The sequence below is a fragment of the Lynx canadensis genome, chromosome X (genome assembly GCF_007474595.2).
Source record: "Lynx canadensis isolate LIC74 chromosome X, mLynCan4.pri.v2, whole genome shotgun sequence".
Lineage (NCBI taxonomy): Eukaryota > Metazoa > Chordata > Mammalia > Carnivora > Felidae > Lynx > Lynx canadensis.
This window is the reverse complement of record NC_044321.2, coordinates 34,604,291-34,673,492: the sequence shown is the minus strand read 5'-3', so window position 1 is coordinate 34,673,492 and position 69,202 is coordinate 34,604,291. Positions and strand designations below refer to the sequence as shown.

Sequence of the window (69,202 nt, the reverse complement as noted above, 5' to 3'; positions counted from 1 at the left end):
GGGAGGCTTGCTGAAGTGCGTGGCAGTCTAACGAGGCGGTGTCCCCTCTCGGTGGCCCCTCCCCACCCCTGGCCACTTGCTGTCTGCTCTTGGGCTCCGCTCATCCTCAGACTTGCAGAAACCGAGCCTCCCTCCGGAGCCCTGCCCGGGGCCTCTCAGAATGCCGGTGGTGGCCATGGGCAGGGCTGGGGAAGGGCCCAAGCATACCGGGTCCTTTGCCCACCTAGCTCTGTCCCAGGGCCTTCCGTGGCTTCTCTTCAGTCCGTCGTCACTCTGCTGTCTTTACTGTCCTGCCCCGTCCTCTTGCCCTGTCTGCCCGCCCCGGGTGCCTCAGGGGCTGGCTATGTGATGGGCCCAAATGGGAATGGCACTGGGTCAGGGCTGGTAGGGTGCGGCTGAGCCCAGCACGCAGGCAGGCCCTGTGCCTGCCGCTAACTCCGTTTGCCATATTTCCTGACAGTTGCCATCAAGGGGAAGTTGACTGGCAAGCTCTTGTCCTTCTTTCGTGTCCACGTCCCGTAGCCCTCCAGATCTCCTTGTCTTCCCCGGAGACTTCTAGAACTTCCAGGTTGAAAGGAACCCAAGAGGTCATCTTGTCGAAACCCCTGCCTCCAGCTGCCTTGATCAAATCTTTCTTTCCACTCTGCAGCCCAGGTAAGCTGTCAACGCCAAACCTGGGTCTCTCTAAAACGTTCGCTGGCTCCCTACTGCCCTCAGGAGAAAGCGTGAGCTCCTTAGCTGAGCTCCCAGGAGCTGGCTGTGATGAGGCCTGGCAACTTCTCCAGCCCCATCCTGTGCCACCTACCACGGTCGCCCTGTGTTCTGGCCACATGCGGCAGCTGCCGGGTCCCCGGTGGGCTAGACTGGGGCCCCATTTTTCCCTGTGGCTCCCTTTTCATCTTCCTTCTCTCCCCTGCGTCCTCATTCACCTGGGCCACCTCCTCTGTGAAGTCTTCCCTGATTACCCCCGCTCCAACACTCAACAGATCACCTGCTCGCTGGGCTCCGTGGTGGGCTGAATAACCCTCCACTGTGGCCTCGGAGAGGGGCGCCCGGGGGGGCTCAGTCGGTTACGTGTCCAACTCCTGATTTCGCCTCAGGTCACGATCTCTGGGTTCGTGAGATCCAGCCCCCGCATCGGGCTCTGCGCTGGCAGTGAAGGGCCTGCTTGGGATTCTCTCTCTCCTGCTCGCTGCCCCTCCCCCCTCTGTTTAAAAATAAATAAACTTAAAAAAGATGGAACACCGGGGATGGTTCCGGATTCTCCATCACGCTGCTTCTCCCACCCGGCCAGAAGCCCCTGGAGGGCAGGGGGGCACGTCTTTCTTGGTTTCACTTCCCTAGGACCTAACATGGTGTCTTAGATAAGAACTCTCTGGTAGCTCGGGGAATCACGTGCATTTGAGAGTGTGCTCTCAGGAGAGACCAGTGAGGGTGTCAGGAAGCAGGGGCAGCAGAGGAGTGGGGCAGGCGAGGATGTGGTTTCAGGGGGAGTCTGGCCTCCGCCTGATCCGGAAGGGGAGCTCCCGGTGTCGGTTGCGGCGGAGAGTGTGAGAGAGTCAGAAAGTGAGATCTAGAAAGAAAAGGAGCAAGATGCATGAGCCAGTGAGGGGGGGGGGCAGAGAGGGGATAGGTGGGATCGGGCAGGAAAGAGCAAAGTGGTGGCTGGGGGAGACAGAGGGGGAGAGAGGGAGAGAGAGAGAGAGAGAGTGCGAGCGCTGGAGAGCGAGGGAGTTTGTGCCGGCATAACCCAAGCCTCAAGCCCCTGGCTGTCCCAGGCTCTCCGGGCAGAGCCGGGGTCATGGCCTGGGCCCACATGGGTGAGAGACTGAGCAGGGCCTCCCTGGGAGGCTCCACGAGGCCTGCCCCTGGCAAGCTTCCTGAGGAGCCCCGGGGGTGGGGTGGGGGGAGAGTGGGGCCTGGTAACCAAGTCCCGAGGGCATTTCTGTAGAGATGTGCACTCTCTAATCCCACAGCATCTCCGGGAGGGGCTGGCCTTGTTCGTATTTCCATGTCACCTGACAGGGCTCCCAGGTGAGTCCCTGAGGGAACATCCCGTTCCCCCCCGCCCCCCCCCCCCCCGCCTCACCCCAGCTTCCCTCCTCTGTCCCCTGGGAAGAGAGAGGCAGCTAGGGGAGGGGCGTTCGCCCAGCGCCCCTGGCCTCTGTAGCGTTTGTCCAAACTCAATCACCAGGTCAGGGAAGCGGGTGGGAGAGTGGCCCCCCTGTCCTCCAGCCCTCAGGGGCCTTGCCCTGTACCCCCCCCCGCTCCCCCCCCCCCACTGGGGGCTTAGCACCGCCTCTTAGAAGCCTCTCGTTGGCCTAGGTAAAACAGGTAAGTTCCCGGAGCCTTCAAATCTCAGCCTGCTTCATCGTCACATGGCCTTCTCCTCTTCCAGTTTATTAAAGTTTTTAAAAGAGATTTGTTTTGTTTTTAAAGTTTATTTATCTTTGAGAGAGAGAGAGAGAGAGAGAGGGAGGGAGGAAGGGGCGGAGAGAGGGGAGAGAGAGAGAGAATCCCAAGCAGGTTCCACACTGTCATCATGGAGCTCGAAGCCTCGAACCGCGAGATCAGGACCTGAGCCAAAGTCGGATGTTCAACCGACTGAGCCTCCCGGCGGCCCCTCCTCTTCCATTTCACTGATGTGTACAGCAGGATCGGGGAAGTTACACAGGAGCCCAAGGTCACAGCCAGTGAGAGAGCTGGAATTTGAACTCAGGCCTTAGAGACTCAGACCTGTGATCTCTGCTCTGTCTCAGCCACAACCTGCCTGAGCCAGGCCTGCCTTCCTGAGGCCTTTTTTGGGGAGCTGGCCCGTGGCCTTCCCATCTCATCTCCAGCAAGTGGATCTGGGACTTGGGGACCAGGCTGGGCTGTGGTGTGTAAATGAAGGCCATCCTCGGGATTAGAGCAAAAGTAGGAGAGGACACGGGCTGTAGCTGGCCAAGCCGACAGGGTGGCCTTGGTGGCCCATCGGAAGGCTGGGGGCGTGTTGCCAGCCCCACCCGCCAGCACTCAGCCAGCCGGGCAATCTGGATCTTCGGGCCCGGGGTCAGCCCAGGGTCAATGCCGATATAAAACCCAGCCAACTTGAGCAAGACCGCCGACATATTTAAACAGATCTTTGAGAGCGAAGGGGCCGCTTGGGGATGGAGAGACAAGATGGGCCTCGGGCTGGGGATTAGAACCTTCTTTGCTTTAGGAATTTCTCCCGATGCCCTGACAGGGCCTTTGCTGCCTTTTCCTGCTCTTGTCCTCTTGAGGGAAATGGCCCAACCTGTCCTGTTCAGTATCGAGTTCCGGGGGAAAGACAAAACCAACCTGCGCGTGCGTGTGCACACCTGTGTGTGTGCTGAGGGCGAAGGGACGTGGAGCTGTCGAATTTTGTTGCGAAGCCAGATGGGCCTGCAGAAAAAGGGAGTCAGAACAAGAGATCCCGGAACATGGGCAATGTGGCTGCAGCCGAAGTCGTATCTGGGTTAAAAACCCCAGGAGTGTTCCTTTTCAATTTTTTGGTACAGCAGGATCAAGGAATCGATTCACGCTGGTTATGGTTCCTACCATTGTTTCTGTGGGCCGTGTTTGATCTGTGTTTCACGTGCAGATCTGCTATCCACGCTCCGAGAGAAATAATATATTCTGCATTGCACTGGGTCAGGCTCAAGCATGAAAGCCCTTTTTATTATTGTTTTTTCTTTTTTTTTCTTTTTTGGATGATTTCAAAGACACCCAGCGCCCCCCCTCCCCCAACACACACACACACACACACACACACACACACACACACGAGCACACACACTGTTTGGGTAAGGGATTAAGAAAGAATGAAAGGTCCAGTTGCAGAACATGACCAGGGTTCCAGAACACGGATGGGGCTGCGGGAGTGGCTGAGGCTGTGGCCTTCACCCGCTGACCTGGGCCAGCCGGGTCCCCTCTGCGTCGTGTGTTCCCGACCCCTGCTGGCAGGGGGGATGCAGCGGGCCCTTTGACGGTGCGCCCGGCGAGGCCGTTATTAGTAACAACGGTTTCCAGCGAAAGAGAGTAATTTTCACAATGGAGAAGTCTTCCTCTTCCTTGAGGTCAAAGCTGAACGGGGATGAAAAGGACATTCCCCGAACCCCCCCCACCCCCACCCCAGTGCAGGATCCTGAAAACATGAAATGCCGAACTCCTCCCAGCTCTAAATTGGCCTGGGCGTTTGCTGGCGTTTTAAGGGGCCGGAGGGGGGAGTCGCAGCAACGTGGTGGGGGGGGGGGTGGGTAACACACGCGAAAAATGTGAGGCCAGACCGGCAGGGCGAATAAATAACCCGGTGCTGGCAGAGACGGGCCTGGTGTTTTAGCGACGGGTTGTAAAAGTTGACGGGAGCCGTTTGGACTGGAAAGGGCCGTGTGGGTATTGCTGCCAGGCTGAAGAGATAAAAAAGAAAACAGCCGCCGGGGGGGAGGGGGGATCGCAACACGAAACCACCCACGGAGCGTTCACCCAGCCCGTCCCCTCGCCGAGCCCGTTGTGCGCCCGTGATAACGTTGCACTCTGCGCCCTGTCCCTTTCTTTAGATAAGGTGTCCGCCAGCTTTCTGTCTCCCAACCTGGGGCCTCAGCGCCACACAGGAACGCGACTCTCTGATGCTGCCGGCCCGGGTGTCAGCAGCACCCCGAGGGGCCCGCGGCTTTTGTGTTTCCAGCACGAGGATTTGTTTGACAACGGGCTTTCCTTCAAGACCGTCCTTCCGGGCTGGCACGGCGCGTGGGTCCCCGGAGACACGACAGGGCGGTGGAGAGCCGAAGCAGGCACCTTGGGCCACGGGGTCGGGCCACTGCCTAATTGTGATGGCCACATAAAGGAAACCCAGACAGAGTCGAGGGCCAAGGAGGGTCTTTGGTTTCACGGACTGACTGAAAAAGTTAAGCGCTGGGGAAGCAGGGCCGACAAGACTGGACTCATTCTACGGCACACAAAAGATTTTTAATAAGCTCGGAGAAGGGTCCCCACCCCCACCGCTCCTGTCTTTCTCTCCCTGTCTCGTTCCAAAGCTCCTGTGTTAGCCAAAGAGACAGCTTGGAAAAGCCGCCCGGGGGGTTGGCGAGGAGGCTGTGGGGGAGTTGTTCTGCCAGGCTGGTCCCCGCCCCGGGGCGGGGGGCTCCCACAAGGTCAAGGAGGGCTCCCCTGGAGAGCGATGGGCCAGGGCAACCGTGAGCTGTAGGAGCAGATCCGGAGACGCCGGGCGGGTGTCCAGGGGAGGCCAGCACACCCTCTCTGTTCCCATTTCCTTGCAGGCTTGCTCCGAGGATCCAGGATCTTTAATCGGCTTGATGATTAGCCACAGGGCTCCTGGACAGGGGGGGTGGGGGCGGTGGGGGGGGGAAGGCCAGAGGGAGGGAAGGGCTTATTTTCCTAGCAGGCCGGTCGGCCCCGCTCACTCGCCCAAACCCCTTTCCCTTCATGCTCACCTAGGAGTAGGCCTGGGGACAGCTGGGACCGCCTGGCCCTCCCACGACTGTTGTAGGGCTGTTGTCTTGGGGACGTCAAGGGAAGGTCTCATCTAACTGTAGTATGGTGACCCGTTCCGTAGATTGTGTAAAAGGCAGGGAGCGGTCAGCACGGAGTCAAGAGGTCTCAGGCGACTGTCAGCACGAATTGCCCGGTGTTGCCCGGGCGGAGACACTGACCGTGACTTCTGGTTCTCCTTTCCGTGACACACGTGCAATATTCTGACTCTGATTCCCAGGAACCGCAGAAAGGATAGCTCAAGGTGAACCTGGGCTTTCCTGCCCGTGGGGAAAGGAATACGCCTCACTGCCAATGGCTGTGTTGGCACCTGACTTACGCATCGACTTTTCGAGTTTGTCCTGGCTGTCCTGGGTCTGCTACAGGTACACTGACCAAATTTTGTTTCTGAGTCGGTCACCAAATGCGGTCTGCCCGGGTGCCCTCTTCTGCCCCCTGAGAGTTTCACTGCCCTCTGAACTGCAGCCTGTTTCTGGAGTAATAGAAAATCGATGCCCTAAACAAAAGGAAACAAACAACGAACCATGACACCTTGCTTATCTAGAAGTTACTCGACTTAGCAACCTCAAGTATCTGGAACAATCTGGAAGAGCCAAAATATTTTAGGAATTCTTTGCTCTAAAGTCCATTGATGGGGGCGCCTGGGTGGCTCAGTCAGTTAAGCGTCTGACTTCGGCTCGGGTCACGATCTCACAGTTCGTGAGTTCAAGCCCCCTGTCCGGCTCCGTGCCGACAACTCGGAGCCTGGAGCCTGCTTCAGAGTCTATGTCTCCCTCTCTCTCTCTGCCCCTCCCCCGCTCGCCCTCTGTCTCTCTCTCCCAAAGAAACAAATAAATAAATAAACATTCAAAAAATGTTCAGACATACAATAAATAAATAAACTTAAAAAACAAAGTCCAGGGGCACCTGGGTGGCTCAGTCGGTTGAGCGTCCGACGTCGGCTCAGGTCACGATCTCACGGTCCGTGAGTTCGAGCCCCGCGTCGGCCTCTGGGCTGATGGCTCAGAGCCTGGAGCCTGCTTCCGCTTCTGTGTCTCCCTCTCTCTCGGCCCCTCCCCCGTTCATGCTCTGTCTCTCTCTGTCTCAAAAATAAATAAATGTTAAAAAAAAATTTAAAGAAAAAATAAAAAAAAAAATAAAGTCCATTGATGGCGCACCAGGGAAGATCCTTTTTCTATGGGAGCCTATTTACTCTTACATCACAAACTATTTTAACAACCCAGACGGCTCTGAAATTCCTCCCAACCCCTGCTTTCGTTGTTGTTTTTGTTTCGACTTTGATGGCTGGGTGGACGTGGGTGCCATTAGCCAGGGTCAGCAATGCGAGCGGAGAGGGAGAAGCTGGAGGGAAAGGTAGCAAGGGCCCGTGGGGACAGAGACCGAGAGGCTTCTGGGATATGGGAAGCAGCAGGAAGGGGTTATTGTCCACATCTGAGCAAAAGAGGCGAGAGGAACGAACCAGAGACAAGAGCTCAAGGGGGACGGCAGGGTGGAGGCCATCGAGTGAAGGCGCAAACTGATGCTCACGGCTGCCTCGTCTGTCAGCACGACACAGTTGTCCATGTTGTGAGCTGTGTCAGTGTCCTCAAAGCAAACAGGGAAATGTGTCATGCAGTTTCGAGATGGTTTACTTAAAAACAGGTGCACTTTTGTTTTTAAAGCTTCACGTTTACAGGGGGTGAGCTTAGCCTGCGCGTTCACGTCCTTAAAACAACCCATTCTTCCCTGCTGCTCCTTAAGGGACGGGTTCGTGTTTTCCCTACGCGGTACATCTTAAAGCCAGAAAAAATTTCTGCTGGCTGCCCAAGAAAACTCGGTATATTTCACTTGACATCGGAAGCGTGAGGCATTCCTTTGAATGCAAAAGGCAAGAAGCATGCCCATCAGAGCGTCCTTTAGTTTGAAAACAATTGATTTGGGAGCACTGTTTCCTGGCTTGGGGGCGGGGGAGGGTTGAACGGTAGGAAGCCGGGTGGTCCCACTCTCTGTTCCTGACAAAGGAGAAGGGGACCCTCGGGCTGGCGGAGCCCACACTGGTGGCTCCATGGGGGCAGCAGGACTAACCCGAGAGCTCCCTCCTCCCTTAGGCCTGGGGATGAGCTTGGGCTTCCGTTGCTGCGCATTTTCTTTTCTCGGGGTGATTGTCTGTGGGACACATACACGCTTGAGAAGCACTGCTTTATTTTAGTTTATTTTTTTAAAGTCTGCTGGCAGATTTTGTTTATAGCTTATTTTTATTTACTTTGAGAGAGACAGAGAGAGACCGAGAGCGAGTGGGGGAGGGACAGAGAGAGAGAGGGAGAGAGAGAATACCAAGCAGGCTCCGCGATGACAGCCCAGAGCTCCAAGTGGGGCGCGAACCCACGAACCGTGAGATCAGGACCTGAATCGAAATCAAGAACTGGGTGCTTAACCGACTGAGCCACCCGGGCGCCCTGAGAACCGCTGCTTTACAGGGAAGGAAGTTCATTTCTTGGACATCCAGTGCTCTGCCTGGCATTTAATAGGCACTCAATGCATATTTGTTGGAAGGAAGGAAAGAAAGAGAGCCTGGAAGGAGAGCCCGGCAGAGTTCGGCAGACCCCAGGAGTTTGGTTTTCCCTTTCAACCTTTTGGAGGGAAGATGGGGTGAGAAATCCAGATGCAGGTTTTATGACGGCCTTACTGAGCGCTGTGAAACCAGCCGAGTGGCGGTGACTCCCGCTGCCCGCCCTGGGCCGTCCCGGGACACACACGGTGACAGGGCACCCCAGCCGAGCGCTCTTGACTTCCAGCCACGCCACACAGCTCTTCCCACCCTCCCCCCCCAACCCCCCCCCTCCGCCCGCCCGCCCCCGGCCTTTGATGAGAGACACGGAGCGAGTGAGTGGCTCGCAGGGAAGGAGAACGCTCTTTCCTCAGCCCTGGGGACTTGTTCAGCTGTTCGGCATTTAGCAAAATCTGGCATGCATTCTGCACAGCCCCGCACCCCTTCCCTTCCAGCTCCGACTCAGCAGCATTTCAGAGCAAGCTTCCACTGCCACGGACCGCATCCTTCAGGACGGGGGAGCGGGCACTCGGGCTCTGCCCGCGCGGCCTGGCTTTGGGGGACCTCTACCCGCGCTCTGGTCTCGTGATGGGGGGGGTGGGCTCCCCCCCCCCCAGCTGGAACCCAAGCTGGCAGGCGCACCAGGGGGCTCTCTGGATCCAGGGTGCTGTGCCTGGCCTGAAACGTTCCGGTGATGATAATGACTAACGTGCGCCGTCTGTAATTATGCGGTCTCTAAGCCCCCGGGGCTGGGATGGTGTATTTGCCTGTGCTGTTTGGGGGTTGATCCTGCTGTCAGCGCTTAGCAAGAATTAACAGTGACGCTCTGCGCGCCACAGTCATAACACTAAATCTGATCTGCATGTTTATGATTCATTAAAAAAAAAAAAAAAAAAAAAAAAAAAAAAACCACCCCACCATCGCCTAAACCCCTCCAAGCCCATCATTGAAAGAAATTATGCTCAGTTGAAAGAGCGATTTGACGTCACGGAGGCCCTACGTGCCTTTTCATGAGCGGCTGGAATTAGAAGCCCGCGCTTTGGCAAGTGTAAACGCCCTTCTGGGCCGCACCAAGCTCCTTCAAGACCGTGTCGGTTCCGGGAAGACCAGCCTGTTTTACTTTTTCCTCTCTCTGGCTGTCCCTCTCTCTCACTTTTTTATTCTTTATTTATTTATTTATTTATTTATTTATTTATTTATTTTTTGCGTTCTAGGAGAAGCCCACGCTTAAGTGGGAAGGCTGGCCCGCGCCAGTGACAAAACCCCCAGCATTCCCAAATCAAGGAAGAAAAAAATTAATTGTAGATGATGGGCTGTTTGTGGTTTTTGGTGGCACCCATTTACTTTATTGCTTGGTAATTTAGAGTTTTCTAGGAATTCTTTTCCATGAGGTCAGAACCCATGAGGATAGCCTTTCCCTTTAAGGTCCCGGCAGCTCCGTCCTGTGGGGGAAGCCGGGCTCTGGGCAGCAGGGCTCCAGGGTCAGACCTTCCATTGTTCCATGGACGCTTGGGCATGTCATGCTTCCATATCCACAAAGGTAGGTCATAGGAAATCCCCCCTTGCCCTGTCTCTTATTAAAAAAATTTTTTTTTTAATGTTTATTTATTTTTGAGAGAGACAGCGCAAGCAGCGGAGGGCAGAGAGAGAGGGACACAGAATCCGAAGCAGGCTCCAGGCCCTGAGCTGTCAGCACAGAGCCCGACGCGGGGCTCGAACTCATAAACCGTGAGGTCATGACCTGAGCCGAAGTCAGATGCTCAACCGACGGAGCCACCCCGGCACCCCAACACCCCCTGTCTCTTAGAGTCAAATAGGGATCAGGAAACAAAGTGAGAGACGAAGGGCATTTGATCGCTTGGGAGAACTTAACAAATTAAGTTTTTGTTCCACTTACTACTGCCGTGTAACAAATGACCCCAGACTTAAGTGTTGTAGAGTAACAAGCATTTGACTACATTCACAGATCTGTGGGTCAGAATTTAGGCTGGGCTCTGCCGGGCGATTCTTTTCTTCTCAGCATCCATTGATGGACGAGCCGGGTCTAGATGCTTCTCTCACATGTCAGGTGCCTCTCAGGGCACCTGAGCTTTCAGATGGGGGTAATCCGATGAGGAAACTGAGGCTCGGAGAGATGACCTGATCTGTCGAAGTTTGTATGGCAAATGAACAGTGAGATGAGGGGCACCGGGCTGGCTCAGTTCGTGGAGCGTGCGACTCTTGGTCTCGGGGTCGTGAGTGCGAGCCCCACGTTGGGCAGAGATCACTTTAAAAAAAAAGGAAATTAAAAACAAACAAACAAGCTGAACCTTGAATCCCCTCTCCCAGGTAACAGATTTGGAAGATGTATGTCGTGCCGATGAGACGCACAGAAAGTTGTTGTCTAGAAGCAATTAGCGTCTGTATCTTTGAAAACAACGTTTTAAAATACCTGATGAGTTGTTTGGGAGATCTGTCACTGACGCGAAGACGCAGATGGAACCGAACCCATTCTTGGCGGAGAATCTCTCGGGTTGCCATCTCCCCTTTGAGCTCTAAACCAGTGGGCCGACAATAAAATGCTAATTCGTCTAATACAAATGTGGAGAATTAAAAAAAAAAGTGGAGAATTATAGAAGTCAAGCTCAGCAGACTGGCAGCTCACAGGGTAAATATTTGATCAGTGAGTAAAAATTCAAATTTGCACTATTTGCTGAAGGTGAAAAGTATATTAGGGAATGAATGTAATGGGGGTTAAGTGGGTCTGTAGGAGGCCTCCTCCAGGATCCCACCCCCAGAAGCTCAAGTCAAAAGCGAGGGGAGGCCGGGCACCTCCAACCGAGACCACCCTCCTGGGGGGGGGAGCATGGGACCGTGGGAGTCAGCTGGTCCCGTTTCTGTGCTCACAGGCGCTTGTGTGCGCCACACCCTCCCGTTTTGTTCCCCCAGTTCATATTGGAGCGGACATTCCCCCAGGCCTTTCTTTCCCGCTACCAAGGAAGCCGGGAGCTGCCCGTGGCTTCGCCGCTCATCGTCTGCTGTGACTTCTGTCGCCCTGGCTGGGCTTCAGGATCGGCGAAACCAGGCAGGTTAGGACCGAAGTCAGGAAGGGGGATCAGGGCCGGGCTTTGCCCAGAATGTTCGGCTCTGTCGGCACGTGTCCGCAGACCTATTGTGTTCCTCTGCAGGGCCCTTAACATGAGCCCAGAGAGAGACATCGCGCCTCCGAGCAGCCCCAGGCAAATCAGGAGGCCGGCGGGTATCCGGAGAACGTGTCGGTCCCCCCAGTAAGTAGGCCGGAAAGGGGAGCCGGGGTCCCGGGTTCTTTGGAGGTGAAGCCACACGGCCGAGGGACAGCTGGTTACTGGCAAGCCATGGCAGGAGGGGGACGGGGCTGGAGGCCGGCGAGGACCGCGTTTGCTACAGCTGATGAACCAAGCAGTGGAAGTCTTGTGGTCTTGATTGGTTTGTCCTAGTTAACGAAGGTTGACCTCATCCGAGGCTCCTCCCGCGCTGGCCAGGGCCCTGGCGGGGCGGCACAATGGACCCTGATGACCGGCCCCGGAGAACCGACGCTAAAGCCCAAACGAGCCCGTAAGCATCAGGCCCCCTGCCGTCGCAAGCTGTCACGGCTGCTGGTTACGAGGATGCAGGGCCTGAACGAAGCAGGAAACCACGGCGGAGGCATAAGACCAGAAGTCTCATCCGTCGGCCCCGGGAGAAGTGAGCAAATCAGAAACACCGAGCTAGGCTACGGTCACACTGACTTCCAGACACGCATTAGCCTCTGGAGGATCAGCAAGGGGGCAACCGGGCCCAGAGGACGAGAAGGAGATTTACGTGTCCTGATGTGCCCAGGAGCTGAGAAATTAAGGGGCGAGGAGAGGATGTGGCCTACATGGGCAAGCGCCAGCCAGATCCCCCTTCGGGGTCGACCTCGCCTGCCCAGAGCACCTTACCCAAGGCCGCACTTTCCAGGCCGCCTGTGGCTGGTGGGGGATTCTTACTCCTTCGGGTTAGTTGAAACTCTACCAGGCCTGCATTGCAACCAGACTCCCCGCTCGGCCCTGTCCTGCTTCCCCTCCTTCCTTTGAGAGATTGATTGATCTCTCCCGCACATCCTGCCCCGTAAACTCCATCTCGGGGTCTGTCCTCAGGGAGCCCTGCCTGCCACAGAGGGTTCGCCTGTACCTTCGGGTCACTCATTCCATCCCCGGGACCAGCAGGACTCCAGATGCCATTTTATTGTAGTCTCTGGGGGTTCTGTCCAGTTTTCTTTACAGTGTTCCAGAAGGTTCCTCCGCCGACTGTGCTTTGTTGCCGCTCACGTTGAGAGATTATCCCCAACGTAATAGACTTCTTCGTTAGGGGCGACCCACCCCCGCAGGCCCGGCCCTCAGCGTGAATTTTATTCTGTTCCATTTCATCCTGCGCTCTGCCCTCCCTACCCAGACACCCTCAACCCCGAATCCAGCCTCTCTGCTCCTGTAAGGGACTCCTGTGCCCCCTCAGGTCTGCTCTCCTCCCGAGCTCACTCCTGATGATTGTGGCTCCCTGCCAGGGTCATTCAGGAGGTGTCCCTCCGCACGCAAAAACCCCATCTCCTGCCAGACACCGGGCCTTTATTGTTGGCGTGGGGACAAGCCAAATCGCTTGGCAAGCCACACGCCGGCCCTTAGTCACTGTCTCATCATTGTGGCCGTCGTTGCTGCCTTAGTGTCCCCGCTTGGGCTCTCAACTCTCATAGTGTTCGCTGCCTTCTCCTGCTGGCATGGATGGGGCCAGCCTGGGAAGCCCAGATGTCACCTCCCGAGGGCCCCAGGGAGGCCTAGCATGTGGCTCGGATCCTTGGCCAGGAACTTCTCTGACCTGCTTGGCAACCACCTCCCCTAACACCAGACACATAATCAGCAGCTCAGGGTCTCTTCCTCCTCCTCCTCCTCCAACTTCTTCTCTGCCCCTCCCCCCTCCCTCCCCTCCATCTCCTCGGGGCCCCACCTTGACCCTGCTGGACCTGTCATTGAAATTCAGGGGCATATTTTCAGGCATTGCATGGCGAGGGTGTGGGAGGAGATGTTTCCAGGCTGTGCCCTCCCCTGGTTACAGCCAGTTCAATTCAATTCGCCGTCTATTTATTGGACACCATGCAGTGGTAGTGGGTCGCAGCCGCCGGGGCCTGCCAGGGTGCAGCTGGCTGGCAGGAAGTGACTCCTACTGTCCCCTGAGTGGTCGGGATGGGGAGGGCCTTGCCAAGGGATAGAGGGACCCGTTCAGAGGCTTCTGCTTCGCAAGAACCTGCTCTGGCAGAGCTGAGGGCGAGGGGCAGGCTGGCCCCAGCCAGCTACACACACACACACACACACACACACATATCCCTGGGGGACCCGAGGGACCCGCTCCCCTCACCCAGGCTCCTGAATTCTCCTCTTGGCTTCGTTTACACAAACAATCAAAAAAGCCAACCCAACCCAAATGAAATGCCCACATTTTATTGCTCACAGTGTTTTAGTTCTAATTTGGCTTCATTTGGAAAAGAGGTTTTACTAAGTGGCATAAATTGAGCCTAACAAATTTTAAAACTAAAACAGCAACACCCTAAATGCTTAAAACTGTAATTGGAGAGAGATAAAAAGTGAGTCGTCAGGGAGGGGCGGCGCGGGAGGCAGAAGAAGGGGGAGGGGAGGAAATTCAATTTCCGTCCTACTTGGCAGGAGGGTAATTTCCTGCTCCCGCTCCCCTGGGCCCCAGCCCTGTCCCCTCCCTCCCTTAGAGAAGGCACCCAGAAGCCTTCAGAACTGGTGCCGATGCCCTGCAGGATGACTTTTACATTGTGGGTGCCTTAGGAAAGATCGGACAAGCTAGTCCTTTTCCTTGATGTGGCTGTGGACACAGGGACAAAGTGAATTTCTTTCAGGGGACCTATTTGTCCCCACAAGGGAGGTCTGCAAGTTCTTCGGGGGGATGAAGGGGGAGTCCTACCTGTAGGAGGCTGTTCCAGCCTCCCCGTGGCCTCTCCCCACCCACCCTCTAGCCTAGCCCACCCTACCTGAAGGTCAGGATCCTACCTGGGAGGGAAACTTGAGCCCTCCGGGCCCCTCTGCCGATGCGAGACAGCGGTTAAGCAGCCACTTGGCCCACTTCTTACATTTTTAAAAAATGCCTATGTATTTTTGAGAGAGAGCAGGAGACGGGCAGAAAGAGGGGGACAGAGGACCCTGAGGGGGCTCCATGCTGGCCGCAGCGAGCCTGATGCCGGACGAGATCACGACCTGAGCTGAAGCTGGACGCTCAACCGACTGAGTCATCCAGTCTTTCCCCACTTTCCCCACTTGTAATGTGAAATATAGTCAGGCACGATGGGTAGGTGGGAAGAGCTATCCTTGTGTGCAATGCGTGACCACATGCGTCCCTGCAGAGGTGGCCTGTCCTCCATAGGGGCCCCTGCAGGCCAGGCGTATGTCTTTAGGGAACCAGTGCTCTGATTTTCCATTAGTGAGCCAGCTCTCCTCCCAGGAAGGGCACCATATACATAAATCAGCACGGGTGACCAGGGGAAGCACCCCCAAATGGTGGGGCTTGGGTGGGTAGTGGGAAGGGAGCCGAACAGGTTGTCTGGGGCCTGGCCAGAATTCTTGGCTACGCCAGCCTGCACGGATCACCCTCTCCTGGGCACTGTTCAGCACTTGGAGCCTTAGCCCCGTGGTTTAGCATGTGTTTATATAACGCTTCAACCTGGAGGCAGCAAGGTGGGGGGCGGGGGGGGGGGGAAGTCCGCCTAACAGTAGATGCCTCCTGCTCACGGCTGGCCTCCGTCCTTCGTGGTCAGGATGAACTTGGCCAAGCCCCTGGATTGTCCAGCCTTACTTTCTCGAGCTATAAAATGAGAAAAGATGTCAAACAGAAAACTCTTTAAAGCAGAAATATGCCATGTGAGATGAAAATGCTTTCTTTCTTTCTTTGTTTTTTTTTTCCCCCCAGCTGATAGGAAAATTCCTCGTCTTAGGATGCCTGTAATACCAAGAATAAGAACACTACTTAACTTCGTCCAAGGAAATAGGAGGTTTAGTAACAGGATACGAAGATCTCTTACAGAACCCAGCTACAGGAAAACTGTTGGGGGCCACGGAGACGGGAGCGGAGCCCTGGAGACCTGGAAATGGGGCTGTGTTCTGTCTCTCCCTCAGATGGGGTCCATGGCTCCCCTGCCCTGTGGGTCTCTGAGTGACTGCTGTGTTCTGTCCCTGTACCTTGGCTCTTCCTTGTTTATCTGATTCCACACGGTTCCAGGTGACTGCCCCAAATGGCCATCTCCGGCTGATTTTACTCCGAGTTCAAGGTCTCAAAAGAGAACCTAACTGGTTGAGTCCACGTTAGGAATAGGGTCAACCCTAGATCAGGCAGATTGTCCCTTCCAATCAGCAATGGCCAGGGAGGTTGGGCCACGAGGAATATGTCTGGTCCCCTAACCCACCCCTTAGGCAGAGACTATGGGTAGAAAAAGGTGAAGTTTTAACCATAGTCATTTCTAAAACCTTCCTTGAGTACCATGTCATATATTGTTTTTGGAATATGATGGGATGCCCAAGCCAGAGCCCTGAAGCAAGAAAGTGCTCAATACATAGTTGCTGATTGTTTGAGGGAAAGATACCTTCTGCTCAATCTCAGTTGTCTGTTTCCCTCCTTTGCCTGCCATCAGGCTTGTCTTCTGCAGTGTACGATTTCAAGGAAGGGTGATCACAGGCGAAAGGCTCATTTCACCAATATATAAAGAGTTCCTAGAAATCAGTAAGAAAAATATCAGTTTTCCCATAGGAAATACATGCAAAAAGTATGAACACACGGGCGACTGAAAAGAAGGTACAAATGGCTTTTGAGCACGTGAAGTGTTGCTCACTGTCACTCAGAATAGGAAAATGCAAATACAACTACACCGAGGTACTCTGTTTCACCTAACAGATTGATAAACATTCAAAAAACTGATAACCTGCCATGGCGGCAAAGCAGGATACGAGCAAGTGCCTTCGGACGTTGCTCGCGGAATATGAATTAAGCCAACATTTATACAGGGAGATCGGCGATATCAATCAAATTGTCCAACGCGCACACCCTTTGATCCCGCCGTTCCAGGTCTGGGAATCTCTCTTACTTGCCCAAACGTTGTATATTGTACCAGTTAGCTAGCGCTGCATAACAAACCATCCCAAATTTGGGGGCCTTACAACCACAGCTCAACAAAGAGCTCCCCAGTTGGTTGGCTGGGTGGTTTTGCTGCTTCGAGTTAGACTCAGCTCCCCTTGGCTGAGTTCACTCCCGTATCTGTGGTCAGCCGGCCACTTGGCTAGGGGCTGGCTCGTCCAGGACAGCCTCAGCTGGGCCACTTGGTCCTGTTCCATCCAGTGTCTCATCCTGTATATGGCGGGCTAGTCCGAGCTTGCTCTCAGGCCGGCCTGGGCGTGTTTCACGGCAACCGCGGGGAATCAAAAGAGGAAGCGGAAATCTCGAGTGCGTTTTAAAGTTTCTGCTTGCGTCAAGTCGGCTGAGCAAGTTACACGGGGGAGTCCAGATTTAAGGGGCAAGAACACGCACTGTGCCTCTTTAGCGAGAGAAGCCATCCGTAGGGCCCGGGGCTGAAGAAACTATGGCATCCACGTGCTAGAATAATCTGCAGCTGAACGAAGGATGAAGAACTCCCCTGTGTGCGATTGGAAAAAATTCTGAAGGTAGATTGAGTGAAAAAAGCAGGTCCAGGGCAGTGTGTATGTGAAAAGGAGAGAGAAACAAGAAAGGAGTCGTGTCGGGATGGGGGAGCACCAGGTAGACAGGGGACTGCGCTGGGTGGGGGTGCTGCGCCTTCTACATGAAAAGAAGTCCCATGCCGATCTGGTAATACGTAATCACCAAATCAACAGAAAATATCCCCACACGTGTATAAAAAATGAGAGGAAAATAAACAAAGAGGGTGAGTCACAGGTCTGCTGGGTTTCTAGAGAAGCCTTTGCAGGTCTTAAAGCTAAAGAAGCACATGGAACTGTCAGGCTGAGTAATTACGCCTAATTTAGACCTTGGCACCTAACCTGCTTTGCCCTTTGAGGATCCCTTTTGGGAAACACCCGCTGTCCAAAGGCAAAAGGGCTGGTGTCTCTTCTCCCGGGCTGTGCCTTCCCCGAGGAGTGACAGAACATTCCCCACCCTTGCTTATAAGCAGGAGCTGACATTTCTAAAAGATGCCGTGTGCATTTTCCAGACACATTTGCGGGTTGATTTGAGCGGGGATGTGTTCCATGGCTCTTCAAATGTCAGTGTGCTGGTCTGTGGGAATAGGAGCCCATTTCTCCGTAGGCGGCCGGAGCCACGTGGGAACGGGTTTCCCTCTGGCGCGTCCTCATCATCAGGCTCTGGAAATGAACGCGCGCCCCCCGTAACAGCAGACCCACCCCTGAGCCTATGGTGAGGGTCCGCCAGAGCCCTGCAGGGGCATAACTCAACGTGTCCCTGCGCCAGGCCCAAAGTTACTTAGGAATGTCGCTCAAGCTGTCAGGTGACCCCCTTCGGACTCCCAAAGGCACTGGACTGAGTCACAGTGCCCGTGCTCCGCCATCCCCCTCCGCCTGCCTGCGGGGCACGAAAACGGATGTGGGAGCTGCACTGGGTGCCCCGATTCCGCGGGAAAGATCGGGACGGGAGCCTGTTGACTTACAAATAGTCCAGGAAGTAAGCCTCGGCCGTTGCAAGGGACCAAACTCAGTTCAGACACATTGTTGCCTCGAGTTCCAGGGGAGGCTAGTTTCTTCGTGCCGCAGAGAATATGATGCCTGGCGCTTTGGGGCGTTATATCTCACAGCTGTGGCCACCTAGTCAGAGATGCGGTCACTTTTCTCCATCCCGGGGCCAACAATTCTGGAGGAGGGTCTCACCGGCCCTGCTTGGTCAGGTGTCCGACTCTGGAAGGGTGCGAGGGGGGAGGGTAGGAGAGGCCCTGCAAGTTCGTGGAAGACTAGGTTTCAGCCCGAGGCAGCAGGGAGCCCCTCCTCGGTAGGAGCTGTTTCAGTCGCCCGTGCAGGACGCGCCTGTGTGAGAGAGAAGATTCCAGAGACACGGAGGATGGGATGTGGCGGTGAGAGAGAGAATGGGGTCCGGGTCCAGGTGGGTTCTAAGGTTTGTGGCGTGGGCAGCGGGAGAGATAGCCATGTCGTTCACTGACAAGGGTTACCCCGGGCTGAAAGTGATTTGTTAGGACCCGCTTTCAGGGAAGCCAAGTAGGGGCGTGGGAAACTGGGATGAGGAAGGAAGAGGCCCACGCCAGGGTGTGTTACCGCACAAAGTCCCATGGAGGGTACTTGAGCTCGGTCCCGCAGGGACCTCTGGGAGCCAGGGCAGGTAGGTCACGTCTCAGAGTTGACCGCCGTCTGGGACAAGAGGGCCACCACGTTTCCTCCCTGTCCGGAGCTCCAATTATTGGTTAAGGGCTCAATTCGAACCAGCATGCACTTCTAACTTGCTGTGTGTGGGGGCCAAGGGAGCCCGGCAGCCCGAGGACAGTCCCCCAGCCAACGGACACCGAGTTGGCTTCCGGGCATGCGCAAACATGAGGTCACGCCCGTTTTCTCCTTATTTTATGTTTTTATTTTTATTCTTTTTAGGTGTATTTATTTATTTTGAGGGGCACCTGGGTGGCTCGGTCAGCTCTGCGTCCGACTTCGGCTCAGGTCATGAGCTCCCCGGCTTGTGGGTTTGAGCCCCGCATCAGGCTCTGTGCCGTCAGCGCGGAGCCCGCTTGGGTTCCTGTGTCCCTCTCTCTCTCTGCCCCTCCCCAGCTCGTGCTTTCCCTCTGTCTCAAAACAATAAGAAAGTAAATAAAGTTTGTTTATTTATTTTGAGAGGGACAGAGACAGCGTGAGCAGGGGAGGGGCAGAGCGGGAGAGAGACAGAGAATCCCAAGCAGGCTCTGCGCCGTCAGCACGGGGCCCGATGCGGGGCTCGAACTCATGAAACCGTGAGATCGTGACCTGAGCGGAAACCAAGGGTCGGACGCTTAATCGACTGAGCCCCCCAGGGGCCTCCTCCTCAGGCTGATTTCCCATGCTCGCGCCTTCCGCCCCCGTCCGCTTCTCGGGCTTTCTTTTGCGCTAGGCCTTCTCCTCAGGGGCCGCGTCGTTCTGCCCTGTGAGGTCTTGGGCCGAGCGGTGGGCCTGGAGGCCAGGACCCCGGGGGCAGTGGCAGTCCCGGGGAGTTTAAGGAGAGCCGCTGGCATGGCAGAACCAGTGTTGGTCACTCCAGTTTGCGGCCCCGTCACCCAGCAAAAGCCCTGGGTGGGGATTTTCCTTTGGAGCCTCAGGCACCTGCGGCAGGGGATGGGCAGCCTTGCCGGCTTCTAGCCCAGCGGCCCCGGGGCCTGGGAGCTACCGGTCTGTCCAGCGCCTCTTTTGTGTCGGCTCCTCACGCAGCCGGCTTGCGTCCCCCGATCGTTGCCCGCGCCCCCGGCACTGGCAACGTGGGCTATGGCCACGGATTTGTGCCACGGAAGGGCAGGAAGTGATAGTCCCAAGGCTCCAAGCAGATGGGCGATTGCAAGAGCCAAATTTCGAAAGCTTCTCTCTTCCTTTTTCTTTCAGTTCTGCTTCCGGCCACCCACCATCCCAGCACACACTTCAGGGACGCCTTCGGTTTCCCCTGGGCTCTCTCATGGTTTTTTGGGTTGCCTTCTGGAATCTATGCTGCCCTAGTCGTTTCTCGGGCGTGTCCAGGCTTGGGAGAGGGAGCCAGGGGCCCAGAGAAGCCTGCCTCTTGCCTGCTGGCCTTGACCTCACGCGTAGCCCAGGACATGGTCTCTCCTGGGCCTCCTGCTCAGGTCTGGCTCCAGCTGAATCCCGTCCAGCCCCATCCTGGCGTTCGGTGGCTTTCACAGACCAGGCTTTGGCCTCACGTCCCCTCTCTGGGCATCTGGTCCCAAATCGTCCCCGGTGAGTGACTTTACCTCTCCTCTCGTGGACAGCTCATCGCAACCATCTCCAATCTGTGGTTGGCACGGGACCTACACATCTGCTAAGGGCTGCTGCCATTGGACGTCGGTGCCCGAGGGGAGGGACAGGCGGCTGGCGTCACTGTTCTGCAGCTCCGGGAAGAGAAGGGGGAGGGGTGCCATGACTGGGGGAGAGTCACATGTGGGCACCCACCGTTCAGAGCTGTCTCTCTGAGAGCTGGGCTTCTGGGGGCTCTCTGTGCTCCGGGAGTCCCAGGGGAGCAGCCAAGGGTGGGCAGGGTTGCAGGTGGGGACACGCAGGGGGCCCGGAGCAGTGGCTATTTACTATATGGTAGGGAAGCATTTCAATATTTTAACAACCGGTACAGCTGTTGTCCCAGTGCATTGCAACTGAATGTCAGCCCAGGTTGTAGGTGGCACGCTGACGTTAAGAGCAGATGGAGTGGTTATAAACTGCGACAGGAGAAATTTAGGCTAGTCGCTGAAAAATCTATAGCACGACTTTTTACCAAGGAGGGCTTGGCGGAAGTTCTCTCTGATGCTTGGGGGGTTCCAAGACGCAGGTCTTCGAGATGGACTAAATGCGGCTTCGTTAGGCTCGCCTGGCATTCGGGGATCGCCGCAAGCGATGCCTCTGGCCCGTCTCCCTCTCATTTGCAAGCAAGGATCCCCCCCGCCCCCCGTTAGATGCGGTAACGATTCATCAGAAACATTTTTGAGCATCGGCGGCGAGCCAGGCGTGGTGCTAAGTAATGCGCCTACAAAGGTGAATAACTCAGGGTTTCCGCCCTTTTGGAGTTCATCAGAGTCATGGGGGAGACTGGGGGAGGGGGGACACCTACCCCCAAAAGGATGACCACAGAGCCAGGCAGTGGGTGTGATTTGCTGGATGAATCATGAAGGGGAAATGATGTAGGAGCTCATATGGGGTGCAAGGCTGGTGGGGCTGGGGAGAGGCCTTCATTTCAGAACAGGGATGCGGTCGGCCTCTAAAAGGTTTTCCTTCACCTCTGGAAATAGTGACGTGGCACTACTTGGTCCTGATTTTCACCTCCAGATAGCAGGACACGTTTTGTCCTTGAAAGCACTCAAATCGGCTCGCCTCGCCAATGTGAAGTCACTGCTTGTTAGCTATGCACAACTGAGATCAGAATCTGTCCTCTTGCCAGCCAGCCAGCCAATACTGAGCCCAGGGGTCTCGCAAACCACTCTGAAGGGCTGTTCGGGCACCTTCCTTCTAAGATTTTTTCAGCCTGAGGGGGAGGCAGAGGGCGGTGTGGACCTCACTTTCCTCCCTTCTGCCAACTGGTCCCCAGGAGGACGGAGGATGGCCCTTTATAACACTGCTACCCCCAGAGAGAAGGCTGGTCTCTCTACGTGGATCTCAGAGCACGCCCTGGTGGGTAGCCAGGCCAGTTGTCTCCTCCCTGGGGACTGTGTCTGGGAAGATGTGCTTTGGCTGCAGTCCAGACCTGGAATGGCTGCTCTGCTCTGAGACATCCTTAGGGATCTGGGATCCTTCAGACTCCAAGTTTTGCCTTTTGAAGAATGGGGCCTTCGGCCCCACGGTCCAAGATAGCAGCCATGACGCCCACGTTTAGGGACAGGATAGAGGAAGTGACTAAAGCTGACACGTCCTGCTTCCATTTATGTCCCGTTGGCCGGAACTTAGTCACGTGACCACACCTAGCTGGGAAATGGTGTCTTTCTCCTGGGTGGCCAGGAGACAGGAAATATTGTGGTTGGCTTGCAAGGACTCTATGAAAAATGCCTCGATCTCATCTAAATATTGGGGTGCTCCGATGCAAATGCCCTGTGAAGATCTGTTAGGAAAAGAAAGGAGCTATAAGTTAAACCGAGCTTTATTTTTAGTTTTAGCTATTGAGGTTTTTGGTCTCTCTATGGCTGATCCTTTCGACTCTGAATGCAAAGCATTTTTATAAATGTTTCTCCTCTCTTTCTCTCCATGGACTTCTTTTCTTACATCTTTGATTTAAAAAAAAAAAAAATCTTGTTACTTGCAGCCAAGAGCATCAAAGTAACCTCTACGCCCAATGTGGGGCTTGAACTCATGACCCCAAGATCAAGAGTCACACGCTTTACCGACCGAGCTAGCCAAACGCCCTACCATACCATGGACAAGCCCTTCATGATGGAGATCTACGCTGGCTGGGCCCCACCTCTCGAATGCTTTGTCCCCCTTAATCTCTTGTCACTAACTTGCTTCCTCACCAGGTCATAGTCATTTTATTCTTGTAAAAACTAATGGCTGTTGTTCATATCTCCTGGGTCCATTTTGAGCTTAAGCCTTCTTTTCTTTAAAAAAAAAATTTAGGGGCGCCTGGGTGGCTCAGTCGGTTAAGCGGCTGACTTCAGCTCAGGTCACGATCTCGCGGTCCGTGAGTTCGAGCCCCGCGTCGGGCTCTGGGCTGATGGCCCAGAGCCTGGAGCCTGCTTCCGGTTCTGTGTCTCCCTCTCTCTGACCCTCCCCCATTCATGCTCTGTCTCTCTCTGTCTCAAAGATAAATAAACGTTAAAAAAAATTAAAAAAAAATTTAATGTTTATTTTTAAGAGAGAGAGCGAGAGAGCGTGTGCATGTGTGTGTGAGCAGGGGAGGGACAGAGAGAGAGGGAGACACAGAATCTGAAGCAGGTTCCAGGCTCTGAGCCATCAGCACAGACCCCGACGCGGGGCTCGAACTCAGGGACCGTGAGATCATGGCCTGAGCTGAAGTCGGACGCTTAACCGACTGAGCCACCCAGGCACCCCTGAGTTTAAGCCTTCTTACTGAAACTCTTTTTCTCTTTGGTTTCTAGGATACTGGGTTTCATAGTTCACTTTTTATCTCCTGACTATGACTTCTACATTTTACATAGTGGGGGCTTCTTTGTCTTGCTGCCTCATTCTAGATATTTTATTCCCCAAAGCTTTCATCTCAGTCCTTCTATGGTTCACCAGCACCACCACCCCCCCCATCTCTGCCATCCCCCTCTGCTGTCAACTTACAAACCCTATCATTGGTCTTCCAATCTTCACAATAGCTGTGTAAGGTTAGTGATAAGTGATATTATTACCCGCATTTTGCAAATAAAGGCACTGAGAAGTATTTTGCCCAAGGTCAAAAAGATCAGGGGTGCCTGGGTGGCACAGTTGGTTAAGCGTCCAGCTCTTGAGTTTGGATCAGGTCATGATTTCATGGTACATGAGATAGAGCCCTGCGTTGGGCTCTGTGCTGACAGTGCAGAGCCTCCTTGGGATTCTTTCTCTCCCTCTCTCTCTGCCCCTCCCCCATGCTCTCTCTCTCAAAATAAATAAATAAACTTTAAAAAAAAAAAAAAAAGCAAAAAGCTAGTAAGTTTCAGAGGTGGTATTTGAATCCTGGTCTGTCTGATGTCAAAGCCCGGGCTCGCAATATACCATAGTTCCTCTTTCCTTCAGATGTCACAGGATTTGCTCCTCAGCGCCCTTTCTCTGACCACAGTGGGGGCCAAGCCTTCGTCCCCACAAGCCTAGAGTAATACTACAACCTCCCAGGAAACCCCCTTGAATATAGGCCTGCGATCCCCACCCCACCTCCGCTGGCCCCCGCATCCCCGCGTGTCCAGCATTAGACGGCTGGTCTAACGATCTTAAGTGAGCCTTTTTCATGAGCTGCCCTGCTCATATGCTTACAGTGGCTCCTTGAGACTTCACGGGTCATGTTCTGGTTCTCCGAAGTTTTTGTCACCTGTGTCCTCCACATGCCCACTACTTGCCAGTATTCCGGAGCCAGGGGTGGAGGAAAGAATTAGTGTTCGCCAACAGCCGATTCTTCTCTTCTCCCCGGGCGTGGGAGGGATCACGCTTCCCAATCTCTTGGCAGTTGGGTAGAGCTGGTGACCAAGTCTGGTGAATAACACATGTGGAAGCCATGTGTGATCCTTTTACATTGAGGCAATGGGAAGGCCCTGTAGGAGCCTCTAGCTTCTCTCAATCCTCGCTGGCTGCACAGTGGGAATGTTCCAGATGGCAGAACCTCCATTAGCCTGAGCCCCTGAATGACTCTACGGAGCAGAGCACCTCCTCCCCCCACCCCCTCCCCGCCCCTGTTTCATCCACTGCCTTGCGGTGAAACTTGCAAGGACGTGAAATTTATTTGTGGAGCCACTGGGACCTGAGGGTTGTTTGCCACGGCAACATAACCCGGCATGTGGGTCAGGATAGGCTGGGAATGCTGTAGCGACACTTCCAACGTCCCAGCGCCTCCCAACACAACTGCACGGAGTAGTGTCTTACTCATGCTACATGTTCTGTGCAGGTCAGCAGGGAGAGAGGTGTTCTTGTCTTCGTCATTCAGGTGTCCAAGCAAAGGGAGAGTCCATTTTAATTTGTGCTCTGTGATCACCTCCAAGGGAAGGGAGAGCATGGCGAATCACGCTCTCACTCTGGAAGCTTCCACCTAGAAGGGACACAAATAACTTCTGCTAACATTTCGTTGGTCAAATCAAGTCAAATAGCCACACCTGACGTCAAAGGAGGGCAAGACAATGTAATTCTACCGAGTCTACTGGGGTGACAGAGAGGCAGAAATACTCGGTGACCGGTGCCGGGGACATCTTAACTGATACGCCGGATGAACTGGTCCCTCCATGCCCCAGTCTCCCCTGCCTCCCGGATTTATTTCATGCTGTTTCCTCACCTTTCAGCTGCAGCTACGGGCCCATCTTTTCCAGAAAGCCTTCCTCCGTGTTTCTGGTACATGATTTTCCTGCTTCTAAACTCCTAGGGCCTTCAGGGTGGTCAACATTCAATTGGATATTCACTGATTCACGTAGACGCGATGAGACTATTTTGGCTTTTTAACAAACACACCCAAATGCATTTGCATATACGTCTATTTATATATATACATATTAATGTACCTTATCTCCTTAAGACTATCACCTGTTTATTCCGATGATGGGTTCACTGCTCAAGGATGTCTGTGGAATTGCCTTGAAGTTTGTGGCAATCCATTTCCTTATCTGTCAAAGGAGATAATAATGGTGCCTCTTTGATACAGATGTTCGAGAAAGAAAAGGGTGGGTGAACATAAAGGGCTTAGAACAGCAGCTGGCCCCCCAGTGAGCACCGAATAAACTTTAGCCATTATTATTTCTCTCCTAAAGACCTCTGCTGATAGCAATCTTTACCTTCTGAAGGTGGATTTGATTTCTTGCTGACGGTTCAAAAGCCATCCCGATCTGTCGCGGGTGCCCACCCCAGAGGCCCCTGCTGACAGTTCTTGTACCTGCAGATGGCTTCCTGCATATCTCTGCCAGAAGGGTCTGTCTGGCCTTGGAAGGGATGAAGGCACTTCCGGGTGGGATAACAGCACTGCAACTGCTGGGGAACAAACACCCTCGGAGGCGGGGGAGGCAGCGGATCAATATCTCTGTTTCTTCGCTGCCCGGTGGTGCAATTCTGAGGTTTGTCCTGCGCGGTCTCTGGGAGGGTCTCCAAGGGGGCTTTCCCTCTTTGTGTCTTACTTTCTCCACGCTCTCCGTTGCATTTCCCGGGACCACCTCCCGGACAGACTGCCTGTACTCCGGGACTAACACCTGAAGAGACGGTGCAAACATGAGGCTAAGTTGAAGGCAATGACATGGACTTCCTCGTGCGTCTGTTAATTACGTCTGGTGGTGGTTTTCAAAGATGGAGCTTCTTGGGGCGCCTGGGTGGCTCAGTCGGTTGAGTGTCCGACTTCAGCTCGGGTCTTGATCTCGTGGTTCACGAGTTTGAGCCCCGCGTCGGGCTCTGGCCTGACAGCTCAGAGCTTGGAGCTTGCTTCGGATTCTGTGTCTCCCTCTCTGCCCCTCCCCCGCTCTGCCTCTCTCTCTCTCTCTCTCTCTCTCTCTCTCTCAGAAATAAATAAACATTAATAAAATTATATAAAAAAATGGAGTTTCTCAAGGTTTTGAGCGATGACTGCATCACTGAAGTAAGTTTGTGGCCTCGTAAGGTAGCAAGAGTGACGGGGATGAGACACTTTTGGGGGCTGATTAGAATCCTAGTTCTGCAACCCTGCCCCTATAGTGACTTCTAGAAAGGCTCTGCTCTGCTCAGGGAGGACAGGACACTGTTGCCTGCTGGCGTGGCCGGTTTTGTGAGTTCTGTGGAGTTCAAGACAGACACGTTCAATGAATGCCTTGCGTGATTGCTCTTCTGCCCCCCGCGGTGGGCAGCGGGCATCCGCTTTGCCGGGCTCCGTGACAACCTCCTCCCCATTTTCTGAAAAACTGCAGGATGATGAACACCGCGAAATATTCAGGACAGTTCAGCTGTTGATAATGTTTTGCAACCAAGGAGCAAGATATTAGCCCACTTGTGGGTGTGTACAGAGGTGTCAGAAAGAAACTTCCACTTGGGGACAGAAGAGCCAAAAAAAAAAAAAAAAAGAAGAAGAAGAAGAAGAAGAAGAAGAAGAAGAAGAAGAAGAAAAAGAAAAAGAGTGCTCCCCTGACCAGTGAGGAGGTGGGTACGGCAGCTGGGAGGGGTCCCTGGGGGAACAGCTCACCTGCACCTACAGCCAGAAGGCAGCCTCCCGTCTCATCCACCCCTTCCCATCAGTTAGGCATCCGGGAAGATGGACCTCTTCCTGCACTGTTTCTCCTTGAAAAAAATTTTTTAATGTTCATTTCATTTTTGAGAGAGAGAGGGAGAGACCGGAGGAGGGGCAGAGAGAGAGGGAGACAGAGGATCTGAGGCCGGCTCCGGGCTCTGGGCTGACAGCAGCGAGCTCGATGTGGGGCTCGAACCCACGAACCGGGAGATCATGACCTGAGCCGAAGTTGGACCCTTAACCGACTGAGCCGCCCAGGCGCCCCTTCCTGCGCTGTTTTCTAAAGATCGTGATCTTTTAAGGGCTATTTAGGATTGCATGTGTTTGAGAAACGCAGAGGCCCGGAGAACAGAGCATTTGCAATTGCAGAAACAAATGAGCTCACGGAAGGGGTTTCCACATCTCTGAAGTGAACATGGTGATTGTAATATCTGCATTACTTGTTGTGAGCATTAGCGGGCACTCAGAATCTGAGGGGTGTTATTCTAATAAATGTAGTGCCATAGGATACATTGGTTAACTTTCTCCGATGCCATTCTGAAAGTTTTTCTCTAGCCTGATCGGAGCCTTGTTCTGACCTCGGATGCCTCGGGAGCTACCTTGACTTAAGCACGGTCCAGTGAATCGCACCCATTTCTCTGGGCTCCGTCGCCCACGATGGGCAGCGCTGAATGAGCTGTGCCCTCTCTCTGCTCTTGTACAGGCTTATGGCCGTGCTGGTAGCTTCTGACGTCGGTAAGGAGACTGGCCCGGGCATGGCAGGGCTCCAGCTACACACGGCGGTGGGGGCCTCCACTCCAGCCGGTCTGTGCGAAAAGACGGCTGGACCTAGAACCAGATTCTGGGACGGTTATATTTGGGGGTCAGGAAATCCATCCAAACCCCTTGTCCCTAGCGCGCATGAACTTCGGAGAGCACCAATTATGTTCCTACAGGAGCCAGCAGAAAACCCAAAGCTTCCACGCCGCCGAGGCAGCTGTCTCAAACGTACACGTTATTAGGCTGATTGAAATAATCAGAAAACAGCTCCAGAATGCTGGCTTGGAGAAAGGCAGGCAATTTCTGCTTGGCAGACAGTGATGTCAGCCTCCGCAGGGCGGTGGGGGGAGATCGAATGTTGCCTTTCTCGCTCTCTTTCTTCTTTTCCCTTCGAAAAACTTCCCTGCGTCATTTGCTTTCCCATCAGTTTGGCGGAAAGGGCGGTTGGCGTATCTCCCCTGCTGTGCCAGGGTGTTCTAGGTCCCCAGGTGGCAGGGGAGGTGCACGAGGACACCCCCGGACACACGTTGCCTTTGGATGGTAGGAAACGCTTTGTCCCCCACCCCGAGCCTGTGTTTTTCACTGCCTGTCTCTCCTGGCCTCTCCCTTACTCAAGTTGTCATTAAGCGAGTAAGAAGAGGCTGGGGCGCCTGGGTGGCTGCGTCGGTTAAGCGTCCGACTTCGCCTCAGGTCATGATCTCGAGGTTCGTGGGTTCGAGCCCTACGTCGGGCTCGCTGCTGTCAGCCCAGAGCCTGGAGCCGGCTTTGGATCCTGTCATCCTCTCTCTCTGCCCCTCCCCCACTCTCTCTCTCTCAAAAATAAATAAAGCGTTAAAAAAATTAAAAAAATAAAGATAAGAAGGCCACGACGCCTGAACATCTGACCTCGTGAGGCAGAACCAACCATCCCCATCAAAGGAGATAGAGCAGAAGCGTAGGACTGGAGAAAAATTATTCTGGTCTCCCTGTGACGAAATTGAGTTAGCTTTGGTCGCATTAATGTCCACTTAAGGTGCAGAAGGGGCCGCCACCGGTCAGGGCCGGGGTGGGGGCGGGGAATGAGGCCACAGCAGCGCCCCCCATGCTGTGGCCTTATAACTCTTAGCGTGCTTTAATCTCCTCTTCTGCCTGCAACCCCGGTGGTCCCCCTTCGACGCACCCGAGTTTGCAGGCGTCAGAGCAGGTATGTGGGCCAGGCGAGTGCTAGCATTTCACCCGGTCTGTCTTCACGTGGGCAGCCTCGTCCCCGGGGGTCCCCGCGTGCCGCCACCTCGGGAGTGAGTCAGCTCTGGAGAAAAGCGGGGTTTGTTGGGGGTGGGGTGGGCTTCGGCGGCGTGACCAGCCCTGGGAGAGGAGAGGCGGTGGGAGGGGAGGAGGAGGGGGGAGGGACCTTTCTGTGTGGTATTCGCACACTGGTGGGGAGCGTGCGGCTTCCGGGTTTCCAGCAATAACGAGGCCTGCGGGAATGAGGATTGGCTTGTCCACTGTGCTAACTGGACTGTAGGAAAAAAGAAAAGTCAGAAAAGAGAGAGCAGTGTTCAGGTTTGGGCTCAACTTTCCCTCCTCCTCTGGACTGGAAAGGACTCCCCCCCCCCCCTTGGAGGGCGCGGCTGATTCTCTGGATCTCCCTGCGCTCCAAGCTTTTATTCCCTTTTAATTAATACAAGGCACGTTTTTTTGTGCTCTTGGGTCACCATTGGACATCTTCCCCAAAGCAATGACCACAAGACCTTCTTTTGTAGTGGAACGGGCAGCTTTCCCAGGTTCTGCTGGCCCAGGCTTGGGGCCTGAAGTGTATGCCCTGCCTGCCCACTCAAGAGGTAAGAACGCTTAAGAATCCTTGATCGTGGGGGCGCCTGGCGGGGGGGGGGGGGGGGGGCTCAGTAGGGTAAGCGTCTGACTCTTAGTTTCGGTTCAGATTCCTGATCGCGAGGTTTCGTGAGTTCGAGTCCCGCATCGGGCTCTGCTCAGGCAGCACGGAGCCTGCTTGGGATTCTCTGCCTCCCTCTCTCTGTCTGCCCCTTCCCCACTCGTGCTGTCTCTGTCTCTCTCCAAATAGATAAATAAATAAAAACTTAAAAAGAAAAAAAAAAAGAATCCTTGATGGCGGAAGAGTCGGGAAGCACGGAGTCCCGCCCCCCCTTCCGGATGCTTCATCTTTCCTCCATTTCTGCGCTCTCTCTGGGCTCTAACCTGCCTCAGTTCTGTCCTCCACCCCGGGGCGGACATCCTGCCTCAGGTGTGGACAAAGAGGTCTTTGGATTTGCGGACACTCGGAGGTTCACTCAGCCCTCGCACCCTTGCCGTCCGGGAGCCCCTTGCCCTGGAACCTGTTGTCCTCTCTTCCTGTCCTCCAAGGTGGCTTGAATTCACAGCCGTCTCCCAGGGATGAGGAAAGAATATCCCGTCGGGCATTATTTAGGGCCCGCTTGGCGGCTCCCGCTGGATCACCGGGGGGCGGGGGTGGGCGGGTAGCAAGGGCAGGGACAAGGACAAGAGTGGGAATCAGGAATCTCTGTCTCGTGCAGCGCGGGCGATCAGGAGTCCTGGCAAGAGGTTACTCGGGGAAGCTGGAGGATGTTATCGACCAAATTGGGGTTTGGGGATTATCTATGGATTTCATTTATCTGTGTTTTCCCTGGTCTCTCTTGTTGTAGGTAATTAAGAGCTGATTGCTGGTAATTAAGAGTTGCTGAGAGAGGCAGCAGGATCCAAAAAGGAGACGCACTCGTTTTGTCTTCCTGTGGACAGGCTCCTGGCGCCCGCCCCTCCCCCTCCGCTGCCCCCTCCCGCGGGGACGTGGGCCCTGGAGAGCAAGTCACAGCCCGTCCGCGGGAGTATCTGTGTGTACGCTGTGCTCCGACTTCCTGCCGTCCTGTCATTCCCCGGGCCTTGAGTGAAGGCTCTGCCGAGCGGGTTGGAGTCCTGGAGTCCTAATCTCCTGACGCTCAGCTGCGCAGAGATGTAGCTTTCCCGTAGTTGTCCCGGACCGCAGTCTTAACGGGCTCTTGAGCCCCCGTTGGAGCCGGTGGTGCACAACGTGAACTTGCCAAGTCAAGGAAGCAGCCATTTCACACTTAAGTCATGGTCACTCCGAGGCCGCCGCTGTCCCCTCCGGACTTCCTCTTGCCCTCTCTGCCCTGGTGTGAGCCGCGGCCCTGGGCTTTTGGGGGGGTGGGCAGGAGGGAGCCCCAGGCCGTCCTGGCCCTGAGCCACGGACGTGTGTCCACGTGCTGCCCTGTGTCCTGCCCCAGCCACCGGGCTCGCTGGCCTCGGATGAGTTGTGCGTGTCCCTCGTGGACTAGAACACGAACCCCGATGCCCCGGGTGGCCACAGCCTCGGGGCCAGAGGCCCCGCATGCTGCTGCCCCACACGTTCCCGCTGGGACTCTTCGGTTGTGGCTTCTGGGTGCCGTGGGGGCTCGGGCGCTGTTGGCTGCTCTCTCCGCCGTGCTGGGGTGTGCAGGAGCCAGGCCGCTCTTGGGACCACCGCCGAGGCCCCTTAACCACGGCGACTTCACCTTCGTGGCTCCATGCCAAGTGTGGACTTCTCTCGAGGACATGACGTTTTCCCCTGCTGGCTGTACTGGAGCAGGTCCCCCCCCCCCCGCCCCCGCCCCGCCCTGCCCTTCTCCATTTTTTAAACTTCTCCGGGGTTTCTGGGCCTCCCCCTTCCCTTGTACCATGCCTGTCCGAGCCCTCAGTTGGCACGGAGTCCTTTTTTGCTCTCTCTCTTTCTTCCTTTCTTAGTTCATTTATTTGTTTTCAGAGAGACAGAGACAGTGCAAGTGGGAGAGGGTCAGAGAGAGAGAGTCCTAGGCAGGCTGCACGCTGCCAGCTGCAGAGCCTGACGCGGGGCTCGAACCCACAAACCGTGAGATCATGACCTGAGCCAAAAGCAAGAGCTGGACGCTTACCCGACGGAGGCCCCCCGGGCGCCCCGGCGTGGAGACCTTTCTACTGTCGGAACCTTTATCCCCTCGCCGTGGGGGAGGAAAACCACCCTCATTCTTCCCCATTCTATATATTATGATCCTGCACGGATCAACGTGCCAAGTCCAAGGCGTGTGAAAAGCCAAGCTTTCAGAATTCCAGAACACCCTTTGGGTCCCAAGCACCTAGAGCCTGCATTCGGACATCATGGCTCCCAGGAGCAGTCAACCTGGCATAGCTCGACGAAAGTCTCCTTGGGGACTTGGGGAAACGTTTTCATTCCTCGCAGACTAACATCGAGCTTGGGTGGCTCGGTTCTGAGGGCGAGTGTCCCAAGAGGGAGAGAGAACGAAAGAGAGCCAGGTGGAAGCTGTTTTGCATTTGGTGACCTGGCATCGAGCCCCATAGCCTCACTTGCTGCATTGGTCGGAACAGGCACTAACCCATCCAGGTTCAAGGGGAGAGGAGAAGGACGCCAGCTCTTTTTTTTTTTTTTTAATGTTTATTTATTTAAAAAATTTTTTTTTTCAACGTTTATTTATTTTTGGGACAGAGAGAGACAAAGCATGAACGGGGGAGGGGCAGAGAGAGAGGGAGACACGGAATCGGAAACAGGCTCCAGGCTCTGAGCCATCAGCCCAGAGCCCGACGCGGGGCTCGAACTCCCGGACCGCGAGATCGTGACCCGGCTGAAGTCAGACGCTTAACCGACTGCGCCACCCAGGCGCCCCAATGTTTATTTATTTTTTAAGAGCGAGTGCAAGTGGGGGAGGGGCCGAGAGAGGGGGCGGAGGATCCGAAGGGGGCTCTGCGCTGACGGCGGTGAGCCCGGTGTGGGGTTCAAACTCATGAACTGCGCGATCGCCACCCAAGCCGGAGCCAGACGCTCAACCGGCTGAGCCACCCAGGTGCCCCACTTCTTGATGGGGATGGCAAGATTCTCGAAGCTCACACGGGACTGCAGATATTGCTGTGGCCGTATTTGAAAAACATGAGCTATCATAACAGAAGCGTCCCAGGGGAAGAGTGGAACAGACCTTGCTGAACCATGGCAAAGGCTCAGAATCTGGGGAACCAGCCCGAGGGATACCCAGGGCTCCTTTAGCCTCGAACACAATCGAGGGGTCGCCCCCCTGCCTGGATCCGAGAGATGCTGGGAGGACACTCACCCCGGGGCTTGCAACACACGGGGCACCCCTTCTGGGTTCGTCTTTGCTGTAATCCGGGGAGAACTAAGCCATCACAGCCACTATCACAGATGTTCTGGAAGGCCTACTCTCGGTGGTTCCTGTGATGATTGATAGCATGCCGTCTCTGCAATCCTGCATCTCTGGGCAGGGACCGAGGCAGACTGTTCTAATCCAGGGGGAGGAGTCTTCTGACAAAGGTAAGCATGAGTTTCTGGAGATGCATGGGGAGGGCACCTTCCCCGATGGGGCTTGCTGTGTGGGCTTGGAAAGGGGCCCTTCCTAGATGGGGCGCCATCCGAACTGGGTGGTGGGTGAGAAGCGGGAGCTGACCAGAACAAGAGCGCAGTGAGATGAGTGGAGCATGGGTTGAGTGGTGAGGGGGGAGGAGGGTGGACGGAGCACCGGGGACCCCCTCCGCCAGGCCTGCCAAGGAGTCGCGACGGACGGATTGATTTTCGCTTTCCTCTGTCCAGGGCGTCAGAAAATTCCCGGTGTCCTTGGGGAGGGTGCTAAGAATATGTGCTAGGTGGCTGTGGAAAGAGAGAGAAGGGGGCCGGGATGGAGGAGGAGGAGGAGGAGAGAAACAGGGGAGGGTCTTAAGGCAAAGGACTTTCTCGTGACCCGGCCTAGAGCCTTCTTGGGCAGAATCTGAGAGCCTTTGCTTCGGGGAGCGTCTCTTGGCTGTTGATGCCCTGTACTTGTTCATTCATTGATTCCACTGATAGGCACTTAACTGTTTATACTCTACTCCCTTGTTCTTCCGTTGCCTTTGCATGTTTTCTCATTTTAACAAATAAATATCGGGACACAGCCTAACACCCCATAAGTGAACTTAGGGGACGTTGGAATAGTGTATTTAAGATCTGAAGCCCAGCTTTTCCCTGCCACACACCCTCTTACCTCCCTCCCCCGCTCAGCCCATCCACTCTTACTTAGCCAGTCTTTTTTTTTTAAATTTTTTATTTAAAAATTTTTTTTAATGTTTCTTTATTTCTGAGAGAGAGAGAGAGAGAGTGAGCAGGAGTGGGGGAGGAGCAGAGAGAGGGAGACCCAGAATCCGAAGCAGGCTCCAGGCTCCGAGCTGTCAGCACAGAGCCCGACGCGGGGCTCGAACTCATGAACTGCGAGAGCATGACCTGAGCCGAAGTCGGACGCTTAACCGACTGAGCCACCCAGGTGCCCCTCACTTAGCCAGTCTTAGTTTGAGAACTTGCTCTGTGCCAGGGACAGGACATGGCAGTTCGAGGTCTCTGGATTAATTAGGATCCAGTCAGGCTGAGAGTAACCGAAAGACCCCAAATGACAGCCACGTGTCCACGACAGAATTCGATTTCTCTCTCGTGTTTATGAAATCCAGATTTCGGTGGTCCCAGGCAGCTCTAAGCCACCTAAATCTGGGTTTTGTAAACACGAGAGAGAAATCGAATTCTGGTTTCTATGGTGGTTTAAAATCACGTTCAAACATTCTGCCGTGGTCCTTCCAACCAGGTGGAGTCTGAGTCCCGTCTCCTTGAATATGGGCCAGACTCTTCCAATGAATTGAATGAAGCACAGGTGACTTCCAAGGCTAGGTCACAAATGGCTTCCATCTGGTTCTCTCTCTCTCTCTCTCTCTCTCTCTCTCTCTCTCTCTCGCCGCAGGTGTTCGGACCCTGGAGTTACCAGGCTAGCTGAGACGCTTTCAGACGATCCCAGCCCCAGCCACCGTCTGACCGCACGCACAAAGGAGCGGGAACGGCCGAGCTGAGCCCAGGCAACCCCCCAGGACCAACAAGAAAAAAAAAAAATACTCAGACGATGTTGTTTTAAGCCACTAGGTTTTGGGGTGATTTGTCCCACAGCAGTACGTAACTGTTCCCAAAGTCACCTCATTGCCCAAGATGGCTTCTGGAGCTTGAAGTTCATTTGCCCCCTCTGGGGACAGCAGCACAGAAGACTGAAATGCCAACTGGTCTGGAAAATCCAAGGCATCCGACTGCTATGCAGGTGGCCGTCAGCACTTGTCTGTGACCAATGGCTGACTATTTTGTCTTGCGGGTCACATATTTCTGCCCCTACTAGAGCCTGCCAAGCCACCATTCCACTCGGGGACAGCCCTGCTGAGGGCAGAGGGCTCTTTGGAACATGTGGTAGGGCCCTCTGAGGTCCTGGGGACAGAGGACATGCCTGCTGCCTGGGCTGGCAGCTGTTCCCCGTCTCGGCTCTAGCTCCGCCCTCACAGACCCCAGGTGACTTGGCACATGTCGTTGACACGGAGCCGCTCAATTTCCTGCCTTACCTCCCCTCTGGCCTCCTGGCTTGCAACCGAGTCTTCCTGTTTGGGGGGCTGAGGGCTCTGCGGCTTCTCACCGGCTTTCTCTGCACCCCCGTCCCCCAAGGACAAGGTTTGTGGGGGGGGGGGGGGCAGGACGGGAGGGACAATAGCCCTTCTGGTGCAGTGGAGGCGGCTCCAGACTGCAGACCTGGGCTTTCATCCAGGCTCTGCCACGAATTGGCCGCCAGGGTTGGCGGATCCCTGAACCCCTGGTCTCAGTTTCCTCATCTACAAAGCCCTCACGGGTTGCGGCTTTGTGATTCTGTAGTATTTGCTGACTGGCCTTGTTTCATGGGGCCAGGCCATTTGGAGGATCTCAAGGAAATGGTATCAGTTAGTGATCTTTCCACTGTAAACCCAACCCAAACCAATGTTAGTGAAAGGAGGAATCCGTTGGTCTGTGTTACCGAATGGTCCAGGGGTGAACGCTTCAGGTATGGCTTGATCTAGGACCCAAAGATGACCCCAGTGCCCATTATTTTCTTTGTTTCCCCTGAATGGGCTTTAGTGGCTGCACAGTGGTTGTTCCCTGCCCCCCATCCCTGGAACTTCCAGCACCCTGACCTGCCCCCCCGCCCCCCGCCCATGCCTCCGCTGTAGCTGTTATACTCTGAGCCTTGCATTCTCCCATAACCAAACCCAGCCCAGAAGAAAGGCTGTGTCCCAGCCATCCCAGCAAAGGCCCCGATGTTCCCTTTGACTGAACCAATTCAGTCATGTGTGTTCTGTGATTAAGCCATTCAGGCTGATCCCTTGAAGCTGGGGGTGCAGCCAACCCTGACTTCCCAAACTACGTCGCTGGGAAAGAAAGGAAACGGATACTGGCAGTGTGTGTGTGTGTGTGTGTGTGTGTGTGTGCATGTGTGTGTGTGTGTGTGTGTTTGCGAGGGGGTTACGTATCCTCAAAGATCACTCCGAAAGCAGATTTATACCCAGGATGAAGAAAGCTGGACCCCCAAATCCATATAATGCAGTGCGGTTTGGCAATAGAAAGCTTCGGGTGAGCTCCGCAGTCAGGGAGGGCTTCTTGGAAGAGGCGGGCCTTGGATACTGAGGAGAATTTACACTGGAAGGTGCCTGGGGGGAAGGGCAGACAAGGACCCTCTTCTGTACGGTCCGTAGCCCGACAGCTTCTCTCAATCTGGGAACTACATTGATTGGAGTTTGACCAGATTCGTAATCGCAGAGGTAAAAGAGAAACCCCGTCCGGGGGTTAGGGGTAAATTGTTTCTTCACCCAAATTCGTATGTTGAAATCCTAACACCCCCCCCCCCAGGACCTCAGGATGTGACTATATTTGGAGTAAGGTCTTTAAATAGGTAATGAGGTTAGCATGAGGTCACACGGGGGCAGGGGGGGCCCTAATCCAGCCCGACTGGCGTCCCCTCTAAGAAGAGGAGGTTCGGACACGGGCACACCCAGAGGGAGGAGCATGTGGGGACGCGGGGACACCGTGGGAGGGCAGCCGTCTGCAAGCCGCACAGGGAGACCTCAGGGGAAGCCAGCCTGGAGGCCCCTTGATCTCGGACTTCCGGCCTCCAGAAGTCCGGGACCATCAAGCTCCGTCGTTAAAGCCACTCAGCGTGTGGCTCCTCATTCCGGCCGCCCTGGCCGACTAATACAACTGCTTTCAAGAGTAGCGGGGTCCCCACCTCGCCTTTGTGCCTTCCTGCAGGGGCTGGCCTCCCTGTTCGGAGCCCGGCTGTGCTCCCGGCGCGAAGCCACCCCGGGGACTCTCCCCTGCTCCCCCTTTACCCCACAGCTGACACCCCAACTGCAGGGGCTTTGCCAGAACGCCCTCCTTGACGCCGCCAAGCCCTCTTTATCCTTTACCTTCCTGATGGTCACTTGTCCCGGACTATCCTTGAGCGCAAAAACCCTCGCCCTGGCCCCACGGTGTCTACTTTTGCTGAAGACGAAGCCAGATCCGGCCGGTTTTTTGAAATAGGAGACGGAATTTTCCCCGAAGTGAAAATCATGGTACCCAATTCTTGTGGGAGGCAGACGGGGCTGGCGCTGGCACCGCCAGCCTTTCTTTCCCGCAGAAATAGCCCCACGATGGCCTCATTTTCTAAAACTTGCGACTCAGCGAGTACGTCGCCTTGAGCAAGAAGAATCCACTTTGCTGAAGTTGAAAAGGGAGAGAAATCCATTAGTCAACGTAGGCGGTCACTCAAGTAGGGGGGACTGGGGAGTGCCCCGCCCCCCCGCCCCCCCCCCCCCCCGCGCTTGCTTGCTCACCAGCCTTGGGGTTGAGGCATTTGGCCTCCAAACAGACTCATGGTCAAAGACAGAGATGTACACCTCGGTTTGGCTTTCCCCGCACCCGAGTGTACTGAAAGCCAATGGAGGAGGCCCAGGTCGCCTTTTGCTCCCACTCTTGGAAGAAGCTGGAAGGATCCCCGAGTACCCCTTTGTCAACGGAGCCATAAAAGCCAGGCAAGTCGGCCTGTTTGGGGCAGGTGGGGGGGGGGCGAGGGAGGAAAAGGGAGGTGAGGGTTTATGGGGGGGCCTATTGTTAGTTGCTCTCTGTGCAAGGGGAACCGGAAAGATAATCTTCCTAGAGCATTTAAGGCTCTAATTAGAATCTTCCTTCTCTGACAAGGGTTTTCCTTCCATTGTTGTGTGGTCTTGCTGCCCTCCCCATCCAACCTGGACTCCCGGGAAGGGGACAGGACTGGTAGGGGGTATGTGCCAAGGGTCCAAGAGTCCGAGGGGCCGCCCTGGGAGGGGGGGGCTCCCTGGGCTTATCGGCCATCTTGGGGGCGGCGGAGGCTATACAGCCTCTGAGAGGCATCCTTGAGGTTTAGGGTCTCCTATCGTTTCTGGTGGGGTGCAGGGCCCATGACTGAGCCCAGTAACCAAGTCGGCGCCCGCTCCCCAGGTTCTTGTGCCTCCCTGCCTCTCCTCGCTCCCCCCCTTCCCACCCCCTAGCTAGCTGGCGTGGTCCTGCCACTTCCCGGTCTACTCAGCATTCCGAGGAGGGGGTAGAGCCCGAGAGTGGCTGCCTGCTGCAGAAATAAGTCTCCTGGCAAATTAGCTGCAGGATTTAAAATCCATTTTTATTCTGCCCATTATTAATTATTGTTATTTCTGCTGTTCATTACCAGCTCGTTTCCTTGATCAACTCCCGGAACAAAGGCTCGTCAAGGCCTCCCCCTCCCTAGGGAGGAGCCCACAGGACCACCACCGCGGGGACCCCAGCCCCGAGTGCCCCTCCCGGGACTGGAGATGCGGAGCCCTTCGGGGCTCAGCGAGGCCTTTTCCCTGCTGACTTCAGAGATGGCTCTCTCACCCCTGCTACCCTGTCCGGAGCGGCCCAACTAGGAAACCCGTTCTTAGTTCTGATTTTGTACTTTGAAAACCGATCCACAGTTCACACGCCTACGGTAAAGTCCACCAACCTTCAGTGGATGAGTCTATGGCCTTTTCCGCAAGTATAGATCCATGACCTTCTAGATCAAGACATAGGACATTTTGCCAACACCCGTCCCAGAGGCTCTCTTTACACGCCCTCCCGATTGACGTTCCGCCAAAAGGTAACCATTATTCTGACAGTATAGACTTGTTTTGTCTGGTTTTGAACCTCCACAAATAGAATCATACAATATGTATTCGGGTGCGTCGGGCCCCTTTTCACTCAGCGCTGCCGGGGACATCCATCCGCGCGGTTGCACGGACTGGTCATCTCGTTCTTTTACCGGCGCCGCGTGGCGTCCCTTGGTACGAATACATCGTGGTCGGTGATCTGTCCTTCTCTCGGTGGGCATTTCGCTTGTTTCCAGTTTGGGGCTGTCATGAATAAAACTGCCGTGCGCATTTGCGTGCACGGCTGTTGGTGAACGCAAACGCTCATTTTTCCCGGTTGTGCACTGCCTCGACACGAAATTGCTAGATCACGGGATATGTAATAAAGCCATGCCGGGTTTTTAAAAGAGTAGGCCAAGAGAGGGCAATGCTTGTGCCAAGGGCCTAAAAAGCAAATGCCTTTTAGGCAGCAAGTGCGTGGGAAGATATTTTGCTCATGCGCGTGGTGAATTGTTACAAATATGGCCCCCGATGGATCATACCTCACGGTATCCACATCCATACATAGTCCCCTTTCCACATTGACTTTGGGTTTAGCCACATGACTTGCTTTGGCCCATGGGACATCGGCAGACACGATGCAAATGGTATATGAGACGTGCTGGGGCACGGAGACGACAAGACCGCATGGGGAGGATGATCTAGATTTGGGGGACTGGGGAGTGGGATTTGGGGGATGGCTAGGATCACCTAGCCTATACAGAAGCTGGTGCCAGAAGGGGGGCTCAGCCATAACGAAAGCCCTAAAATATACAGTCCTGGTTTAGGGTCAGGTGGCAGGTGGCATGGAGAATGGAGAGACAGTGACCCATGTTAGGCAGTGGCGAGCCATCAAAAACTAGGACTGAGTCTTGGGGCGCCTGGGTGGCTCAGTCGGTTGAGCGACCGACTTCGCCTCAGGTCACGATCTCACGGTTTGTGGGTTTGAGCCCCGCGTCAGGCTCTGCGCTGACAACTCAGAGCCGGGAGCCTGCGTGGGATTCTGGGTCTCCCTCTCTCTCTGCCCCTCCGCCGCTCATGCTCTGTCTCTCTGTGTGTCAGAAATAAATAAACATAAAAAAAAAAATTAAAAACTAGGACTGAGTCTTGCTGGTGTCCGTGCTGGCCTGGAGGGCACATGGCACTGTCGCTGTGACCGTCTCCTCCCCCGCCCCATCTTCTGCTCACAGATTCCATCGCGTTCTTACCACCAGCATCTGTACGAGGCTCCGTCATACAGTTTTTCTTCATCTCTTCTTCCTTTCTCTCTCCCCCCCCTTTTTTTTTTTTGGCCGTCCTAACTCCCAACCCCCTGTATTTCCAGTTGGAAAGAGAAAAGAGAGGGGGGAATATTTGAGGCAGAGGAGAAAGTTTAAAGGCCACGGTCCCAAGCATCAGTTCCAGAAAAGAATCTTTAGAGCTAGTCCCTTTCGAGACCCAACTGGGGTTGCTTGAAGCACTGGGGCAGGAGGTTAGGGATCTGGGTTACCAAATCGGATTGTGGTTATTCCACGTCTTCTTAGTTGATTACCCCGGCGTGGTGTAATGCCTCCCTCCAATTCCTATGAATGTTGGCCTTGGGGGTCAGCCGACCCCCACGTTCTCTTTCCAGCCCTCCCACTACGAACCAGCTTGTCCTGTCGGGTACCGCTTCAGCTGTTTGAACGCTCCTTTTTGTGTTGCAGTCTCCGAACAGGGGCGATCCTGCCGGCCCTGCCTTCCTCACGGGGTGATCGTGAGGCCGACGGGGTAACACCCTGGGAAGCAGAATGAGCCGCGCACAGCCACGTGCGAGGGCAAGGCACGCAGAGCGCTGAGCCTCAGGAGCGGCCGTCAGCACGAATTGTGACCGTTTGGGGGCAACGGTTGCAGTCTTTCAAGGTCGTTTTGCTTTATGGCCTCTCTCCTTAGCAGTCCACATAACTTTGGCGTGTTCACGAGGGAGAGAGGGCTCCAGAAGCTTTCTCTGGTTACCTCTCGCCGTATTTGCACACCAGCGGAGGTATCTACGGTGGACACGTCTTTAGGCTCTCGGCTCGTTTCAGGAAGAGCTGCTGGACGGTCGATCTCGTTCCTGGCTGGAACTGACTCGTATCCAGAGCTGCTTTTACACCGCATTCCTTCCTGGGGTAGACCAGGGCTGGGTTCTCAATCCGTGGCCTGTGGGCGGGCTTCGGGAGGTTTCACGATGGCGCGCAGAATTTCTTAAATTTCTTTTTAATGTTTGTCTATTTTTGAGAGAGAGAGAGAGAGAGAGAGAGAGACACAGTGTGAGTGGGGGAGGGGCAGAGAGAGAGGGAGACACAGAATCCGAAGCAGGCTCCAGGCTCTGAGCTGTCAGCCCAGCGCCCGACGCGGGGCTCGAACTCATGAACCCTGAGATTGTGACCTGAGCTGAAGTTGGACGCTCAAACGACTGAGCCACCCAGGTCCCCCCCCCCCCCCATAAAAAAAAAAAAAAAAACTCCTCAACTTTGGGCCTAGGCTGTCACTATGAGATTGGGATTCTAAGACTTTAGCAAGAAGCTACTAGTGTTAAGACCTATTGTTCCAAGAAGGAAAACTGTCCAAGGTATCTGGACCTCCTTCAGCGAAACGCTGGAGGATTATTTTATTCCTCTTTCTTCAGAGGACTATATTTCCCCTCTCCTTTTAAGGTGTGGACACCAACCTCACAGTGGAGACAGAAGAACCAAGCATTCAGGGTTAAACGGGGAATTGTGACTCAATAGACCTTGAAGAACACATTCCAACAGAACTCTCCCAACCGTGGCTGCTTTTTTATTTTTATTTTTTTAAGGTAATGCCAGCGATGGAAGGGGAGGTGAGGAATTATGCAAATGTTTGGTCGGTAAATGCTTTGCTGCAAATGATCTGTCAGGAGAAACCCACCCCTGAGCCTTCATAGTGAGGAATAGAGTCAGGGACCCAGCTCTTCCGTTGCGCCTGTTGGGAGCCCTGCTCCCAGTGTGCACACGTGAGTGCCCAGCAGGGAAGGCGGAGCCTGTGCTGTGGCGGTAGTTCCGGGTTGAATAACGTGAACCAGGCGTGCATCCTGGGTCCTTTGCTGGGGGGGGGGGGGAGGAGGGGGTAGAGGCTGCTTGGCGATTGTCGTGGGATAGAAAGAATCCGATCCCAAGATGAGCAGTGCGTCCCTATTCAGGGACCATCCCTTCTCCACCCCCTTTGGGGAAGATTTGGAAATGGGGGTGCATTTGTAGTTGTCACAGTGGCTAGGGGCTGCTTCCTGGCGTTTAGGGGGCAGGGGGCCAAGGACAGGGCTCCCATTGACAACGCTAGTGGCTGCCAAGAAAGTCCCAGGTGTCCTTCCGAAAGACCACGTTGGTTCGTTAGACACCGAGGAACCTTTTTTCAAGGTAATTCAAGGATTGGGGCAGGGACTATTCCGAGTAAGAGAGGTGGTGAGCTCATCCAGAGGCTGGGGGAGGAGATGTTCAAGGACCCACGGGGGTCCAGCTGTGGCCACTTGGAGGGAGGAGCTGGGGGGTGGTTCCTTGGTAGGCGGGGCTAGCTGTCATCAATGGAGAGTGAGAAAGAGCCATGGGTGGTCCACTATGCCTTTGGCTCCCCGCCCCGGAATGAGACTCCTAGAAAGCCTAAGAAGCATGGGATTTAGCGTCGGGCAGAATCAGGAGGTTGCCCCAAAAGCCAGGTAGGCCTTAGCTGCACAGAGAGGGTCTCTATTACTGCGTTTATTTTGCCCTGCTTCCCCAGCCCTCCACTTCTCCAATTTTTTTTTTTTTTTTTAATATTTACTTTTGAGAGAGTGCAAGCAGAGAAGGGGCAGAGAGAAGACGACAGAGGATCTGAAGCAGGCTCTGCACTGACAGCAGCCAGCCGGACCCGGGGCTCGAACTCACGAACCGCGAGATCATGACCTGAGCCGAAGACGGACGCTTAACCGACTGAGCCGCCCAGGCGCCCCACTGCTTCGCCCATCCACAAGGGGAGCAGCCTGGCCTTCGCCTCTGCGGGTACCCACGGGGGGGCCCAGGGCAGTGAGAACTCCCTGCAGCCGGACCCACCCTGGCACGGCCTGGTCTGCCGCTGCAGCCTGCGGGAGCCACCTCAGAGGGGAACCGGGTGCCCCGGGGCGGCATCGTCCAGCCACCCCACAGGAGGAGAGGCCAGAGGGTCCTCGCAAGCCCAGCCACCGTCATCATCGGCTGCCCGCTCCCCCTGTGCCCCGTGGCTCTGTGGCTAGACCGGGGCCAGGGGATTTTAACGACAGGTATTGAGGCCAACTCTCGTTTCTTGTCTTCTGCTCATCAATGGTTTGCAGGGCGAAGGCGCGGGGGTGGGCGGGGGCAGAGAGATGACCGTGGCAGGGAGCAGAGCTCAAATACTGCAGGGGGAGGGGCGCTGACTCCCAGCAAGGGCCGGGGGAGGGGACTGGCGCGTGTCTCAGCCCACCTGATAGGAAGCGGAAGGGGGGGCGTTGACTAATATCATCACAGCAAGCAGTTATTGAGCGTTTACTGTATGCCTGGCACAGTTCTGAGCACTTGATGTGCGTTTCATCCTCCAAGCCATTCCCAGGGAGGGCTCGAGTCGGGCACCGCCTTCAGAGGGGAGCCCCCCCCCCCCCCGCCCCCGAGGCAGGGGTGTTGACTTAACTCGTTCAGGTTGCACAGCTAAGAAGTGCGGGAAACGGGATTTGAATCCTGGCAGCCTGGCCCCGACGCCCATGTAGTGAGCACCTAGGCCTGCCGCCTGGAGCCTCTAAAAGGGCCGGGAGAAGTGGGACTTGGTGTGTGTGTTTGTCGGCGTGTGCACGTGTGTGTCGGCCTGTGATCTCGGCTCAGGTCATGATCTCACAGTCCGTGAGTTCGAGCCTGGCATTGGGCTCCGTGCTGACCGTGCAGAGCCTGCTTGGGATTCTCTCTCTCTCCCTCTCTCTCTCTCTCTCTCTCTGCCCCTCCCCCACTCACGCTGTCTTTGTCTCTCTCAAAATAAATAAATAAGCTTAAAAAAAAAATAACCGCTATCATTTAATTTTTATCTCCTGCTGTTCTGGGGGTTGAGTGTTCTTGGCTAGGCAGCTCTTTTCCTGTCTCTCTCTCTCTCTCTCTCTCTGCCTTGTGCCATTGCCATCAGACAATGCCTGAGGCTGAAGTCATATGGAAGGCTTCCTTCCTTACTCACATGTCTGGCCATTGATGCTGGCTGTTAGCTGGGATCTCAGTGGAGGCTGTCAGCTGGAACATTCCACGAGGTCTCTCTGTGTAGTCTGGGCTTCCCCACAGCATGGTGGCCCATTTCTAAAAGTAAGTCTCCTGAGAGAGGAAGCCTTGGAAGTCACATAGTATAGTGACCCTTGCGTCTGCTGTCACGAATCCATCCAGATTCAAGGGACTCCAGCTCTTGATGGAAAGAGTGACATCGTAAGAAGGGCATGTGGCATGGGCCATGCTGTCGCCAGCTCGGACAATGCAATCTGCCACAGTACTTTTTCTTTCTTTCTTTTTTAATTTGATTTCATTTTTTTTATTATTATTATTATTTTTTAATTTTTTAATGTGTATTTATTTTTCAGAGAAAGAGAGACAGAGCGCGACCAGGGGAGAGGCAGAGAGAGAAGGAGGCAGAGAATTGGAAGCAGGCTCCAGGCTCTGAGCTGTCAGCACAGAGCCCGACGCGGGGCTCGAACTCACGGACCGTGAGATCATGACCTGAGCCGAAGCCGGACGCTTAACCGACTGAGCCACCCAGGTGCCCTCCCCCCCCCCCTTTTTTTTTTTTTTTTTACCTTGAAAGGGCTTCTGTGAACGAAGCCCGAATTCATTCTGGAGTCACTTCCGCTGGTGACAAAATGCTACATGAGTAGGGACTCAGAGCCTCACCCCAAGGCATCTATTCTCCCTCCTTCATAGTCTCCCTGCTGGGAGCCAGGTACTGAACCAGAAATAAGGTTACAACATCCCTGGTCCCGGGAGGCAGCCACTCCCAGCCACCAGGAGAAGATTCCCCCAAACCCCTTCGGTTTTTTTTTTTTTTTTAATTTTTTTTTTCAACGTTTTTATTTATTTTTGGGACAGAGAGAGACAGAGCATGAATGGGGGAGGGGGCAGAGAGAGAGGGAGACACAGAATCGGAAACAGGCTCCAGGCTCTGAGCCATCAGCCCAGAGCCTGACGCGGGGCTCGAACTCACGGACCTCGAGATCGTGACCTGGCTGAAGTCGGACGCTTAACCGACTGCGCCACCCAGGCGCCCCGCCCTTCGGTTTTTTATAAATGTCCTCGGAGGCTCTAAGCAGGGAGACAGAGGGGCACGCCCCACTTGGTCCTTGTGTGGGCTTGGCCTTGTCTTTCTCAGTTCTTTGTTCTTATGGGCTGAATTGTGTCCCCCAAAACTCATGTGTTGGAGCCTCGACCCCTAGTACCACAGAACGTGACTGCGTTTGGAGACTGGGCCTTTAAAGGAGGTAAGTAAGGTAAAATGAGGCCCTTAGGGTGGGCCCTAATCCACTGGGACTGGTGTCCTCATGAGAAGAAATGTCGGGGGGCGCCTGAGTAGCTCAGTCGGTTAAGCGTCCAACTTCGGCTCAGGTCATGATCTCACGGTCTGTGGGTTCGAGCCCCGCGTCGGGCTCTGTGCTGACGGCTCAGAGCCTGGAGCCTGCTTCGGATTCTGTGTCTCCCTCTCTCTCTGCTCCTCCCCAGCCTCCAGAACTACGACATATAAATTTGTTGCTTAAGGTCTTTTTTTTTTTTTTTTAAGTTAACTTATTTTGAGAGGGTAGGAGGGGCAGAGAGAGAGGCAGAGAGAGAGAGTCCCAAGCAGGCTCCTCATTGTCAGTGCAGAGCCCAATGTAGGGCTCCGTCTCACAAACCGTGAGATCATGACCCGAGCCGAGATCAGGAAGTCAGGTGCTTAACTGACTGAGTCCCCCCCCCCCCCCCCCGCACCCAAGTCTCCAATACCCTGCGGTGTTTCGTTACGCCAGCCGGCGCTTATCAACACATTTGTCCCGCACCCCCTTTAGGGAAGCCTTCTTCCGGTGACATTCCCAAAGCCGGTGCAGGCGGCCAGAAGGCCTCTGCCTGGGTGTGATTACCTGGCAGGGGTGGGAGCCCTGGGTGGGGGGCGGGGGAAGACAGCCGCTTGTCCCCCAGCCTGTCCTGGTAGCACAGAATGCGGCTTTGATTGGATTAACTGGTGGTCGGTCACCCAGGGACTCTGCCCTTGCCAGTGCGGGGTCAGCGCAGGGAAGGCCGGAGGTAGTCAGCCAGTGTGGAGGAGGGAGGGAGGAGGCAGCCGGCGGCCCTCTGCCTGGCCCCAGGGGCTGTGGGCTGCAGGGGGGGGGGACGCCTTGCCAGACTGGGGAACCCCGCTCCTCACGCAGCCCCCTCGATCTCCTGGCCTGGCCCCCGGGCGCGCGCAGTTCAGCCCTGGCTCCGTCGGCACTGGAGGCACCTAATGAGCAGAAAAGCACGCCCACCAGAGCCACCCGAGGCCCAGCCCACTCCTGGGCACCGGGCAAGGCAGCCCTTCCTCCCAGGGCTGGCTCTACCCCACGTGAATCCAGGGTGCGCCTGGCCTCGATGCATTTTTTATCTTGCTATATTCTTTCCATTGTCCTGACATGAATAATTTAAAATGACACAGCAAGAAAGGGCAGTCCTTGCCACGCGGGGGAGGCTGTGCCCTCCCCCCCTACACACGCACACACACATGCGCACACGCACCTCCGTTTGGTCTTGCCTCCCGAACGTCTCTTGTGTTTCCGTCTATCTCATTCTTGAACCTTGTTCTTGAACCTTTCTCTAGGGCTCTCTCGTGCTCAACGTGACACGTGAGGCGCATGCACATGGTCACAAGCGCACATCCCCTCCTCCCCTCCTCCCCCCCCCCCCCCCGGGTCTCAGCGGGCCGAGTGTGTGACATTTGTGTGTCTGTCTCTGGGATAGCGCTGTCTCCCTCTCGGTGTGAACTGCCTCATCCGCCTTTCTCTCTGTTTCTCATTTCCCTTCTTTCCTTTGACTGACTCTGCTGTTTGCATATTGAGGGAAAAGGCTGCTTCATTTGTGAAGCGGCCTTATTTGATGACTCCTTTTGCAAGCACACAGCGTGGAACGCTCTTGAGGGGGGCGGTAAGAGCAGGAAGGGAGAAGACAGGCCCGGACAGGCCGACTGGATTCATCATCCTTTCTTCAGAAGGCTGTGAATTTTCAGAAGATATGAGGGGCAAGTTTGAGGTTCACAGACACGCGGGGGCTTTTGTGCGTCACCTGGGCCTTCGGTGACCCGTATGTGGAGCTGCGGCCGGCCACTGGCATTGTCTGGAGAGCAGCCTTGAACCAGGAAGCAGGCTTTATTTGTCAGGAGAGGGCATAGCCAGGATTTCCTGAAGGTTCTGGCCTCTAGCCTGTAACCCAGTGCTGTCCAATAGAAATATAATGCAAGCCACAAATGTGAGCCACATATGGCATTTGGAATGTTCTGGTGGCCACATTAAAAAGGTAAAAAGAAACAGGTGAAATTAATTTCAACAACATATCCTATTTAGCCCAGTTTATCCAAAGTATTATCGTTTCAACATGTAACCGAGAAACAAGATTATTAACGAGATATTTTACATTGTTTTTTTGGAACCAAGTCTTTGACATCCGGTGTGTGTTTTAGGCTTTACAGTACCTCTCAGTTTGGACTGGCCGCATTTCGGGTGCTCCATAGCCACACGTGGTAGGGGTTGCCCAATCGGGCGGCGCTGGCCTCGCCTAGCCGAGCCCCGGGGCCCGGAACTTCGGTTTGGGCCGCGTGAGTGGCCGCGATGTTAATTAGCCCTCCGTATGTATGTATTCTTCCCATAACCATCATTAGTAGTCGTCATTAATTACGGATTCAGTAGCCACAACCACCACGTGTGGCTATGGAGCACCCGAAATGGGGCCAGTCATTCATTATCAGTGTGCTGGCCTCGCTTCCAATTCGAGCAGCGCCCCGTACTGGGGGGATCGCTGACCCACATTCCGTCACTTGGGGGAGCTGAGGGCGGGGTCTCCAGGTACTTTAGGCCTGCCCCCCCCCCCCCCCAGCTAGGGCCTCACCTCCTGGGTGCGTGTTCCCCCTCCTTGCCTTAGGTCCCAGGCACCCCTCCGGCCTTCCCCTTCTATATATAGTGCGCAGTGGTGACAGCTGGTCATCTGATGAGTCATCAGTCACTGTGGGCGTCTCCTGATGGAACCCTGAACATTTATTCACAGGGCGTTTTTGGCAGCCTCCGAGTTCCTCCTAGTAAGTGCTGGCTTTTGGAGGTTGGTCTGAAAAAACCACACGAAGAAGATCGTGGAGTTTGATTAAGCAGTGGGGCCCCCAGGTGAAGGCCTCTGGGTGCTTGGCGGCGAACCGAGGCTTTCTCTGGAACTTTGGCTCTCCCCGCAGCCATCATCCTGGCTCCCTCTATACCCGGCGGGCCCCAGATCGCTGCTGGCAGTGTGGCCCAGAGGTGTGGACTCCTTTGGGAAGAGGCAGAGGGCTCCCCGGAGGAGAGCGTGCAGCCCCCTCTCGTTTCCGTGGCATGTCAGGGACTAAACGTTCGCTTTGGAGCTAGCAACGCTTGGGTTTCATCTGAGCCGCTCCGCTCACCCGCTCTGCCACCCTGGGTAAGTCCCTTCTGAGCGCCGCCGGCTTCCGCTTCCTCCTCCGTGCAACGAGCTCAATACCAGCGAGGACCAGATGAGAACTGTCTGTTCCGCGCGTACCCACAGTCCCTGTTGTTATTGCCAGCCCGCGGGCCCCATGACTTCCATTTCCCCAGAAGCAGACCCTCCGATGAGGATTTCCACGGAAGTGATTTCTTAAGGCTGGGCTCCCAGCAGATACCTGGAAGGGGGGGGGTGGGGTGGGAAGAGGTCAATTTCAGACCAAGTGCCACGGCTCAGTCTTAGTCAGACTGCGGGTGGGAGGGGGGGTGCTCTGGAGGGTGGGTCACACTTCAGAGTCTATCCTGCCTCGGGGCAAGAGAGCTGCGCCGTCATGCTCCTTGACTGGCTAGGGGCTACTCTGAGATTGGGGGCTAGAAACACCCAGATACTTTTGGTTCAATGACAGCGAGCTGCTCCAGGGCAGGCCTCCCGAGTGTCACAGGTGCAGGCTGTCAGAAGTTGGGAGAGGGGCTCTTGTGGTCAGTAGAAGGGACCTGAGGGGTCTGTCTCTCTCCTGTCATCAGTGGCCAGCAGCCCTGCACAACCCAGAGTGGGGTCAGGGAAGGGGAAGGTGGTCAGGGTCAGGAGCAGTTGTGGCGCCCAGGCCTTTCCCCTGGCACCCGGAGGCAGGACTGCCGCTTCTGGCCAAGGCCCGGGGGCACCAGACACAGACTCTAAGTCTCCTCTGCCTCCAGCCCACGAAGGGTCTCTGCTTCAGACCCGCATCCAGCAGGGCCCCAGGGCTCTGTCCAGCTCCCGCCCTCCCTGCCCCAGGCAGCCTGCTCTTTTTCTCATCAACCCACTTCCTGCTTCCTTCCCGCCTCCTTTTCTCCGCCTCTCTGGACCTGTAGCAGCTCAGCCTGAAGGCTTCCACAGGGGCCTCATCGTGCAGCCCCCAGGGCCCTCTCTCTCTCCTTTGCAACCCACCAAACCTTCTGTGCCCTATACCCGGACGGCGACGTGGGGTCTGGAGTCCAGGAAGATGATTTTACCACTGCCCTGTTCTTGGTGCAGCTGGGGTTCTATTTATCCCTGGGGTAGGAATTTGACTTCCTGGTTTTTCTATCCCAATGGAATTCTGTCCCTTCCCCTCCGTTTCTCCCTTTCCCCTCCCCCTTTCCTTTCCCCATCTCCCTTCCTCTCTCCCTCCCCTTCCCGTTCCCCCTTCTCTTTCTCTCCCGCCCCATCTTTTCCCTACCCATTTCCCATTTTGTCCCATCCCCTCCTCTCCTCCCCTCCTCCCTTCCCTCTTCTTTCTCTTTTTCCTCTTCTCTCCCTTCCTTTCTTCCCTTCCCCCCTCTCCCACCCCCAGCCCCCCTTGGTCTGTCCCTCCTTCTCTCCCTCTTTCTCTCTCTAACACACACACACACACACACACACACGCGCGCGCGCGCACACACACACACACACACAGCTTGGCTGTCCTCAGGGTGGCAGTGACCCAGGTGAGAAGGAAGGATGGGTGGCTGTGTGGGAGAGGACTCACGAGCCCACAGGTAAGCAGCAGGCAGGGGCACACACAGCTAGGGTAACAAGAAGAAGCCAAGGGCGTCATTCCGGACCTCAGTTACCCGCCCTGCCAAGCACTTTCACTGCAGTGGTGGTCATTATTATTATCGGCGTTTTACTTTAAAAAAAAAGAAAAATCCCTCAAGCGCGGTCCAGTGAATCGCACCCATTTCTCTGGGCTCCGTCGCACACGATACCTGATAGCAGCGGGATTGGAAAAGGGTCATTCAGACAAGGGTTCTTTGAAAAGCCTGCAGAAATTCGATTTCGCTATTTAAAAATAAAAATACAGTTTCTTTCAGTTGCTCACTCATTTTCCCTCGCGTTGCTGTCGCTTATGAAACGTTGGTTTTGTAGCCTCACGTCCAGTCTGCTGTAGCCCCGCGATTCCGTGGAGCCGGGAGTCGCAAAACTTCCGAGGAGATACGTATGTTCTCTTGGAATCTCACGAGGGGGACCAGAGTCCGAGAGCCACGTGGCAGCCTTAACAGTGACCCTGCACATGCCAAGAGCATAGTCTCCGGCTGACGTGGCCACCCATTGGACCCGGGGCGCTGCTTCGCAATGTTCCCTCTAAGTAAGTGCTTCCGTCCGCGTGAGCCCCCGCCCCCCATGAATGGTGTCCTGGTAACTTAAGGTGGGCCAGCCTCTGCGGCTAAGCTCCGCTGAGGTCAGAGTTGCGGGGTGTGGTGCCCACAATTCCTGGCAGTTAACCTCACACAAAAGGAAAAATGCTCTCCTGGGCACAAACAGCCCCACCTTGCCTGCTCATGGGCAATTTGGTCGTTGTTTTCCATTAGTCACAAAGTGGAGGGGCGGGGGGGGGGGTGGGCAGGGAGTTCAGTGCTGACAGTCATTGCGAACCCATGGGCAGAAAACCAAAAATGCATTGCCTTCTAAGGCACCCTGCTAAGTGCCGGCCTCGGGGTGGTCTTCGGTAAAACTCCACATGGAACACAGACGAATAGATGGACCATCCACAAATCACTTGTTCTTGACCCTGGAACTCCTTTGAGAAGATCGCTTTTCGAGCGGGGCCACTTTTACCCCCAAGGTAGATTCCTCCAAGAGCCAAGGGAAGGCTCCTTCCCCCAGAATGTAGGGCCCTTTGCCTGAGCTTCTCCCTGGCTGGCAGAGTGGGCAGGGCCCACAGCGAGCACAGCCCGCACTGGCGCCCCCAGCTACGACTGTTAGGATTTTGGTGGGGTAGATGGCCCAGCTTCCTCGGCCTTCGGGTGGGCCGAGCTGCAGCGTGTTCCACACTGTCAGTCAGAAGTGTCCCACAGCTGAGGCGCCTGGGTGGCTCCGTCGGTTAGGCGTGTGTCTTTTGGTTTCGGCTCAGGTCATGATCTCAGGGTCGTGAGTTTGAGCCCTGCACCGGGCTCTGCGCTGACAGCGTGGTGCCTGCTTGGGATTCTCTCTCTGCCCCTCCCCTACGTGCGTGTGTGTGTGTGTGTGTGTGTGTGTGTGCGCGCGCGCGCGCGCGCTCTCTCTCTCTCAAAATAAATAAACGACATTTAAAAAAAAGTATCCCACAGCCCTGAGCGCCATTCGCCCGCAGCGGTAGCCTACTGATTAACATATCCCCCAGCCTCCCTCCTAGCTCTCTCTCAGGTCCTCATTGTTCCACTGCTGCTCCCAGGAATCACCTCCAAAGCAACTGCTTGCACGCAGAACCTCGCATCAGATTTTGCTCCTGGAGAAACAAGATGTTTCCCATCCTCATCAAGTCTCCCTGATCTTTCTCACGGCACTCCCTCTAACCAAATAGTCCTTATCACCATCTGTAAGTATGCACTGTCATGTTTATTTGGTTTTTCAATTTTTAAAAGTTTTTTTAGAAAGGGAGAGACAGAACGAGTGGGGGAGAGGAGCAGAGGGGGAGAGAGAGAGAGAGAGAGAGAGAGAGAGAGAGAGAATCTTAAGCAGGCTCCCATGACCTTGGGATCATGACCTCAGCTGAAATCAAAAGTCAGAAGTCAGACGCTCAACCCAGTGAGCCACCCAGGCGCCCCTGTGTGTTTCTTTGTTTAATATCAGTGTCCTCTAGGGGTGCCTGGGTGGCTCAGTCGGTGAAGCGTCCGACTTCAGCTCAGGTCACGATCTCACGGTTTGTGAGTTCAAGCCCCGCGTCGGACTCTGTGCTGCCAGCTTGGGGCCTGGAGCCTGCTTCGGATTCTGTGTCTCCCTCTTTCTCTGCCCCTCCCCCACTCATGCTCTGTCTCTCTCTCTCTCTCTTTCTCTCTCTCTCAAAAATAAATAAACATTTAAAAAAATAAAAAAAATCGGTCTTCTCTAGTAGAGTGCAGGGTACGTGAGGGCAGAGACAGAGTGTCTATTTTGTTCACCTGCTAAATCCTTACACGTGACCCAACCCAGGGCTTGACGTGTTGTGCACAGGCCCGTGCAAGATAAATTCTCTTGAAGGAATGAACGCAACAGCCTTAAGGGAGACAGGGCTTTCCCCTTAGTGGTGGTTTTAAAACACGACCCGTTTTCCGATACCCCTTTTAATGAGAGGTGCGGTCTATCTCTCCTCCCCTCGAATCTGGATGGGATGATGACAGCTTCAAACGAAAGTATGGCAGCGCCGGGTCCTAAAAGGCCAAGTAGCTTCTGCGTTGAGCCCTGAGTGGCTGTCACGTAAGAGCTCTGATCACCCTGAGGCGGCCATGCAGTGAGGAAGCCCAATTCTCATAAAGAGGCCACATGTGGGCGCTCAGATGAACAGTCCCGGTGAGCCCAGACTTTGAGTCACTTCGACCCAAGTGGCCAGACGCGCGAGCGAAGGGTGATGAGCGCAGTCCCCCCAAACGTTCACATCTTTTCCACTGAGACCTCAGACATCGTGGGGCAGAGACACAAGGCGTCGATGCTGTGTCCCGCCCAAATTCCCAGCCCGTCGAGAGCCAGAGCACAAAGAAGCTGGTCTGTGAAGCTGCTACATTTCGAAACTATTTGTTATGCAGAAATAACTGAAGCACCCTTACTGCAAATGTATCAACTCTGCACCCCTTCGGCCATCACTTATCAAGCTCCTACTATGTGCCAGCGCCCGGAAGGGGGGGTGGGGTAGGGTGGGGGGGGGTTGGGGGAACAGAGGAAACATCCCTACCTTTTGGGAACTTACAGATTTGGGGCTGCTGTTGTAACTGTATCTTGCAAAAGCCTACGTGTTGCTTTGTAACAATAACGAGTAGATTTTTCAAAAACCACTTCCAGATGGTGTGGGGGGAGGGGCGCTTCCTGAGCGAGTTGCCAAGGGAAGCTCCAGAGGTAGGTGGATTAGATAACAGAGACCCAGAGCGCTCTATCCTTTGCTGGCTGTGAACCCCGGCTGGCCTTCGAACCGTCCGCCGGCGAGTCGCGCCCTCACACCATGAAGAGACTGAAACCGAGGGGAGCTGAGAGGTGCCATCACCGGGCAGAAGAACCCGGGACGGAGGTGGCGGCCGCCAGTGGGAGGAGGATGGCCCTCGCCCCTTGCAGGCTGGGAGTAAGGCGACCTTGGCAAAGCCGGGGACCACCGGTTGGCTCCCCGGCTCTCTCACCTGACCCCCAGAGCGCAGGTCGGGAAGCAAGCTTGCTCCTACGTGTCCAGGCCTTCTTACCTCCAGGAGTCTGGACTCGGAGAAACGAGTGTGATTTCATCCTGCTAATGTTTCTGTTCCTCTTTCAAAAATAAAGCTGATTTTTGAGACGTCTGCCTGACTCGTGGGACCAGTCATAAAGAGTGTTTTTTCTGGGGGTGGCCCGCCGCTTCTAGGTACTAACTTCGGGAGGGGGGGACGTGCCAGGAGGGAAGTTTGGGAGTCTGGCCTCCTCTGGCTGCTTGGAGGCTTTCCTTCCTGGAAACTTGCTTATGATCACGCTTGAGGATTGGGGCCCGAATAAGGAAGGAGGCCCCCGTAAGGGCACACTTGAGTAAAATAAGGCCCACCGCGCCCCCAGAGCACCGAGGGGCTGAGAACATGGCTGGACCGGGAACCTTCAGAGAAGTCACCTTCCCCGTGGGCTCCTCACTTCGGTCAGCCCTGAAATGGTCACGTCAGGCTCACGTGTTTCTCCGCCACATGCTGAGTGTGCCTCCTCTGTTGCTAAATACTCTGCCTTCCCGATGGCTGAGTGGCTCAGCGGACCCAAGGCCTGAGCATTCAGCTGGGGCTTTGCTGGTCGGCTGTTCAGTAAATACTCAGTGAGCAATGCTTCAGGTACATCCGTAGCTGCTCGTGCGGCTGTGAACAAAACAGACGATCCCCTGCCCTTAAGGAGCTTGCATTTTAGTAAATACTTTAAAGGCGGGCAAAGAGAAAATATTAGGAGAAACACGAACCTGGGGCATTTGGTTTACAATCTTCGGCTGGATGTCCCTCCCGCTGTGATTTCCCGGCTGGCTAACATCTCTTCTCCCCAAGCAGATGCCGGCTTGAAGTCCTACCACCAGTGGCATAAGAATGTTCCAGCACCAAGGCGTCTAGGTGCAAGAGACCGAGATCCACGTCCCTTGTCTAGGTTGACTAAGGTCCACGTTCTCAATGCCAGAAAAGCCACTTCCCAGTTCTAGCTCGTTCTTTCCTGAGCCATTGACAGAACACGCGATGCTGTCTCCAGAGGGCCCCTGATCCCCGACCCCTGTCCCCTTGACTGCTACGGAATAATGTCGTCAGAGACCCGAGTGGCCCCCAGAGACCAACGCATTACAGTAGGAGGCAGAGATTGCTTCATGACCCAGAATTTGCTTATGAATCTCAAAACAATATATACATATATATTTTGGTGGGGGTAGTAACATTTCCTCAGGGTAAAGTTTTAGGGGAGCATTGCTGTTGAGGAGGCCCTCAAAAACAGCACCAAACAAAAGAGCATGTTAAGACATGTATTCCTATTTGGATGGTGGGGTGCTTCCTCTGTTTTGTGGTTCATCCCAGGCTCTCCTCTCCTTCAGATTCCTGACTTCCTCTGGTAAACCCCTCTGGATTCACCTGTCACACTCTGTCAGTCCTGATGCAGACAGCTCTCTGTGTCCAGATCCTGGTGGCATTATATTATCTCCAACTTCTGAGTTGCACTGTTTATTTTCCATCGAAAATTAGACGGGAAGCCGCACCGAGGCGGGGTGGGGGTGGGGGTTCTTTGATGTGTGTCCCATCTTCTAGGGTCTAATTTACTATCTTTGCAGGGCATGCCCTCCAAAAGTTGGCAAGTCCTTAGCCAGCCCGTTTTGAACTCCCCAAGTGGCAGCCAAGCAACTCTTCTTGTCTTCTCGTCTCTCCTCATCACCATCACTGCCGCCCCCCCCCCCCCGCCCCACCACCTTGCAAAGAACGAAGTGCTGCCCTGTGTCTCTGTGGAGGGCATGTGCACACGGGCGCATGTGCGAGTGTTGGGAGTGGGGTGGGGCTGAGGGAGGGCAGGGCTTGAGGCTTTCCTATAGAAATATTTTACCTGCTATTCGCATTTGTGATGCAAACTCTGTTTGCCAGTTATTGTCCTCTTGTCCGTGACTTCTCCCTGGATGGCACGTCGCCCCTCCCACAAGCTGAGGAGCAGAAAGAGAATTGAGGGGGGAGAAATTTGCCCCTCCTCCACTGCGGGGGGGTCCGAGGCGGACTCCCCTGGAGTCAGAGCTCGGCCAGGCCAGGGCGGGAGGGGGGTGGTCCGGAGCCCCTCTCGGTGCCCATGCTTTTGTTATCAGCTTCGGGTTGAATCTGGCTCCCTTGGGGGGGGGGGGCCCGTGGCCTTTCGGAGGCTACCCCGCCACCCACTAGAATGGCTAAAATGAAAAAGACAGATGGTGCCCCTCGGCAGGCGAGAGTAGGGAGAAGCTGGAGTTGTCATCCATTGCTGGTGGGAACGTAGAACAGCACAGCACAGAACGGAAGAGTTTCCGATGAAGCTAAGCACACACCTGTGGTTTGGCAATTTCACTCTCGGGCACCCACCCAAGAGACATGACAACCTAGGTCCGCACGGAGCTCTGCTCATGAATGTTTCTAGCCACTGTGCGCATACTAGCCCCAACCCAGAAACAACCCAGATGTTGATCAGCAGACAAATGCATAAACAAACTAGTACATCCTTGCAGTGGAATGCTACCCAGCAATACAAAGGAATGCGCCACCGATTCGCAACCACAGCCTGGACGCATCTCGCAGACACCATGTTGGACAAAAGGAGCTGCACACAGCCTTCCACCAAATGAGGATACAATGCCAGAAGTCTGCCACTTGGAAGAGGGCCCTCACCCTACCACACTGGCACCCTGATGTCAGAGTTCCAGCCTCCAGAAGGGTGAGCAAAGCATTCCTACTGTGTATATTGCATATGTATAGGTATATGCATATGCATTTGCATAGGGGTCTGTATGTGGGTATGGCATATACACAGTCAAACCTTGGATTGCGAGTAACTTGTTCTGCGAGTGTTCCGCAGGACGAGCAGACATTTCTACTACATTTTAACTTCATAAACGAGCGACGTCTTGCAACTAGGAGTAGTACGTGACACGGAACGTCACGTGATCACAACCGAGCCGATGGTTCTTGAAATTCGCTTTGATATACAAGGGCTTTGGATTACGAGCGTGTTTCTGGAACGAATGATGCTCGTAAACCAAGGTGTTACCGTACATAAAAAGAAGAGGCTGCATGCAGCATGTAGCATGGGTACCATTCCATTGCTTTGAAGTTTAAAAAGAGGCAGAACTAAATTTAGGGCCGTGGCTCTCAACCATGGGTGAGTCTCCACCCCACTGCCCGTTGGGGGACATTTGATTCTGTCTGGGGACATTTTTGGTTGTCACAATTGGGAGTGGGTGCTATGGTATCTAGGAGGTCTCCACCAGGGGTCTGCTAAACGTCACAATTAATTGACCCCAAATATCAATCTTGCCGAGGTGGAGAAACCCTGGTCTGCAGAAGCACAAGTCAGAAAAACCTCTTGGGAAGTGCTGACCAGAAGGGGCACAAGGGAAGTTTCTGGAAATGTTCTATATCTGTGTTAATATAGTAGCCACTGGCCACATGTGGCTCCTTAAATTAAAATGAAGTACAACTAAACATTCGGTTCCTTAGTAGCACTAGCCACATTTGAAGTGCCTCAGTAGCCACGGGTGAACATACGGAACATTTTCAACTTTGCCGGAAGTCGTATTGGACAGCGACGTGGGGTAAAAGGTGTATGCACACTTAGAATTTGCACATTTTCTTGCATGCAAATTAGACCCGGTGGGGTGACAAAAGTCTTTGCTGCAGGCGAGGAGTGGAGATGCTGGGGAAATCACAGCCTCCCTTCTGTCCTCCGGGCTGACCCCCATCCGGGACCACGCCTGCCCGCCCATGCATCCGGAAGCTGAGCTAGCCTGTGAAGGGGGGGGGGGAAGGGGCCCGCTGAGATTTCTTCACAGCTGGGCCCCCCCCCCCCCACCCCTAGGGGCAGAAAGCGCCAAGACCATTACCCGCCAGGGAATTCAAGGGCTGTCCTGGCTCCCAGGGGATTTACAAGTGGGTCAAGTGGACCTGAGCAAAGAAAAGGCTCCGTTTCCCCCCACTTTCCCTAGGTAGCCTCCCCCACCAGGTGTGCAGACTCTCCCGGCCGAAATTGCTCTATTCTCGGGCCCCGCCGCCTCGCTCACTCTTCTGGTGTGAGGGTTTTACAATAACAGCATTGTAACCACTTTGAGAAAACCAATAAAAAGGCGGTGACAAAAGAATAGCGAGCCGGCTGGAAATTGCACGCAGCAGCGAAGGCCGGAGCCTTTTGGCGCTGTGTGTTTAATAGCGCTCCCGGCTGCGGGCTGCAAAGACGCACGTGTTTATTTGGGGGATGTGCTGTCGCTTAAATAATGAATCTCACATAAGCTTTTGGATGAATGCAGGGAGCTCTGACTCCCACTGTCGCCGCTCGAGCCTTCTCATCCAAGCGGGGCCAGTAAACAGACGTGCAGCGCCCTGGTCAGACCTGGAAAGTCTGCTGCCCTGCGGTGTGTGATGTGGAGGGAGGAGCATGCTCATTCATTCATTCATTCATTTGGCAACAATACCAACGGGCCACCTATTAAACGGTGAGCCCCATGCTAGGCACTGAGCCCTAAAGAACGCTTTCCCAGCCTGCATCAGCGTACAGCCATCTTGCAGAAAATTCTAGAGGCAACTTTTGGCTGAGGTCAGCACCAGTGCTGGGCCCTGTCCCACTTCTTCTCTGCTGGGTCATGGCCACCCCGTCCACTGACCCTTGGGGGATCCTCATGTTCACCCGGTTTGGCTCCAGTCCGCTCCCCGTCTCCCTTGTTCCTTGCTGCTCCAAAGCGAAACCCGAAGTCCTTTATGTATTTATTCATCTTTAGCTTAAAATAAATTTCAGACTCACAGGAAAGTTTCAGAAATAGTACAAAGAATTCTGATATACCCTTCACCCAGATTCTCTAAAGGTTGGCATTTTACTAATTTCCTTTATTCTCTCTCTGTCGACAGATATACGGTACATAGCTAGCTGGCTTAGCTAGCTATAGATATAGATATTAGTGAACTATTTGAGAATAAGTTGCAGACATGATGACCCTTTACCTCTGATACTTTGGTATGGATTTCTTAAGAAACAAGGATATTCTGTTATATAACCACAATGCAATTATCAAAATCAGGAAATTAACATTGCTATAACAGTGTTATCTAATCTACAGACATTCACATTTCTTCAATTGTCCCGCTACTGCCCTTTATAGCAAAAGAAAAAAATTTTTTTTCCTGTTCCAAGAGCCAATCCAGAATCACCCATTGTGTGCCATTGTCTCTTCTCCCTGGTTTGCTTTAATCTGGGACAGTTCCTCCGTCTTTAGTTTGAGTTTCCTGACCTTGACATTTTTAAAGCATCCAGGTTAGTTATTTTGCAAAATGATCCTTCAACTTGGGTTTGTCTGCTGTTTCCTCAAGATGCCATTCAGGTTCCTCACGTTTGGCAGGAATCCCGTAGAAGTGATGCTGTGTCCTTCTCCGTGCTTTGCAACAGGGGGCATGTGATGTCATTTGGTCAACGGGATGTCTGCTGGATTTCTTCAGTGTAAAGTGATGATTCTCCCCTTTGCAATGAATAGATATCTTATGGCAAAGCCCTTTACTATTTTGAGGGTTTGCGTCACCAGAAGGGATGGCTGGCACAGTGCAGGCAAAATGGCCCCTTGCCTGCGTTTCCAATTCTCTGTAGATGAGATTGCCGAGAAGCTTTTCCAAGACTTCGAAGTCGTATTAATGAAGACGGGGCTTTTGGAAGCTTCCACCAGGACTCCTCCACACTCCCACCATCACCAGCCTCTCTTCCCAGCCCAGAGGTCAGAACAGCAATCTGCAAAACAGCAGGGGTTCTAGGACTTTCAGGTGACACCCTTCCCTCGGGGAACTGAGCTGTTAGTTACCCTGCCCTCCCGGAAATAGTCCCCTGTAGGCATTTCCTTTAAATTCTATCCTTTCAGGGAATTCTGGTTCCCCCGCAGGCTGGTAGATCAGGTGTTAATATCATCATGGTACAGATGAGGAGCCGGAGATCTGGAGAGGTTAAGCTACAATAGACAGACCCCATTGGAGTTCTTTGAATTTGTCTGTGCTCCCCAGCCCACTCCAGAATCAGTATTTGCCTTTCTTTGAAGCCACACAATGATGTGCTGCAGTGCCGTAAATATCAATTTAATTTCCAAAATGGCCGGCATTGTAACCTGAATGTGTCTCATTGCTGATGGTGTGGGAAGGAGCACCTTGACATTTCTGGCTGTGATTTCAAGTATCCTCATGCAATAGTTATAGCTTTCATCCCTCGGAGCACAGAGACACTCAGAAAGAAGGTAGGGAATATAAAGAAAGAGGCCAGCATGAAGACAGACAACTTAGAAAACGGTAGAGCCCGCTTTCCAATAGAGCAGGCCAATAGTTGTTTGTTTGTTTGTTTGTTTGTTTTCCAAACCACATCTTGGGTGGCTAAATAAAAGAGCCCACTCTCATACTCTCTGGTGCAAACCCCCAAACAGTATCAAATGAGTATTTGGGAATCCCGCACTCTGCACGGTCACATACATGTATATGGGATACAGGTGCTTGTGTGCGTGTGTGTGCACCTGCACACGTGACCGTGCACGTATGCCTCTGTGTGTTCAGACGCGGAGCGATATGTATCCACTCGGTGCTATGCAAAAGTATATGAATCATATGGGAACCTATTTAAAATATTGATATTCTCAGTTAAATCAACATGGCACAGGAATGTCATTGCACACACGAGCTCTATTTTGAAGCCAGAGAGGGGAAACAGAGGCTCTTCCTCCTCCCCAAGGGCTGCCTGGAAGCCCAGAATCGGCAACTCGCTACAATAAGCTAGAACGCCCAGAAAGTACACTTGAACTAATGCCTAAAACCTGACGGAGACATACTTCATAGTTAATCTGGTTACTCGGGGTTTATTTCACAGTGAGAAGTTCTTATGATGGAAGGGGCTCCTGCTGGCTTCTCCCAGACACATGACTGAATTAATGAATGAATGAATTCAACTTACCAGAGCAGATTTAAACTGCTTACTGAAACAAAATCTGGTCATTTTTCTTCCTTCCGTTTTCTTTTAAAAGATAAATACGAGCCTCATATGGATGCTGTAAGAGTCATTAATCCTTGATAACCGACTGTTTTATCTTTTGATTAAAAAAAGGCAGCCTGACTGGCAGTGAGCTTACAACGGCAGCCTCATTAACAAGCCAGGTTCAGATGGGGCCTGGCAAATAAACACCCCGTGTTCCATTAACCAGGCAGCACCCAGGAGCTAAGGCCTCGAGCTCCGGGCTTAGCATGCAAGGGGCAGGTATACCGGCTTTGTCCTGCTGAACCAGCAGAAAGCCTCAAGTTTTTTCAAAATGAGTGCTTTCCGCGCCACTACCTGGTTGTCAAATTTTAATGGGTGCTTGTTAACAGGGACTCTGAAATACTGTGATGTATTTGGCCATTGGCAGCTTTCCCCCTGCCGTGGGGGTTGAGGACTTCCTGGGAGGGCTCTAACCCACGCTGCAGCCGCGCGGAGATGCGGGCCCTGGACCTCAGGGCCCCAGACTGAGGACCGCCCAGCTGCGCCCCAGAGATGGCCCCCAGCTCCCGGAGGGTGTGCCCCTGAGGGTGCCACCGGCTCAGCCCAGGAGAGCTTTAGGGTTCCGCTGTGCTGCTCCTCAGGGCTGCTACAAAGTAAAACTCATCTCCTTTAAAAACGGTGGGGCTGGGGGTGGGAGAGCTCTTCCCTCTTTTCCTTCCCTCTTTTTCCTCTCCCTCCTTCCTTTTCTCTAGTCATTTTCCTCTTCTCCACCACCCGCCCGCCCCGCCCTCTGTTTTCCTCCTCCCCTTTCCCCCTCCTCTCTCCTTTCCTTCCCCTCTTTTCTTTCTCTGACCCTCCTCCTCTCCTTACTCCATCCCTCCTTTCCTTTACCCCTCTTCTCCTTACCTTCCCTCCCCCTTTCCTCCCCATCCCTGCCCCCTCTTCCCCCTCCCTCCCTTCCCCTTTCCTCCCCCATTCCTTCCCCCTCCTCCCCTCTCCTTCCCTTCCCCTTTCCTCCCCCATTCCTTCCCCCTCCTCCCCTCTCCTTCCCTTCCCCTTTCCTCCCCCATTCCTCCCCCTCCCTCCCTTCCCCTTTCCTCCCCCATTCCTTCCCCCTCCTCCCCTCTCCTTCCCTTCCCCTTTCCTCCCCCATTCCTTCCCCCTCCTCCCCTCTCCCTCCTTTCCCCTTTCCTCCCCCATTCCTTCCCCCTCCTCCCCCTCCCTCCCTTCCTCTTTCCTCCCCCATTCCTTCCCCCTCCTCCCCTCTCCCTCCTTTCCCCTTTCCTCCCCCATTCCTTCCCCCTCCTCCCCTCTCCTTCCCTTCCCCTTTCCTCCCCCATTCCTTCCCCCTCCTCCCCTCTCCCTCCTTTCCCCTTTCCTCCCCCATTCCTTCCCCCTCCTCCCCCTCCCTCCCTTCCCCTTTCCTCCCCCATTCCTTCCCCCTTCTCCCTTCCCCTTTCCTCCCCTATGCCTTCCCCCTCCTCCCCTCCCCCCTTCCCTTTTCCTCCCCATCCCTGCCCCCTCCTCCCCTCCCTTCCCCTTTCCTCCCCTATGCCTTCCCCCTCCTCCCCTCCCCCCCTCCCCTTTCCTCCCCTATTCCTTCCCCCTCCTCCCCTCCCCTTTCCTCCCCTATTCCTTCTCCCTCCTCCCCTCCCCCCTTCCCCTTTCCTCCCCTATTCCTTCTCCCTCCTCCCCTCCCCCTTCCCCTTTCCTCCCCTATTCCTTCCCCCTCCTCCCCTCCCCCTTCCCCTTTCCTCCCCTATTCCTTCCCCCTCCTCTCCTCCCCTTTCCTCCCCTATTCCTTCCCTCTCCTCCCCTCCACTTTCCTCCCCTATTCCTTCCCCCTCCTCCCGTCCCCTTTCTTCCCCCATTCCTTCCCCCTCCTCTCCTCCCCTTTCCTCCCCTATTCCTTCCCTCTCCTCCCCTCCCCCCTTCCCCTTTCCTCCCCTATTCCTTCTCCCTCCTCCCCTCCCCCTTCCCCTTTCCTCCCCTATTCCTTCCCCCTCCTCCCCTCCCCTTCCTCCCCTATTCCTTCCCCCTCCTCCCCTCCCCTTTTCTCCCCTATTCCTTCCCCCTCCTCCCCTCCCCTTTCCTCCCCTATTCCTTCCCCCTTCTCCCTTCCCCTTTCCTCCCCTATTCCTTCCCCCTCCTCCCCTCCCCTTTCCTCCCCTATTCCTTCTCCCTCCTCCCCTCCCCTTTCCTCCCCTATTCCTTCCCCCTCCTCCCCTCCCCTTTCCTCCCCTATTCCTTCTCCCTCCTCCCCTCCCCCCTTCCCCTTTCCTCCCCTATTCCTTCTCCCTCCTCCCCTCCCCCCTTCCCCTTTCCTCCCCTATTCCTTCCCTCTCCTCCCCTCCCCTTTCCTCCCCTATTCCTTCCCCCTCCTCCCCTCCCCTTTCTTCCCCCATTCCTTCCCCCTCCTCTCCTCCCCTTTCCTCCCCTATTCCTCCCTCTCCTCCCCTCCCCCCTTCCCCTTTCCTCCCCTATTCCTTCTCCCTCCTCCCCTCCCCTCCCTTCCCCTTTCCCTCCTCATCCCTTCCCCCTCCTCCCCTCCTCTCCTTCCCTCCCCTCACCTTCCTCTCCTCTTATTCCCTTCTTCTTTCCCCTCCCCTTCTCCCTTCCCCCTTTCCTTCTCTCCTCTCATTCTCTCCCTCCTGTCCCCTTCTTCCCTAATGTTCAGTCCAAGGCCTCAGAGCAGCCAAATGTCTTCTGTGTGTTGCTAGTAAAATGCCACTTCTCAGTCAGACTCCAGCTCGCCTGCCCGCTCATCCCTCACCCCTCCCGCCCGCCCCCTAGACAAACACTAAGTTAAGCTCGCTTGCCTGCCTGTCAAGGAAGGAAGGGAGATGGCACTTTAATCTGTGGCTGGGTCACAAAACTGGGACTTTCAGGCCTTCAGGGGAGGAGGGTCTGACTACAGGGAGGAGGCAGCCCAGCTGCTGAGCCCAGCCAGCCCCCGCCCCGCCTCCCCCCCACCCTCCCAAGCTGTGCTGCCAGCGGCTGGGCTGTTCGGAGCCAGGGTCTTCACCTGGTTAGTTCAGAGAAGGCCTCCAAGTGAAGTGCTCCGAGGGAGGCCAAGTTCACGTGGACCTGGCAGCGTGTGTGGTGTATGTGCGCGCATATGCTGGTGGTGTGTGTATATGTGTGCACGTGGCACGCGGTGTAGGTGTGCGTGGGGTGTGCGGTACGTGCGTGCAGCTGGTGGCAGTGGTGGGTGCGCTCGCGCGCGCGCGTGCGTGCGTGCGCGTGCGCGCGCGCGCACCCGCGCGCCACGCTCTCGTGTCCCTGGAGAGAAGGAATGAATGTTTTGGCGGGGGAGGAGGGCAACGTTCTGCCTAGAGCCTCCCAGAGCCGCCAGGCACCATCGCGCGTTCAGAAGAGGCAAGAGTGCTTTGCCAGTGGAAAGCTTATTTTGCCCAGCAGGACCAAAAATCCAATTAAAGAAAGAATGAGGGAAATGTGAAGTCTGGACCGAGCGCTGGCACCTCCCCGGCCGGCTTCCTTGGCAGGGATGTGTGCGGAGGGGAAGGCCCAATGACGGCTATGGGGATGGCCGGCCGGGGAGGCTCCCACGCGCCACAGCCAAACACAGTAGCAGCTGCCAGCGGCCAGCCCCGCCTGTCCCCGCCGCCCAGCGCCACGGCCTCCTGCGAGGACCCGCTGGTGGTCCTCGGTGGTGTGCGGAGTGGGGCCCGCCTGGCAGCAGTGGGAGCGCCACCCCGGCCCCGGCTTTCGGGCCATTTCAGCCACCCACCCGCCCGCGCCTATTGACATCGGTGAGAATCGCACAGGCAGATTAAAGGCAGCATATGGCCCCCCAACTGGAAGCCAGCGGAGCTGAACCAACACTGGCAAATTGTGTTCAAACCGCATTGAGAATCCTGGCAGCTGCACCTGGCATGGGGAGCAGCCGGCGACCTGCATACAAAGGGAGTTTTATACACAGGGGGGCGGTGGCGGCGGTAGAGGCTCTCTCCTCCCCCTCCATCCGGATCTGGGCATTGGCCCTGGGAAGGGGGGGGGGGGCTACTTGTCCAGGTTTCTGAACCTGGAGAAAGGAGGCTTTGAGGGTAGCTCCTATTTAGAGTTCAAAGCCAGGACGGTTTATCGGGGTCCCCTACTGCCTCCAGGGCCCCACGCCTATGTGCCCCCTCCCCAGTTGAACAATGGCCGTACCCTCCCAGCCCTGAGGAGTCAGGGAGCCCACAGGGGACAGCAGGAGGCCTACAGCATTCCCTGAAGGGAAAGGTGGCAGTTCATTCCCTTCCAGCCTCTGGGGGAGAGCCCAAGTGAGGGAGCCTCCAAGCACCCCCGTCGCCAGGGTGACATGGAGACTCCTGGCCATCGTTTGCCTCCCTTCCTTCAGCCCCCCAAGTGAAAATTAGGAGGCAGAGGTGCTTTTCTTACCTCCGGAAAGAGGAAAACATTATGTAACTAACATAAAGAAAAACATGATCGGGTCCCATTGGAGGGCGGGGGGACCAATGAACTTGCAATAAACCAGCTGAACCAGGTGGGGGCAGTGTTCGTCAAGTCAACATGCAAGATGAGCCTGGGGTCTAGCACCCTGGTGACCTGAGGCGTGAGGCGGGTCAGCCCAGAACAACTGAGGGTGCCGAGTGGTGAAGCCTGGTGAGCCCAGGGGCATGGGGAATGGTGTGTGTGTGTGTGTGTGTGATGGTGGGTTGGTCTGCCTCGTGGAATAGAGATCATCTCCTGGCCTCATATTCTTTCTCTAGTCTCTGGGAATCTGAATTCTGTTTTTTTCTGAAGGATGCAGGACTGCTGCTACACAAAGTCGTTAAAAAATGCTCTCTTGTCTCTACTTCCTCCTGCCTGGCATTTTGCTTGGTGGGGAGGTCCAGGGAAGAGAAACATCAAAATGCTTTCCACAGCTCGGTTCCCGCACTCTGGGGAGGCAGCGCGTGGGGCCACGGTCGGGCCTGCTTTCTGGAAGCTGCAGGTGACAGTGGCTGGTGACCCCTTCTCCCCGCCACAGAGGCCATACCTCCTTCTCGTCAGGGTCGCCTCCCCTCCCCTGCCACAGCGAGTGGGAAGTAGGATTTCGAGCGACCGTCGGGACGTCCTTAGACGCTGTTCGGTGGAGATTTGGGGAGCCAACCCCGGGCAGGCGAGACGGAGGCTCTCTGGAATCAGGAGACTGGGAGCACCATTGCCAGGACGGCCCTCGGATGTTACGTGTGCCGCTCAGACATGGGACGAAAAGCAACCTAGAGGCCCTGTTACCTTGGCCTGGGTCACAGAGGCGATCTTGTGGCGTGGGGGAGAGAGCCGTTTGGAAAGACCTGCATCTTCGCTGTGCTCTGGGCTGTTGCACGTGAGGGTTTGGGTGGAGGATCCTCAGGACGGCCCTGTCGGAGGGCTCGGTCCAGTCATTTCACTTCTGTGAAGAAACTGCATGAGGCCTTGTCACTTGGCCAAGGTCACTCAGCGGTGGTTGATGGGCTGACCCAGGCTCTCCACGTCTCTGGGCAGACTTTTGCTGTGGGTGTGGCTGCCTTCCCGTCACCCAGTTAGCCGTGGTGGCTGGCCCTCCCTTCGGCTTCCTCCCAGGAGAGAGGTAGGTCACCCGTAAAAGGGAACAGCGGCCCGTCGTTCTCCGGCCGCTCTTTCCTGGGACAAGGCAGCAAAGAAAATGGTGGAAGGGGTCATTTTCGGCCTGCTTCTTCCCACCTATCCCTCTTCCTTCAAACCTTGCTTTTCGCCACATCGCTGTTGATGGGGGCAGGACCCAGGAATCACAATTTCTCTGCAAGGGGATGAATGGGCTGGGGGAGGCTGGCATTTCCACAAACCAGACTGGGAAAGAGCTGGGGTCACCCTGCTCGCCTGACCTCACTCCCCCTCCCCCACTCACACTTTGCAGAAATGCCCCAGCCGAGGATGTGGGCCGTGTTATAGGTCTCCGTGGGAAGACTTCATGCTAGGACGTTCAGTATCGCTGGCCTTCATTTCTGGAAGCTGTACTCCTGCCTGGGGGCATCTTGTGCCTTTAATGGCCAAAGTAGCTGCTGGTTTGGGCAACCAGCTTTCTTTTCTGTTTGGAAAGTCAACGCCCCCGTGCAGTGACGGACATATGTTGTACGTGGACAAGCTGGGGGGCAGTCGTGGCCCTCAATTTTCTCACGGCCCCTTGCATTTTACCCCTGCTGTAGTCCCCCTCCCACACTGACTCCGGGCTTGGCCGTGTGACTCGCATTGGCCACGGGACGCGATCCGATATGATTAGCACGGGTTGCAAAAGTGCCTTTGCATCGGGGCTTGCCCTTTCTTGGTGTTTCTGAGGCCCTTGCAACTGTCCGCGTGTGAATATACCTGGGGTACAGCAACATGGGCCTGGATTAGGCAGGTGGAGGTATGTGGCCCACGCGGGTGACAGCCAGCCCTGGCCACAAGGCATGAGTGAGGCCCTCCGAGACCAGTCAGTGCCACGTGACCTGCCAGCTGACCACAGCTACGTGCGTGAGCCCAGGTGAGTCCGGTCGAACCATCCAGCCTAGCACAGCCCAAGCTCTAGGCTCGTGAACCGATAAATGGTTGCTGTTTCAAGCCACTGAGTTTGGGGGCGTTTTCCCATTGTGGTAGAATGTAAATTACATACAAGTTGCCGCTTTAGCCATTAAAAAGTTTTTTTAATGTTTATTTTTGAGAGAGAGAGAGAGAGAGACAGAGCATGAACGGGGGAGGGGCAGAGAGAGAGGGAGACACAGAATCTGAAACGGGCTCCAGGCTCCGAGCTGTCCGCACAGAGCCCACCGCGGGGCTCGAACTCACAGACCGCGAGATCAGGACCCGAGCCGAAGTCGGACGCTCAACCGACTGCCCGCCCCCCCCCCCCCCCGCGCGCCCCCTACTTTTGCCGTTTTTAAGCGTCCAGTTACGCAAGTATCACCACCATGTCTCTCCAGGACTTGTTCAATGTTTGAGAAGGTTCTTTACATAGCAAAGCACAACGCTTTCCGAGCGGTGGGGCTTGCCCCCGCCTGCCTGACTGCCTGGCGGTGAGTCCGCCTCTGAGAGGAGCCGGGTGGGAGGCTCGGGCCGGGCCTGGAGCTCTAGCACGCCACCCAGCCTGAGCTGGAAGAGAAGCCCCTCCCGGTGGCCACTCTACCCCTCACCAGCTGCGGGTCCCACCGTGGAGCCTGCCCACTTCTCGGGAATCGAGGCAGCTCCTGGTGGCCGAGGCGGCGGATGAGCCAACGCACCTCTGGCCTCCCTCCCTCAGGCACATTCGCTGGCGATCCTGCGGGAGCGGGAAGGACAGACACAGCGTCTCCATGGTGGGTGGCGCAGAAATTCCTAGGAGCTCAGGGGAGGGACACGCCTGGGCTTGGTGTTTACAGAGCCGTCGCCCGGGGCCTGGCACCTGACCTCGCGCTCCAGGATGAGCTGTGACAGCTGCTGCCGCAGCCCTTCTGTCCTTGCCACTTCCTAGCTGTGTGACTTTGAATGAGGCACTTAAGCTTTCTGGGCCCGTGTTTTCATCTGGGAAACCAAGATAAGGGCAGTGCCCTGACCTAGAGCAAGGATTAGAGGGGCCAGTGCTGGGCATCCTTACAGGTGTTCATTACTTATTTACTTATTTTGAGAGAGAGAGAGCAAGAGAACGCACACGTGGGGGAGGGGCAGAGAGAGAGAGAGAGAGAGAGGGAGAGAGAGAGAATCCCAAGCAGGCTCCGCGATATCAGTGCAGAGCCTGACGTGGGGCTCGAACTCACGAATCGCGAGATCACGACCTGAGCGGAAATCAAGCGCTGGACGCTTAGCCGACCGAGCCCCCCCAGGCGCCCCCAGATGTTAATGTGTGCGGCAGCTCAGATCCCCTGCCCCTGCCCCTATCTTTGTCTTACCTCATACTTTGTGGGAAGGGGGCTTTAGAAAGAAAAGAGACAGGGACTTGGTTAGTACCAAAAATTACGGCTTGAGAGACGCCTTCGGTACCAGCCAGAGAAACACTCATTGGTCCCTTGCACGTGACGATCTATGGTTTTCTTCAGACTTGACGTTCAGGTTAGGACCCTGGGGTGGCCTGAAGGTGTGGAAATAAATAGCCGGGTGGGGGATGAGGGAAGAAGGAGGGGGTGAAGGAACTTTTGGATGCTTTGCCAGACTGCTATAATATTCATTTTCTTCAGCTGCTTAGGTACTAGAACTTCTGATTTTTGGTTAGGCACACAGTCATCTAGAAGAAACACGATGTTTCCCGCCCTCTCTTACTGTTAGGTATGGCTAAGCCACGAAATACTAGCCAATGTGATGGAACAGGACTCATTACTTTCGGTGTGTTCACCGACCACCCTGGCTTTTGTGGCTTAAAATAGGCATTTTATTGTGCTCGTAGATTATGTGGGTCAGGAATTCGGGCAGGGCTTGGCTGGGCAATTCTTTCGCTCTTGGTGGTGTTGGCTGAGGTCACTCAGTGGTACTCAGCCGGCTGAAGGGCTGGTCTGGAAGACCCAAGACAGCTTCACTTGCCGGTCTGGAGGCCGAAACGGATTACTAAAGATTGGGGGTGCCAGCCAGAGCGTCTATGCATGGCTTCTCTGTGTGCTTGGCGTCCTCACAGCATGGCGGCCTCAGGGGTCGTTGGATGCCTTCCACGAGCCCCAGGCAGGAATGTTCGGGGAACAAGGAGGAAACCGCATGACCTTTGAAGCTCCACTCACAGAAGTCTCTTAGCATCACTTCTTCCAACTCCATTGGCCCAAACTGTCACAATCACGCGCAGAGTCCAGCGGAGGGGAACGGACGTCCCCCGTCCTTGACGGGAGGAATGTCGAAGTCGCATTGCACAAGAGCACGAGGGATGAGAGACACTGCTGTGGCCCCTCTGGAAAATACCACCTGCCACAGCCCCTGGGGGTTCAGGGAGCAAGGCCACCATACCAGCCCCGACTGCCTAGCTTGGAATTTGAGAAGAAACACGCCTTCGGCTCATCTGAGCCGTTCTTTTTTTTTGATCCTTGTTGCTCAGAGTCAAACCCCGTGCTAACTCAGAGAGCTCTGCGCCCCGCGGGCTTGAAGGGACTGGAGAAAAGTGAAGGACGGTGTAGCCATTTTCTGAACTTGGTATGAGTTCGTGCTTGGCTAAAATTAAGATGTTATC

The 69,202-nt window shown here is 55.0% G+C and overlaps 5 long non-coding RNA genes across 8 annotated transcripts; 4 read left to right on the top strand and 1 right to left on the bottom strand.

Annotated features, from left to right (window-relative positions):
* Window positions 1–14,270: 14,270 nt before the first annotated feature.
* LOC115507859 lies at window positions 14,271–18,668 on the bottom strand. Its single transcript, XR_003966818.1, has 3 exons — window positions 17,715–18,668; window positions 15,666–15,792; window positions 14,271–14,890 (listed from the first exon to the last, which is right to left on the bottom strand). It is a non-coding gene; the product is annotated as an uncharacterized LOC115507859 (long non-coding RNA).
* Window positions 18,669–19,360: 692 nt separating this feature from the next.
* Window positions 19,361–31,116, top strand: LOC115507546. Its single transcript, XR_003966696.1, has 4 exons — window positions 19,361–19,977; window positions 26,262–26,490; window positions 29,080–29,157; window positions 29,995–31,116. It is a non-coding gene; the product is annotated as an uncharacterized LOC115507546 (long non-coding RNA).
* A 1,002-nt stretch (window positions 31,117–32,118) lies between these two features.
* LOC115507121 lies at window positions 32,119–34,935 on the top strand. The gene is made up of 2 exons (XR_003966564.1): window positions 32,119–32,657; window positions 34,102–34,935. It is a non-coding gene; the product is annotated as an uncharacterized LOC115507121 (long non-coding RNA).
* A 2,372-nt stretch (window positions 34,936–37,307) lies between these two features.
* Window positions 37,308–42,159, top strand: LOC115507120. The gene is made up of 3 exons (XR_003966563.1): window positions 37,308–37,461; window positions 37,885–38,313; window positions 40,999–42,159. It is a non-coding gene; the product is annotated as an uncharacterized LOC115507120 (long non-coding RNA).
* Window positions 42,160–44,513: 2,354 nt separating this feature from the next.
* LOC115507119 lies at window positions 44,514–66,796 on the top strand. 4 transcript variants are annotated; one of them, XR_003966560.1, is made up of 6 exons: window positions 44,514–44,789; window positions 47,572–47,970; window positions 49,879–50,098; window positions 50,423–50,575; window positions 51,164–51,307; window positions 66,757–66,796. It is a non-coding gene; the product is annotated as an uncharacterized LOC115507119 (long non-coding RNA). The 4 variants fall into 4 exon arrangements; XR_004343212.1 differs by having other exon boundaries at window positions 51,113–51,307; XR_004343213.1 differs by lacking the exon at window positions 66,757–66,796 and adding an exon at window positions 52,089–53,232.
* Window positions 66,797–69,202: the final 2,406 nt, after the last annotated feature.